We start from the raw sequence: 72,089 nt of genomic DNA on the forward strand, positions 1-72,089 counted from the left end.
CCAAAATCTTCCACATGATACTTCAGAATGCCTCGTAGAAGTATTGAGGCTCTGCACCACCTGAGACCAGATAATGGTCCCATAATCAAGATTAATATCGTTGTAAAGACCATAAAGAAGGGTCAGGAAACCCTTGCTGGTGCCATCTGATCCACCACTTCTTTCTGCCAAACCCTTAATAAGGAGAGTAAGTAAACCATTCCAGTGAGATGGTAAACAGGACTTCTAAACTTTTGTAATGGTGGTAAGCACACCCGTATACCCCATCTCGTAGAGCATCGAGAATAATTGAGTCGTCGTGATAAAATCCGGCGAGATGACAGAGGAATCTACGGCAAGATGCATTAACGAACAAAATCTTCCCTTGGAAATAAAAGCCTTTTTATTGTGGATTTGAAAGTAGATGCGTTCTTTGTTCTTGTCATATGTCGTAGTAGAATAAACTTGCGATAAGAGCGACATCGGAACAGCTTCAACCTGCGTTAGGGCTAAAACTAGCGGTGAGTACTTCAAACATTCAACGACGTGCAGCATATATGAATCATACAAAAACGGGTTAAGTTCGATGATCATATTTTGATTTGGCTTGATTGAAAGCAATGTAGACGACACAGTCTGATCGTGAACTGAGGAAGAAGTCGCCATTGTTGATCGAAGAAGGAAGATGAACAGTTGATATTTGCCTTGTAATTTTGAGAGAAATAGTTGCTAGTAAAAGACAAATAAAACGAGAAACCCTTTATATACCATTGCCAGGAGAGAGAAAAAAATCATGATGATAATGACGCAATCACTGAAACGTCGCCTGAAAAAGCACGATGTGACAGTGTGGTTACTCCTAGGTATACTTCAGCACGCATGGGTATAGAAATCGTTCAAATTCACGCGCCCAAATCTTATCCTCAATCGTCGTTTGAAATTCTGAGTAACCCCTCTTGACTCCAATAGACAAACAAAGATCGAATCAATTAGTGACCAGAATGTGGAAAATAAAATTTTCGTGCAAAAGGGTGACAAAAGATAAAGAAATAAAGCAAATGTGTATGGGATGTGAGTGATGTCTCATTATAAGACAGAAAGCAGGTGATTCCGGGCAAGAATCGCTTCCTTCAGAGTCAAGAGAGACTTGAAGTGCTTGTGTGGTTTCCCGAAAAATACGATCAACTGTTTGTTAATAAACATTAAAAGGCTTCTTTTAAATATCAGGCTTAGGGTAGCTTATCTTCAACCGAATATCGAGTCTTAATATAAGACCGAACATTGGAAGAAGTACTTGTGAGACCAATGTAGTCTGTTGAACAAGTAGGTGGGATATAAGTTGGAGTGACAATTGAAGTAATAGAAATCTCGAAAACAAAAATAAACTGGATCTTTTTGGGAAGAAAAGCCTTGGTTGTAGACAATTTCATAAAAGACCTCGCAAAAAATAAAAAGAGATTTCATTGAGTAACCAGTAAGTTCTTGAATATAATAATTCACCATCAATTCATTGTAGGTGTTGGATTTTGGGTTTCACTCAGCACGTGGTATACGTATCTAAGATCACTAACACGGATTTTGTGCAACCATAAACCTCAGTGGTAAGGACCGAGAGTATCAAGGGTTACAATGGTGAACCGAAAGTAGATGGAGAATTTAAGGAAGGTGGCTAAAGAACCGAAAGTACCTTCTGCTATAAAGACGTGACAGGCAGAAAAACTCTTAACTCATATGAGAAGAGTAAGGTAGCTCTAGACTGAGTTGATGTTAACAGCCTAATTGGGAAGAAACGATAGGTATAGATCGAATCATTAAGGCCTGCTCAAAGTCATAGAGGCTTTGTTCAACATGCAGCAGCATGCTTCTAGGGACCCGTAACTAGTTCTCTTATGGAAATAATTGTACCTGCCTTAGCTCCAAATTCAGTTGTATTGGTACTCTTGTGACCTAATTAAAGTAAAAACGAACAAACACACCACACAAACAAAACAAACAAACAAAACAAAAAATATTTTTGAAGATTTGAGTTTTTCTGAAAATAATAAAAACAGAAATAGAAAATATTTTTGGATTTTTGAAATTTTCTGAAAAAGAATAAAAACAGAAAAAGAAAATAAATAAGCATAAACCATATTAAAGACGAGAGAAAGGAATGTACATATTTTACAACCGAAACCTTATCTTAAATGGGTGAAGCGAAATAGACCGAGCGGTCGGTTCATTTCGGTTCCTTAAATTTTCAGAGCCGAAATAGACCGAGCGATCGCTCCATTTCGCTTATCTAATTTTTAGTGAGAGATTTGAGGATTCGGTACCGATTCTGCTTCCATCATACCCAAGCCTTGTAAGATTTTGTTAAAGAGAGCTTCAGGTAATGCTTTAGTGAATATGTCGGCCAGTTGATCAGTAGATCGAACAAAATGCACTTCCACGTTCCCATCTTCTACATGATCCTTGATGAAATGATATCTAACTGCAATGTGCTTGGTTTTTGAGTGTTGCACCGGATTGTGACAAATCCTTATTGCACTTTCTGAGTCACAATAGAGAGGGATCTTCTTCATACTCAGCCCATAGTCTCTCAGTTGGCTTTGAATCCAAATTACTTGAGAAGTGCAAGATGCTGCAGCTATATACTCAGCTTCGACTGTGGATAGTGACACGCAGGTTTGCTTCTTGGACTGCCAGCTAACAAGTTTCCCGTCAAGAAATTGGCATCCACCGGTAGTGCTCTTTCTGTCCAGTCCACATCCTCCTAGAGCAGCATCAGAAAAGGCTTGAATGAAGAATCCAGATCTTGCAGGATATCAGAGACCGAGAGATGAGGTTCACTTCAGATAACGAAAAATGTTCTTCACAGCTACCATGTGAGGTTCTCTTGGATTAGCTTGAAACCTGACATAATAACAAACAGAAAACATAATGTCCGGTCTACTAGCTGTTAGATACATGAGGGACCCTATCATTTGTCGATAAAGTGTTATGTCAACAACAGGTTTTTCCAGAGATGGTGTTAACTTGGTGCCAAATGCCATAGGAACCTTCACTTTTGAGTCTCCTGTCATGCCAAATTTTGTTAGTAGGGTCTTTGTATACGCCTCCTGGTTGATAAAGATACCTTCTGGTCCCTGTCTAATATTCAAACCAAGGAAAAAATTAAGCGGACCCATTGCGCTCATTTCAAATTTGGTCTCCATCAACTTCCTGAATTCAGCTGTTAAGCTAGGATTCGTGGAGCCGAAGATGATGTCATCGACATAAATCTGAACTATCATAAGATGTTCGCCTTCCTTCTTTCGAAAGAAGGTTGGGTCAACCGAACCTTGCTTAAATTTCGACATTTTCAAAAAGCGAGTTAGAATTTCATACCAGGCTCTTGGTGCTTGCTTTAACCCATAAACCGCTTTATCCAGCACATAGCAATGATCAGGAAATTTCTCGTTTACGAATCCGGGAGGTTGCTCAACATATACTGTCTCTTCTAGTTCTCCATTCAAGAAAGCACATTTGACATCCATTTGAAAAACTTTGAAATTTTTGTGAGCAGCATATGCCAAGAAAATTATAACTGATTCCAACCTAGCTACCGGAGCGAAGGTTTCCTCATAGTCTATTCCTTCCTCTTGGCAATATCCTTTCACTACCAACCAAGCCTTGTTGCGAATGACGTTTCCTTCTTTGTCCAATTTATTTCTAAATACCCATTTCAAGCCGACCACAGAAGCATCTTTTGGTGTAGGAATCAACCTCCAAACCCGGTTGCGTTCAAACTCATGGAGGTCATCCTGCATTTCTTGCACCCAATCAGAATGATCACGAGCAGCATTAACTGTTTTCGGTTCTATTTTGGAGATAAACGAGTTAAACATACAAAATTCAACTTTAGAGAATAATGTTGTTTGTTTCGCTTTCAGTTGAGAACGAGTAAGAACTTTCTCAGAAGATTCACCAATAATCTGTGCTTTGGGATGGTCCTTGGTCCATTTTACTAACGGAGGATATTTTGGATCGTATGCTGGATCCAATTCAGCATTTACTTCTTCTTCAAATTCTGATTGATCATCCTCGCCTTCGTCAGTTGCTTTCTCTTTCTCCCCCTCGACTGGCGAAGTGTAACCAGTGGCAGCATCAGAGTTTGCATCCTCTGTGGGAGTTGGATTCTCCCCCTCAATTGGACTACTATTGGGTGGTGTTGGAGCTGAATTATCCCCTTCGGTTGGATCTTTATGAATCAGGGAAGGATTTGGATTCTCCCCCTCGAAAGATACTCCGGTTGTTTTTGGTGCTGTTGAACTCTCCTCCTTGAATTGTGAGCCATTGCTTGGAGAGTCAGTTGAGGGTTGAGCAGATGCAGCTTTAGGAGGTTCGGTTCCCATATTTTTGGCAGCTTCATCTATGATCTTTTTGAGATTATCAATTTGGTTGTCTGCTGCTTTCGCCTCTGAGTGTGTCTCTTTCTCTGGTTCATCAAACAGCCGAATGTACTCTTCAAACAAGTTGGATATGGAAACCGAAACTTGTCCAGATTCTGGAAATATTTCACCTAAGTCACATTCACTTCTTTGAACTTTCTTCATGTAATTATCGTCAAAGGTGACATAATAGGTTTCTTCAATTCGTTTAGAGCGTTTATTCAACACTCTGTATGCTTTTGATCATAGCAAATAACCCAGAAAGATGCCCTCATCGGCTTTGACGTTAAACTTGTTTCGGTTCTCCTTTGAATTGAATATGAAGCACCTTGAACCGAACACATGGAAAAATTTGACGTTGGGCTTTCGGTTGTTTATGATCTCATATGGAGTAACTGAAAATCTCTTGTTAAGCAAGGACCGATTCTGAGTGTAGCAAGCAGTTGCAATTGCATCAGCCCAGAAGTATAATGGAAGTGAAGCGAAACTAAGCATGGTTCTGGCTGCCTCACACAAAGAACGGTTTCGTCGTTCAACAATCCCATTCTGTTGAGGTGTATAAGGGGCCGAAAAATTGTGAGTTATCCCCTTGTCAGCCAGAAAGTCCTCAAACTCGTTATTCTTGAATTCCAGACCGTTGTCACTTTTGATATTCCTCACCGTCTTTCTCAGCTGCACTTCCACTTGCTTGATGAATGTCTTCAACTTAGGAGTTGCATCTGACTTCTGTTTAAGAAAGAAAACCCAGGTGAAGCGTGAAAAATCATCTACAATAACTAGAATGTACTTACTACCACCGATGCTCTCAACAGCAGAAGGTCCACATAAGTCAATATGTAGAAGTTCAAGAGCCTCAACAATCTTCGTATTGATTCGTGTAGGGTGGCTCTTCCTGCTTTGTTTGCCCATCTCACATGTTGCACACAGATGCTCCTTGTCAAACTTGAGAAGAGGGAGGCCTCGAACGTGATCACCAAGCACCAACTTATTAATGTCTTTGAAGTTCAGGTGCGATAATCGTCGATGCCACAACCAGCTTTCATCGGTGTTTGCCTTTGATAGCAGACATATTGCTGGTTTTCCTCGTATTGGATTGAGATTCAAAGGATACATCTCTCCCTTACGTTCAGACTTTAGCAGAACCTTCTTCGATTGCTTTTCAATTATTTCAGAACCCTCATCATCAAAGGACACTTTCAAACCTGTGCCCACAACTAGTTGTGACACACTAATGAGGTTGTGATGCAGTCCTTCCACATATGCCACTTTGCGAATTGAGAAATCTCCATTGGTTATCATTCCATATCCCTTAATTGTTCCATAAGAATTATTACCATACTTTACACACCCACCATCTTTTAGGGACCAAAACTCCCTCAGTTCTTCCTTCCTTCCTGTCATGTGACGCGAGCAGCCACTGTCTATATACCATTCATCATCGAACTGCTCGTCACTTATTACCTGCAAATTCAAGCAGATTTAGGAACCCAAAGTTTCTTGGGTCCTTGTGAGTCTTTCACAGAAAAAGGAATTACAGAAGAAATATCAACCATATATGTTCATTTTACTAGAGTGGTTTGATCTTTTCTTTTAATGGTATACACCTTGATTTTAGTTTTATCTTGTTTAATTTTTGGTGCAATAGTTGGTGTGTTGTTTGATGGTTTAGAACTTTTCTTATGAATCCTAGGGTTAGCTGACTTTTTCCTATTATAAAACTCAGAATCTGATGTTAGCTTTCCCTTTCCTTTAATGTCCTTCACAGAATTTGTTTTGATTTGAGAATTAGAAGGACCGAAACCAACCTTAGGACCGAACCTGGTCTTAGGACCGAAACTGGTCTTGGGACAGAAACTGGTCTTAGGATTCTTAGTGGCGGTGTTGGAACCGAAACTAGACTTTCGGTTCTGGGTTTTGGAATAGTAGGAATTTAGACTGAAATTTTCCTTTAGTTTTTCCTTTCCTTTGTCCGTTGATTCTTTCTTGGGAGGCTCATAGTTGGAATTTTGAGAATTCCAGTGCCTTTTTCGTTCATTCAGATTCTTAGCATATCTCTAATTTCTTAAGCGTTTCTGTTCAGCTAACTCCTTCTGTGATTTGTGGATATTGAAGCTAGACTTTGGCTTCCCCTTTTGACTTTCGGGTGTCTTTGTTGGAACATGTGGTTCTGTTATAGTCTTGGTTGGAACTTTCGGTTCTACCATTGGTTCTTCAGGGATTTCTTTGGTTCCACTTGTGCTTGGTTTGTCAAAGCTCGAGGGTTTGTTGATGGGCTCAGCAACATATCTTCCTTTAACCCTCCATGAAGTCTGCTCAGATAAGCCTACAGTTTTATCTGCGTTGTCGATAGGGGCAGACCATAAGTAATCGTCGCATCCTTCAGCATTGTCTTTGTCGACCAGGATTTGCAATTCTGCTGTTTGTTTAGCAGTGATTCCTGTAACTGCATACACTTGATTCGGCACCGTTTGAACCTTTTGGTAGACCATTGCTTTTTCCTTGAGTTTCTTTGTCTTGTATTTTGATAAGCGAGCGAACTCAACCGAATTTTCAGATATCAGTGGTTTCTCATTCTCGGTTTCACTTTTCATAAACTCTGAGCAATCAATCACATCTTCCACTGAGATTTCGCTCATCTCACTCTCCTCATCAAATTCAGACGTATTTTCTAAATTTATTTTATTTTCAGAAATCAATTTTGCATTAGACGAGTCAAATGATTCAATGGTTTCGGACTTTAATTTTAACCTATTATTTTCATCTAAAAGATCTTTGAGCATACATTTATGTTCCTTAGAGTCAATGAAGGATTCTATTTTGTCCAGTCCAATTTTGTAATGAATAGATGTTTCTTCTGATGATACTTCTGATTCACATTCTGCTATGATCTCATCCTCCTTAAATTCAAGGAAGGGTAAAATCATCTTATGAATCTTCTTTCCTATCTCACAACTTAAATGCAATTGAGAAATATTAAAGTATAGACGCTTAGCTATTAAACAAAAAACATTCCTTTGTTTTAAAAACTTTAAATTATCTCTTTGTAAATAAATACTTTCATCTCTAGCCCTAATTAGCTCCGCCTCCTTTAGCTCAATCCACATTCTTCTCTCCTCACTTTTTGAAGAAACCCTGCTGAGTTGGTCAGTTAGGTTAGAATTCGCTAAGCGAGTTTGCATGAGACTACCACTTAAGTTAGAAAATTTAAATTTTAATTCATTTAATTCTTTTTCATAATCTGTTATTGGAACTTTAAGTGATTCAAGGATGGATTGTACCTTTTTGATCAGCCGATCGCAGTCGTTGATCTTCTCACTAACAGGCTTGGCTGCAAAACACTTGTTCTCAGTCAAGTTTGGTTCCTCATTTGCACTTTCGGTTGATGAACCGGCTGTTACAATTAAACATCTACCAGCTGAACCTACTTCCTTTGCCACATACGCCCTTCCATGAGTGGGCTTTCTTACCTCTTCATCTTTAGAATCGGTTGACCAAACTTCGACGCCACCGAACTCATCTTCACCTGCATCCTCCTGCACGATCAAGGCATTCATAGAGTTGTTAGTCGTCTTCTTTTTCTTGATTTCTTCCAATTTGCACATGTAGTACGCCTCATCATCTTCACCATCTCTTTTCTCAGCCATTTTCCTTAGCATGCAGTCTTTGGCAAAATGGTTCTTGCCGTGACAGTAGTTGCAGTCGAACCCAAAGTCTCCTGTAAGCTTGCTTTCCTTCTTGTCTCCATCCTTTTGAGAAGGGACTTTCGCTTCATCCTTCACTTTCTCAGAGCTGTAACTTCCCTGCCAGTTTCGGTTCTTGTTGACAGGAAATTTTCTTCTTGCAAACTTCTTAGGATTGGTGACCATCAATGCATATTCCTCGCTTGTAAGGTCACACTCAGATATATCAGACTCTTCTTCTTCTTCTGCAATGCTTTTCGCTTTTGAGACAAGTGCTAGCGATCCCACGCCAGAAACTACTTTTGCTTCTTTGGTTACTACACTTTCATGGGACTTAAGTATTCCCACAAGTTTCGCTAGTGAGTAAGACTTAAACTGTTCATGCGCTTTCACAGTAGAAACCACAGCCATCCATTCCGGTCTTAGCCCGTTCATGAAATTTACTTTCTGTTCGATCAACTTCCTCTCTATTCAATGCTTGATCATCTTACTTAGGAGATGATTGAACCGATCGAAAGTCTGTATGAGCTTCTCCTCAGGTTTCTGTTCGAAAACTCCAAATTCTGACAGCAGCAAGGTTTGAATGGAGTGTTCTAGATCTTCATCGTTCGAATAGAGTTCTTTCAACCTATCCCAGATTTCTTTAGCCGTCGTGCACGAACCAACCAACCGAAAGGTGTCAGATTGCAAGGCGAATCTGATCATCCTCATGGCCTTCACATTACATAGCAATTTGTCTTTCTCGTCCTGTGGCATCTTGTCTACATCCGCCACCAGCTTGTTATATTCCTTTTGGGACTTAATAGTAGTGTTCGTTCCTGAGTGAACAAACGGCCCAAGTGTGATAGCTTCCCAGATGAGATAGTCATTATCTTCAGATCCAACCACATAGTCTTCGAAGTGATGAGCCCATACTTCGTAGTCTTGAGTGTAGAGAATGGGTATCCTGGTTCTAGATCCAATGTTGTTTGAGATGTTGATGGGATTTGTTTGCGAATCTTCGTGAGACATGGTGAGCTGCTAGAATCAACCTGTAAACTTGAGATTAGGGTTTTATCAGAAACAGAGTTACCGTCGATATGAGGAAGACGGCTTCTATTTATACGATAAAAGCGGAAACCCTAAGGAATTCTGAATACAGAAGGAATGTGTATCGATCACACAGTCTCCTGCTCTGATACCAATTGTTAGAACAAAGTTCTATTAGGATCGTTAGATTCTGAGCAAGCAAACAATCAAGAATGTAAAACGAATACAAGAATGACTTCGAATGTGTCGAATGATTAAAACTTTAACACCTCAGAAGAGCTCGATAAAGAACTGCTACTGTAGAGGTGTTTAGGGTTACAGAAGTTATGAACGTGATAATCAATTCTCGTATAATGCATACATGCATGCATATATATAGTATAACCCTACTAGCTAATCTAGATAATCACGGATGGACAGGCCCAATCCGGATGCAAAACATAAGGCCCATGACGCAACACAAATGGACTCAACAATTATCAAGTAATTAAGCTGCATGAACATCTCTTAATTGCTTAACTCATGTGATTTATGTGAAAACATTGTTATGTGCCTAGGATTAACGAACGTGAAACTAGGATTAACTAGAAAGAGGGTAAATTAATGTGTGAGCTTGTGTGACAAACCATCAACAAGAGGTTAATTGAATTAGTAATTTGATTAGCTAATTACAAGTCTTATTTAACCCGAATAATTAACTAGGGAATTCATTAGTTTAATCACTTGATCACTGCTTAACTTAATTTGTTTTCTAAGGATTGGTAATAGCGAATGTGAATCTAATCACTTTAATCGGTAACCAATAACAATTAATCCATTGCACTTGCCATAAAATCAACCATAGAAGTAAATGAATCGAACCTAAACAGAAGTCTTCTCCATTATTGAATTTAGTTGATTGTTTATTTGCTTTAGCTGTTAGTTGCTTAGTTTGCGTGTTATTTGATTGCTTAAGTTTCTAGTCTTGCAAAACTAGAGAAAATCCCCTTTCTATTACTTGTTATATTTAGATAATATTAGCATTTATTTTAATTGTTTACCGTTCCTTGTGTTCGATACCCTACTTGCTTGAACTATATTACTAATCGATAGGTACACTGCCTTTCGTGTGTTTATTTTGTGTCTAAGTTAGTAGGATTAAAACTAGTACTATTTCACACACATCAAGTTTTTTACGCCGTTGCCGGGGAACGGTTCAAATAGTTAATTTTATTTGCTAATTGTTATCGTTTTATTTTATTGGTTATTTTTTTTAATAGTTTAATTTTTATTTTTTTATTTTTATTTATTATGTATTTTCCAAATCTCGATGCTCTTGATGATTTTCTTGAGGAAGTAGTACAGGAAATTGAGCAAGAATATGAGGAATATGACTCAGATGAAGATTTGAAGAAATTTGGAAGATGGTTAGATAACATCTTACCCAAGACACAAGGGACATCTGAGTCACAAGAGCTAGAAGATGAGGAGTATGACTCAGATGAAGATTTGAAGAAATTTGGAAGATGGTTAGATAACATCTTGCCCAGCAAACAAGAACAGTCTGAGTTACAAGAGCTAAATTTACAAGATGAAGAATTTAATCCAGAAAGGGACTTGGAGGAGCTGGAAAGGTTGCTAGCAGAGAGGTCAGACGAAGAACAAGAACAAGCTGAATTGCAGGAACCAAGTCGTGGATTGACCATTACAACGACATGGCCTAATATATTTCTAGTTTGTGTTTCGAAGAATGGGGTGACGATTCCAACTTTGGAGAAAGTTCTGAAGCTCGATCCATTTCAGATTAGTATCCGAGCGGTTCCAACCCTTGTCAAGATTCTTGGGTTACATGAATTAAAGCTCGATTGGACAATTGTAAAAGCAAAGAGCCAAATTTTACAAATTGGTCCAAAGAAAATATTTAATGCAACGGATGGATTGACATTTAGTTTATTGGAAATTTATTAAGTGGGGAGTCCAGCTCAAGACTCGCACAAAAAGAAGCGCTTGCGGGAGGCAACCCGTCATTAGAGTTTGCTTTTCTTTTTCTTTGAAACTTATAGTATTTAGGGATAATTTAGGAATTTTTATTTTGAAGTTTGTTTTCCTTTTTATTACATGGTTTTGTCTTTGATCTTTGCAGAAGTTAGGGTGAGATTAGAGCGATTTCTTAAAGCGTGAAGGAAATAAAGTGAGAGGTCGAGTCGTAGACGAGAAGATTAGAAGATTTGAGTGATAAGTTGAGTCTGATGTTTATATTTGATTAAAAGGAGTCTCGTCCCTGAAGAAAATGAGGAGTTGTATTACCTTGATACTCTCCTTGAACACAAAATTAAAGTTGGGGCAGAAAGAAGAAGAGACCTGATCAGAGTCAAGAACTCGTCGAGTGCATAATACTAACTCGACGAGTCCAAGCGAAAAATCACGATTTCTGCGAGTATAGCGATTCAACTCGGCGAGTCTCCACATAAAACTCGGCGAGTTGCTCATTCTTTTATCTTTGAGTCGACGATTTGATTTCATTCGACGCTGGCATTGTCTATATTTTTGAAGATCATTTTCCGAGTGTTTCCAAGAAGCTTTTTCCTATATATTTAGAGCTGTCAACCACACGAGATTTTGACGCCAAAGGCATGGATGAGCTGTTCCCATGCCAAAGTCATCTGAAGATGGAGCTCAAAAGAAGAAAGATCACCCTCGCAACTACTATCCCAGGGGAGTTTGTTCCAATTCCCTCTTTATTTTATTGTTCTTTATCATGCATAATATGCAATGGGGACATTGCATAAATTAAGTGTGGGGTAGGGGGTTGGTTACATTAGTTAAAATTTTAGTTAAATTTTGAAAATTTTGCATTAAAATTGCTAGGGCTAATTTAGAAAATTTTGGTAAAGCAATTAGGGATCATGCTAGTATTATATTTGATGATTCTATGAGGACCCAAATGTTTAGTTGAGCCTATATACGTTATAGTGCATTTGTGGCCTCCTTTATTCTAGTGAAATCATGGGACAAAAACACAACCTCGCTTAGTTTGAGGGATGCAATATGTTTAGCATCGTGTACTTGAAATGTATCCAGGAAAACTAATACTTTAACCAATAAAGGTTGAAGTTGAGTGTCCTTGCTTAAGCATGTAGGTTTTGAGTGAAAAAAAAAAGTGAGTTGCATGTGAAAAAAAAAAAGAGAGATAATTACAAGAAAATTTGTAAGAATTTTGGAGCAGTTAAAGTGAAGATCAAAAGATCAAAATTCCGAAGATTCAAAAAGTTGAAGATACCAAAAATCAAACAAAGAAGGTGGTGAATTCAAAGAAATCAAAGATCAAATTATCAAAGAAGTGAAGAATTCCAAAGAGCTCCATAGTGGTATCGAAAATTTGTAATTTTCTAGATTATGTATGCTTGGGTTGCTCAACCAAAAATACCTTGAGGCTAGGAGGTTTTCTGAGGATGGATTCGGAGGGATGCATAAAATGAGCATTGTTCAAAAGAAGTGGGCGAGTGTTTATGAGGATTGTGAGTATTTAGAATTGAGGGGGGTCTTTAGGAAAAACTTTAGACACAAATGCATGCGTTGCGGTCTTGGCATAATGGCTGGGTTCGATTGGGATTGTTTTATGTGATATTAGTGTGCTAAAATTCAGTTTTGCTTGGGGGCAAGCAAAAGTCAAGTTTGGGGTATTTTGATATGGGCTTATTTAGTCATAAAAATCATGCATGATCTTAATACTTTATGTTAATTTTATCTCAAATAATGAACCAAAGGTGCTTAATTAGCTTGAATATTTCATTTTCAGCAACAAAGACATGCTCGAAAGGAAAAGGAAGCGGATTTAGCAATTGGAAGCTTGGATCTTGGATTTTGAAGAACGAAGGATGTTGTTGGACAGATTGACCCCTCGTCAGTGTTTTGGCCATATCTCATGAACCGTAACTCAGATTGACGAGATTCAAAATGTTCTGAAAACTAGACACAATTTCGGACGACTTTCATGTTTTGAGAAAATGTTGATTCCAAATGGACTCAACGAGTAGGCCATCAACTCTACGAGTTGGTCAGAAGTTTCGCGATTCTTGACTTTGCCTTACCGTACATGGGATTTTAAGTGATGGACTCGTCGAGTAGGTCACTGGACTCGCCGAGTAGCCCCTGTTTTCAGAATATATATATATATATATATATATATATATATATATATATATATATATATATATATATATATATATATATATATATATATATATATATATATATATATATATATATATAGAAACGCTTCTCATTCGAACCCTAACTAATGGGGGAAGCGTTCTTAGAAGCTGTGGTTTTCGAGATTTCAACTTATATTCCAATTTTGAGAAGGTCGAAGGCAATTTAGCTTTACTCTTTACTTAATCTTTTGTTTAAACTATGTTTGCATCAATTGATTTCGTTTTTGAGTTACTTTCTCCTGTAATCATGAGTTAAAACTCATATCTTCTGTTTAGGGTAGATGAATTTATGACTATGGATTGATTTGTGGTTGGATTAATTGTTTATTGGTGAATTTAGTTTTATTAAGCTTGTTAAAGAACCTTATGCATTAACCATAACTATTTTCTGTTAATTATCAAGTAATTAAGCTGCATGAACATCTCTTAATTGTTTAACTCATGTGATTTATGTGAAAACATTGTTATGTGCCTAGGATTAACGAACGTGAAACTAGGATTAATTAGAAAGTGGGTAAATTAATGTGTGAGCTTGTGTGACAAACCATCAACAAGAGGTTAATTGAATTAGTAATTTGATTAGCTAATTACAAGTCTTATTTAACCCGAATAATTAACTAGGAAATTCATTAGTTTAATCACTTGATCACTGCTTAAATTAATTTGTTTTCTAAGGATTGGTAATAGCGAATGTGAATCTAATCACTTTAATCGGTAACCAATAACAATTAATCCATTGCACTTGCCATAAAATCAACCATAGAAGTAAATGAATCGAACCTAAACAGAAGTCTTCTCCATTATTGAATTTAGTTGATTGTTTATTTGCTTTAGCTGTTAGTTGCTTAGTTTGCGTGTTATTTGATTGCTTAAGTTTCTAGTCTTGCAAAACTAGAGAAAATCCCTTTTCTATTACTTGTTATATTTAGATAATATTAGCATTTATTTTAATTGTTTACCGTTCCCTGTGTTCGATACCCTACTTGCTTGAACTATATTACTAATCGATAGTTACACTGCCTTTCGTGTGTTTATTTTGTGTCTAAGTTAGTAGGATTAAAACTAGTGTATTCAACACACATCATGTGTTATATGTGCAATGTGTTATCTCGTATTATTCTGGTATTGGTATTATGCCTTTGGCCATGTAGAGCATGACTCGTATCACTTTTGGTATTGGATTTGTGCCTTTGGCCATGTAGAGCATGACTCGTATCACTTTTGGTATTGGCATAGGGCTACGTAGGGTTGAAAGCCTGTATATTCTAGCAAAATGATAATCAGAAATTGTTTATTTTCTATGCCACTTGGGCTGAAGCTTTATGATGTATATCATGTTGAAATTATTATGTCTCGTTGATTGTAAATCTTTGAATCTAATCATTGGTTAATATGGAAAGCCTGTCATATGATACACATATGTCTTTGTTGTTCTTTGTTCCTCTTTTTTCTGTCATATATATATATATATATATATATATATATATATATATATATATATATATGGCATAACGTTATATTGTAACTGTTATTGAACTCACTAAGCGTCACCCGCTTATCCCTCTCAGTGTTTAACTATTTTAGGTGATAAGCATCCAAAGTAAACATGTTTTGTTGGAAGACTTAGAATAGTTAACACTACTATGTTTGTACTTATCATACATATATGTATATGTATATGTGTTATAAATTCCTGGGTAGTTATGTATTTTATGAAACTTTGTAAAACCTTAATAGTCGGTTTGTATCCAGTCTTTTGTAATAAGACCACTAATGTAAATTATAAATATGCATGTAGCATGTTTTTGACTTTATGATAATCTTAAGTATGAAAGGGGTCTTTCAAGCATGGTATCAAAGCAGTAGTTTAAGTGAACTAAATACCACGGACTGTTATTTAGACTTAAACCGTCAGAAGTTCAATATATGAATGGATTCATTGTGAGTATAGTTCAATATATGAACTATTTCAGGTGATAAGCATCCAGAGTAAACATGTTTTGTTGGAAGACTTAGAATAGTTAACACTACTATGTTTGTACTTATCATACATATATGTATATGTATATGTGTTATAAATTCCTGGGTATTTATGTATTTTATGAAATTTTGTAAAAACCTTAATAGTTGGTTTGTATCCAGTCTTTTGTAATAAGACCACTAATGTAAATTATAAATATGCATGTAGCATGTTTTTGACTTTATGATAATCTTAAGTATGAAAGGGGTCTTTCACACACCCATGACACCAAAGAGTGGAATACAAATAACTATGAGAAAGGTCAATTTCACAAACCCAAAGAGGGTTAGAAATCCTCCCTAAGAGGGGGAGGAAGAAGGGTTGGAGAAACTTCAAGCCAAGGTGCAAGGAGGAATGAAATCCCGAAGGATCTATTTATAGCCTTGGATGCCTCCCTAGGTTTTGTACTCCTTCCCATGTGGGATGGAGGCATAACCACGAAATTTCACTCCTTTCCCATGTGGGATGGAGTGATTTTCATCCAACCCTAATTCCATAAGGGTTCTTGAACATTCCTGATTAACCAACTATCAATTAATTAGCATTCAACCCTTTAATTTATTAAACTGTTAATTAATTCCTAAAATATATTTCCAATTAGTTTCTAATTAATTATTAACCATAATAATTAATAAACTAATTTCTCATTTATTTATTCTACTAAATTTGGGTCTTGAGGCCAACCCAAAAGGACCCTGTTATTATTACAAATATTACCAATAGTTAATGACCTTGGACACTATTCCAACACGAAGGACCCGATAGCGAGCAGGAGGTGGTTAGCGGATGTTGCTAACGCCTTCCGAACCAGCAGTTGCCTCGAGGGTGAAAAGTTCAAACTTGCATCTTGTCTTCTGAAGGACCGGGCACGAGATTGGTGGGAGGAGATCAGGCGCGCAGTGGGTGATGAGGCTGTTGAATCGATGACCTGGGATGATTTTGTGACCAGGTTCAGGGCTGAGTTCGCACTGGTGATTGAGGTGCAGCAGTTGGCGCGAGAGTTTCAGGATCTCTGCCAGACTACTAAGACGGTGGCTGAGATCACTACGATGTTTCGAGAGAGGGGACTTTTGGTTCCGCATTATGTGGCTGATGAGGAGATTAAGAAGGCTCGGTATCATGAGATGTTGAGGAGTGACATTCAACAGTTTGTGAGCCGATCCAGCTGCAAAACGCTTGAGGATATGATAGTGAGGGATAGGAAGAAAGAGATTGATCTTGAGATAGATCGGAAGAAGAAGTCGTATGAGGTTCAGGTATCTGGGGGTTCGGGCAATTGGCCCAAGGTTGTTGATGCGAGAGGGAAATGCGAGCAGGGTCGGGGCTGCTGTGGCAAGTGTGGTAGGATGCACGATGGGGCGTGCAGGGTGGGTGGTTCTGACTTCTTCAAGTGCGGTCGAACTGGTCATATTAGCAGGGATTGCATTGCTACCACCACCACCACCCCAGTATTTGATCTTATTTGCTTCCATTGCAATCAGATAGGCCACAAGAAGGACCATTATCCGAGTTTGGTTGCAGCAGGACCGGTGTCAGCACCCGCTCCTGCAACTCTTCGGATTACTGACGGCCGCTAAGGCCGAGCAGATGCACCTGTGGTGAACAGCAGGGCTTTTCAGTTGACAGCCGAGGAGGCTCGTGCAGCTCTCGATGTGGTGACGGGTATGTATCTTCTCTTTATCTCTTTATTTATATTGAATTGTGCTTATATTTATGTATTTTATTTTAGGATCGTTCCTCGTGAACGGTATTTATGCTTTGGTATTGTTTGATTCGAGGGCTACCCGATCATTTGTATCGCTTGCGCTTAGCAAGAGGTTTGCCGCAGCTCCGGGGGAGCTGGATTGTCCTCTAGATGTCGAGATCGTAAATGATAGGTTTGTTCGGGTTTCGAGGGTTCATCGGGGTTGTACTCTTCAGTTATTCAACGAGTAGTATCTGGTCGACTTGGTTCCCATTCCTTTGCGTGGGAACAAGGTTATCGTGGGCATGGATTGGTTGAGTTCTAACGGGGTGGTGATTGACTGTGAGCAACAGTTAGTCCGGGTTCGAACCCCAAGTGGGAGAGAGTTAGTGGTTCATGGAGAGATAGCTCAACGTGGGCCGGTTTTGTGTTCAGCGGCGAGGGCCAGACGTTATTTTTAGCAAGGTTGTTCTGGATTTGTCGCCTATATTATGGATACCCAGGATAAGGGTAAGGCGGTAGTGGATGATGTGTTGATTGTGCGGGATTACCTAGATATGTTTCAAGAGGATTTGCTTGGGGTGCCTTCGGAGAGGCAGGTTGAGTTCAGGATTGATCTGGTTCCAGATGCGGCTCCGATAGCCAAGGCACCATATTGGTTGGCTCCTCCCGAGATACAGGAATTGTCTACACATCTGCAAGAGCTTTTAGACAAGGGACTCATTCGATCGAGCAATTCGCCATGGGGAGCACCAATATTGTTTGTGAAGAAGGATGGGTCTCATCGTATGTGCATTTACTACCGGGAGCTGAATAAGGTGACAGTGAAGAATCGTTATCCACTCCCGAGGATTGATGATCTTTTTGACCAGCTTCAGGGTGTATCTTGGTTTTTCAAGATTGATTTGCGATCGGGTTATCATTAGATGAATGTTAGGGATGAGGATGTGTAGAAGACAGCTTTTCGAACTCGTTATGGTCATTACGAGTTCGTGGTGATGCCTTTTGGGCTCACCAATGCTCCAGCCGCGTTCATGGATCTCATGAACCGCGTGTGCAGGTCGATGTTGGATTGGTATGTGATTGTATTTATTGATGATATCTTGGTTTATTCTAAGACTTAGGAGCAGTACGAGGAGCACTTGAGGGAAGTGCTGGAGACTTTGAGGAGGGAGAAACTTTGCACAAAGTTCTTCAAGTGTGAGTTCTGGTTGCGCGAGGTGCAGTTTCTGGGGCACCTCGTCAACCAGAATGGTATTTTGGTCGATCAGGCCAAAGTTGTGGTCGTGATGCAGTGGGAGGTTCCGAGGTCTCCATCTGAGATTCAGAGTTTTCTTGGTTTGGCAGGTTATTATCGGAGATTTATCCAGGATTTCTCTAAGATAGTTGTTCCTTTGATCCAACTGAATAAGAAGACAGTTACATTTCGTTGGGGGCCTGAGCAGCAGGCAACTTTTGAGACCTTGAGACAACGGTTGTGCGAGGCATCGATTCTGACCCTGCCCGAGGGTGTCGAGGATTTTGTGGTTTATTGTGATGCGTCGATCACAGGATTGGGGCAGCGTTGATGCAGAGGGGTCGCGTGATCACTTACGCTTTGAGGCAGTTGAAGCCTCATTAGTCGAATTATCAAACGCATAATTTGGAGTTAGGGTTGTGGTTTTCGCCCTCAAGATTTAGTGGCATTACCTCTATAGGGTTTGTTGTACTATTTACACGGATCACAAGAGCCTAAGGTATTTGATGGATCAGTCAAATCTGAATATGAGGCAGCACCGATGGTTGGATGTGGTGAAAGATTATGATTGTCAAATCGTTTATCACCCCGGGAAGGCCAATGTGGTGTCGATGCACTCAGCCGAAAGGCGGTCGCGATGATTGCAGAGCACACACCATAAGTTTCCGCACTCTGTGATTTACTCTGATTTGAAGATGTTTCGTTAAATTTAAATTACCGTGGTTTTATGGAAAAGATATGTATTACTAATTTATTAATCTAAAAACGAAAATTTTATGTCATCATTTTTGGGATGTTACATATTCATATATGATTATATTTGGTGGTTGGTAGCGGATGAGATCGTGGTGGAGGTGGTGGTGGTGGCGGCAGAGGTGGTTGTTGGTAGCGGAGGTGGTGGTGATTATTTTTGGGACGTTACATATTCATATATGATTATATTTGGTGGTTGGTAGCGGATGAGATCGTGGTGGAGGTGGTGGTGGTGGCAGAGGTGGTTGTTGGTAGCGGAGGTGGTGGTGGTGGTGATTTTGGTGGTGGGGAAGGTGGTGGAGGAAAGGAAACGGACGGCACTACATAATCGTTAATGAATATAACTCTTCCATCGTATACATATGTGTATGTGTGTATACATGTACATATACATATTCATACACATATATACATGTACTTGGACACCGTTTTGATTTCTTTTGCATGCTCTCATGCTATTTCACCACTATCATATTCTACTTCAACAAACTAGTAATAAATATTTTTCGTAACTTTCTTTTAGTTAAAAGTTATACATAGTTGTTTGTTTTTTATTTATTTTTCCCTACTCCACTCACGAATATCATGAATTTTGTTTTTTGAAATGCAAGTTGAAAATGATCATTTAGTGTCGGTTCAGATGTGCAATAAAACGTAGTTTATACATTTACCAATACATCCAATAGCTAACTGGTTATTGCATATAAATCTCTAGACTATTGTCGTCTTTACATCGTTTTAAGCGGACTTGATAGAGAATTAAGTACAAATAAAACAATTACAAGAAACAAACCCCTTCAAGTAGCTCTCGCATCCGAATTAAAATAGAAATTGACCTTATTTCGAAGACCATTTACAGATTTTATCCTCGTGCAACTCCAATTAGCTCCCGTTTTCTTCACATTTTCAATCCTTCGAGATTTGAATGGCATACTATTGTTGATGATTGGACAGATTGGATTACTGATAAAAAGTTGGGAATGGTGTTGGCGCCTGGGGTTTTTATTTATCAATTTGGACTTGTTTATCACCTCGACATTAACAATAGCACAAAAATTCTGCATTTTTAGTGTTCATGAACTTGCATTTAACGTTTGCACTAAATCATTGTGACAATTTACTTCTTATTGCAATTTTATGGAATATCATAGCTTGTGATCTTTGTGAGACTTCTTGTAATAAAGTTGATTTAAAATGTACTATGAATTTATAATTATTAAAATAATCCAAGTTCGAAAATTAACAATAGATCTTTTAATAGAAAGTATACAAGTCACAATCGAGCTTCAATTAAGCTGACATATCATACATTTCAATAACAAAACGAAGCAAATCGAAAATCTAAAGAACCTAACGATACAAATCCTAAGTTACCTTAACCACCGAATCCGTACAGTGTACGACCCTGACGCTTCAATGCATAGACAACGTCCATCGCAGTAACAGTTTTCCGGCGAGCATGCTCGGTGTAAGTAACTGCGTCACGAATAACGTTCTCGAGGAAGATCTTCAACACACCACGTGTCTCTTCATAGATAAGACCGCTTATGCGCTTAACGCCACCACGCCTCGCAAGACGGCGAATCGCCGGCTTTGTGATTCCCTGGATGTTGTCACGGAGAACTTTCCGGTGACGTTTTGCTCCTCCCTTTCCCAAACCCTTGCCTCCTTTTCCTCTTCCAGACATTTTGTTTTTGTTTTCTATGTATTTGAAAAATGGGGCTAGGGGTTTTATATGAATAGTGGAGATGGAACTTTGTGCTTAGAAAAAGGTGTGATATTTACCGTTGGATTGTTCGACTCCAAACCGTACGATGGCGATCCGTGTGATTGATAAGATTGTCGTTGGATGGTTGATTTGTGGAAGCATGGATTGGAGCCCAAATCCGATTTTGGGTTGTGTACTTGTGTCTTGCATCGATTTTTTTTTTGTTATGTATGAATATCTTTTTTATATGCTAAACTAAATAAATCTATAAAATTATATACGATTTTATCGTGAAAATTCTTTTGAAAACTAAAATTTATTATTTTCAACCCCAATAAAAGAAAGGTTGTCAATTTTCATTCCTTGAAATTTTAAAGAAATATATTTATTATAATATCATATAAAAGAGAGCTCTTGTTAGCATTTATCATATTTTTAATGGATAAATGGACCGTGAATTTTGCTTATCGAATCATGAATGTATATATGACCAGTCCACATATGAAAACCATTTCCCGGTCGATTGTATCAGTCATGAGTACATGAGTTTGTAGTATATTTCGAAGTAACCAATTATTCATCTCGAAAAAATCATATTTCAGTAAAATTTATCATTGATATAGTTTTTATATGCGTATGCATAAGATATTTATTATTCGTAAATGATAATGTAGTCTGGTTTAAATTACAAGAATCATAAATCACTATGTTGCTTTTTGGTGGTCAATTTTGTCTCATAAATTATACTACTTACCTAATTTTTTCACCTATAGTTATTATGAGTAGACAACTCATAAATTATACTATTTACCTAATTTTTTCACCTATAGTTATATGATGCAGCCGTTTGGTCCCCCTCTTCTGCTACAGAGGGTTGCAGAGGTGGTCCGCAGACTTCAGACATTTTCGCTTTGAAAAACAAACAACACCTTAGTTGTGCATAATGTCAGATGAACAAAATTTTATTTAAGCAAGCAAAGAAAAACAATAAAAACTACACGCTAATTATTAGGTTTGGGTCGATGCGATTTATTTTGACGAGTAAAACCAAACCTTCCAAACTAACCTACAAATAGACCATTAATCCACCACTTTCAATTCATTTTTCGATCCTGCAATCCTTCAACAAGCATGGAGTCAACATCAGCACGAACGACTAAGCATTTCGTGATCACCCTAGGATTATTATGTCTTTTGGTTAAAAACCGTAATATGACAATTATCTTTTATTACTCAATGAATGCAAAAACTTAATTCATAGTTATTTTGGCTTGATATAATTTGTTGTTTTGTATTAAAAATTAATTATTAGTTTCGATTGTAATACTGGTAAATTTACTTACGATGGCGGTGTCTAAAATAGTCACGTTGATCTAGTTGTTGGATTTTTTGAATGGTTATATATCGAAATGGTCCTGCCTTCCAACTTTCTTGTCTAATCATTTTTTATTTGATAGTCAATGTATTACATCATAATTATTAAATGATTTATACAATGCAACTAATTCACCCTAATACAAACCATTTACATAACGCATACCATGATGAACTCATCCTAGTCTAAGAGCTAAGATCGTATGTAGTCAATCCATGGCTTGTGTCTAATGTGTGTCACTTTTTATAGTAATTCATGTTACAATTAGGAAAAATAATAACATAGTTTAATTGTCTTGTCAACATGGGGATTAAGACATAAATTAAGTCCACAAACACACTTAGTTGATATCTAACACTTGCATGGTTGAGGCTAAACCATCAATGTCCGATTTTTATGGCTCCTAACACTTCCAAGAGCCTAGAAGGACAACTCATATGGACTGAAACTCCTTTAACTCAAAGAATCTAAACTATGGGACCAAAATATATCATTAATCACCCCAAAACTAGATCTAAGCATGCAATGGCCAAGGTTTAAGCTTTATACCTCAAATAGGTTAGAAATGATGCCAAACTTCTGGATCCACAAGCTATCTTCACGTCCTTGCTTCTTCTCCAAACACATTCTTCTTCAAAACCACCAAATAACACCAAAAATGCACAAGGTAAGCTCAAAATGCATGCAAGAGGTTTAGGGTTCGGTTCATTTTGTGCTTTGGATTTTAAAATTTCTTCATCACAAGCCAATTTTTCAACCTCTTCTTTGAAACTTTGAGGTTTGAAATTTTGATGTTTTGGATCATTAGGTAAAGAAGAAACACCTTTTTCTTTGTTTTTATTATCAACAACTTATTTTTTTGTTTTAACAGCCCAAACACGTTTTGATTTATTTTGTTGTTGAAAAGTTTTTGAATTTTTGTTCAAACCATTTTGCAATTGTGTTTTGATTCAAATAAAATCCTTCTTTTGTCACACCCTCGTTGTATACCTTTACCAATTTATTCAATTCAGGAGCCACATTATCACCATTCCCTTTGGTGACAAACACTTGATTTGGAAACACAACTTCTTCTGAATTTGTGAACCTAGGATAAACCACTAAATCTGATTTAAGATAATGTTTTCCTTTATTTTTCAACACTTTCGAATACTCCTTTGAGTATTCGAATACTTGATCAACCACAACTTTTGGAATTGGTTTCTCATTCGAAACTTCATCCTCATCACTCACAGTTTCGCAAATTGCACACTTAACTTCTAAAAATCATAACTTTCGCATACGAGCTTCGTTTTCTATGTTCTTTATATACACGCGTAGGCGGGAACGTACTCTACAACTTTCGTTTAGACTCCGTCGGCTAATTTTGACTTAATTTTAAAAGTTATATTTTTAACAGGTCGGGACAGGATTGGTCCGTTAAAAATTCATAACTTCTTCATCCGAAGTCCGTTTTCGTCTGTCTTTTTATCGATGCGCTACTATTAACGAGATCTTCGATTCTCGTTTAGGTTGTGTCGGCTAAAAAACACTCGTTCTAATATTCGAACTTCGGGTTGTACACTGCTAAGCCGAAACTTCGAAAAATCATAACTTCCTCATACGAAGTCATATTTGGGCTTTCTTTTTATGGACGCTCTCGGTTTAACGTATTCTACGACTTTCGTTTAGGTCGCTAAGGCTAAAAGTCGCTCTATCGTAAATTCACTATTTACGCTTCTCGGTGTCGTCCCGGTTCCGTCGCGAAACTTCGACGGGTCATAATTTATTCGTTATAACTCGGATTTCGGCGTTCTTTATATGTATGGAAACCTTGAGACATATTCTACAACTTGGTTAAGATTATTTATTCTAAATAATCTTCTATCAAAAAGTCATTTTTGACGCTCATTGTCTTTAAATTGACTAGCCCGGATCTACGGGCGTTACACAAGTAGCATCAAAGCTTATAATTTCATGAGTTTCATAACTTTCTTAATCTCTAATTATATAAGGTTAAGAAGATTTAAGTTACAAGTAGCATCATTTCGAAGAATTCCTGTATCCTGATTTCTAAAGATATTAAACTGAGATTCAAGCTACAATTAGCATCGATGCTTGAAAATTCTAGTATGTGGCAGTTCCCAGCGGCAACCCTGTAGTGACATAAGAACATGGTTTGGCATGCGGAATTAAAGTTTGCACAATGAACATGGTGATATGGGTGTTCAAGAGATGTATTGAATATGTATGGTGTTACAAAAAGGGACATAGATCTACATCTAAATAAATAACACACACTTACACACTCACTTTTACATCTCTCAAGCACACCTCTACAAGTGGTATGAACCCATCTTATATAGAGGTGTTTACATGTCTCTCTCTCACTCTCACTAACACATGGGTCTAAAGGCTAATGCACCACATGCAAGTGGGTCTACAAGAGTCAAACCATTACAAAGTCATACATGAAAATTCTAGTATCATTTCGAAGAATTCCTGTATCCTGATTTCTAAAGATATTAAACTGAGATTCAAGCTACAATTAGCATCGATGCTTGAAAATTCTAGTATGTGGCAGTTCCCAGCGGCAACCATGTAGTGACATAAGAACATGGTTTGGCATGCGGAATTAAAGTTTGCACAATGAACATGGTGATATGGGTGTTCAAGAGATGTATTGAATATGTATGGTGTTACAAAAAGGGACATAGATCTACATCTAAATAAATAACACACACTTACACACTCACTTTTACATCTCTCAAGCACACCTCTACAAGTGGTATGAACCCATCTTATATAGAGGTGTTTACATGTCTCTCTCTCACTCTCACTAACACATGGGTCTAAAGGCTAATGCACCACATGCAAGTGGGTCTACAAGAGTCAAACCATTACAAAGTCATACATGAAGAACTTTGCACCCCAACATTCTCCCCCTCAAAGTTAGGAATGGATGACCCACTTCAAATCTTCCAAAATCGAGCAACTACGCGACCCGAGCCTCAAGCGTGACACATGTCGAAACAAACTTCAAACTTCAATTCTTCAATGATTCTTCAATTTGGGCTCTAGGATGTGAAACCATACAAACCGAGCAGCAACGAATGATTAACTCCAAATAATCACCCAAAAGTTGCGCATAAAAACACATCCCAAAAATCTTCAATAAAACCAAACCCATTTCGAATACACCACTTCCGAACTTCCAATTTCATCATTTCGTAAGCTTCAAAAATTAAGGTCACTTCGGTCGTCAAATCCGCGTAATATGAAAAATTCAAGTTCGAATTTCCATATAAATTTCTCCCCCTTTTTATAATCGAAATTTGATTATAAAACCCCCAAGGAAAAAGAACGTGCTCTATTCGGAATTTTTCGTGTCAAAACTCCCCCTTAACATGTGGCATAAACTTTGTGCTTCAATCCGGAAAATTCAAAAAATATTCAATTTTTAGCTTCGTTCACGGATCGCCTTTGACAAAATTTCTCAAAAATGGGTAGAAATTGACAATTTCAAAATTCTGCAGTGACCCGGTGCGTCCAAAACAGCAAAATATGCAAAACTCTCCCCCTTTTCCAAAGCTGGGTAGAAAACGTCAATTTGCACAAACTGCAGGGGCTTGAAATGCATTTTCTTCAATTTTCAGCAAAAACAGTCCTTTTTCGAATTTGGGTATGAACCGCCAAACATTCGAAGCCTTAGGGACTATTTTCGAAAATTCTGCTCTTTCTGCTCAAAACATACGAAGAATCACCCCAAACATACGAAGCTCCAAAAAATTTCGAATTTGGGTGAAAAGTGTCAAACATACGAAACTTGGGTTAATTTTCGAAGTGTCAAATATTCGAAGGTTCAGGGACTGAATTCGAAAATTTGCCATTTGTTCAAATCATACGAAGACTTGATCAATCATACGAAGGGTTGAACCATTTATACCACTTCGTTAAAAGAACAGGGACCAAAATTGAAACATTTGCCTTCTTTTTCAATTCATACGAAAAATGTAACTCTTCGTATGAAATTCTCTTTTTCCCAAATACCCTTCGTTCAAAACCAAAATACCCCCTTCGTATGTAATTCACAATTATACCGTTCGAACATTCACACACACAATAACCCTTCGTTCAATCAGAGCACACTTCGTTTCTTACATTTCTTCTCCAATTCATCGATCAAATAATCAACAATTAACTGTTCGTTCTCAAATCATCGACCATACTTGAACCCTTCGTAAATCAACGATCAAAATCCTTCGTTCAAACTCCCTTATACCCCTTAGAATCAAAATCACCAATCACAGTCTTTGAAAACAATTAACCAACCCCTTCGTCTAAATTTCAAATACCCTTCGTATATTCAAAATCCAAACATCAAAAGATCAACACCCAAAAACATGAATCTGACTTATCAACTTCAAATCGATCAGAAAATGAAGCCCTTGAAGCCAATCCAAACCATCGATCAAATAACCAAGACTTCGTTCGTTCAAGTTCCAGTTCATCAACACCAAAAGTTAAAATTGATATCTGACTTTCAAAATCAATTGAGTGACAAGCTTCGAAATTCAGATCATCAATCAAAATCGACATCAACATCCGATCTTTTAATCTCAAAAATCGAAACAAAATTGATCGACTGAAAACCAAGGAATCGATTTTGACTTTTCTTTGTTTGACCCCTATAAACAGCTATCGATGAACACCAATCGAAATCCTTTCTTTTGAAACCAGATGATTATAGTTAACAATCGTAAACGAAAACGACATTGCGATCCAAAAGAAATACTTTTCTGATTTGATTCGACTAATGAAATCGGAAATTCAAAGAAAACAAGATTGCAATTCAGATGAACTAATCGACTAATCCAAACTAATACAAGAATTGATAAACAATTTCCAGTCACATGAGAGATATCGATAAGTAATCGATTCACAAAAGAACATCGATTCACAGATTAAGTGAATACGATATATGTGAATTGAATAGAATGTATCGAACATATAATGAATTCTGGAATCATTCTTGGATTGAATGAACAGTAAAGGTAATGGATCAAAATCAATTGGGCTTTTGAATGATTTTCATATGATTCAATTCTTTTGTACTTTGTAATCAAAACTGTGAACAGTAACAGATCGATGAAAATAGATCACAAATTTGGACTTAAAAGATGAACAGTAACAGATCGGAATCTATGGGTTTGAAAATTGATTGATGAACAGTAACCGACTCAAGATTTTGGGCTTAAAATACGTGAATAGTAACATAATTGATTTTTGATTTTGTTTGGGCTTGATCTAAACAAAAAATTTATTGGATCATCAATGGGGTAAAAACGGATTAGATCCAATGAAACAAACCGATTAAATTAAAAAAAACGTAACGCTCGATTCAATTATTAAGAGAGATCATAGAGAGAGACTCACCAAAATTGTTCAAATTGCGACAAATGTTGCCAAACCGAGAATCGTTCTTCAAAAATCACGTTGATCTTGAAGACCCGCTCTGATACCAATTGTAGTGACAAAAGAACATGGTTTGGCATGCGGAATTAAAGTTTGCACAATGAACATGGTGATTTGGGTGTTCAAGAGACGTATTGAATATGTATGGTGTTACAAAAAGGGACATAGATCTACATCTAAATAAATAACACACACTTACACACTCACTTTTACATCTCTCAAGCACACCTCTACAAGTGGTATGAACCCACCTTATATAGAGGTGTTTACATGTCTCTCTCTCACTCTCACTAACACATGGGTCTAAAGGCTAATGCACCACATGCAAGTGGGTCTACAAGAGTCAAACCATTACAAAGTCATACATGAAGAACTTTGCACCCCAACAAACCCCACCAAGGGCGGTGATGATTTGTTGCACTGTACTTTGTATGTGGTTGTTTATTGTGTTGGCATTCGAGAGGTTGAGTTTTGTTGTGGGTATGACATTAGCCAACACTTGTAGTCTGACAGTCAATAAGTAGCCTCCTCCAGATTCAGTTGAGTTCCCGGTGGTGGTAGTGGTGGTGGAGTTGATGTTGTCATAAGGGTTTTGTTATTGATGGTTGAACTTTATCAGATCAGATAGTTGTACCGGAGGAACAAAATAGTGAGGAAGCAGAGGTGCAAGCTGATGAACACATTAGATGAATCATCTTTGAAGAATGAAAAACCTGACATTAATGATATGTCAATGGAAGAGAATCAGGTAATGCACTCAACTCAAAATATTGAATTTTTTTGTTTTATATTCAGGGAAATGAAAACGTATTCTCAGTTCTTTGATTTTTTTTCAGGTTTCTAAGAATATTGATGTAGAAAGGGGATGTAGAAAGGGAAGATCTGAACAAAAGCAATGTGGGTTTAAAGCATGAATTTAAATGAATGTGAATGAGATGGAGACGATGGTGGTGATGATGAACAAGATAGATTAAAAGAGGGGCCCACAAATTTATTAACAAGTTCTTTTATTAACAAGGCAGTGTGACCTTCAAAAACAGGTAAATGTACGAAATTAATAGGTAAAACAAAAGTTCGTACCCTTCAAAGGCAAAAAAAAAAATTACGAGAGACGATTTAAACCAATATACGAAACATTATTGGGCTACAGTGATAATAACCCTAATGATAACGTTAACAAATGGTTGCTAATGTTCCTAACTTTTTTTTTCTCTATTTGAACCACTCCTTATATATATATATATATATATATATATATATATATATATATATATATATATATATATATATATATATATATATATATATATATATATACTAGATGTGTACCCGCGCAAAGCGGCGCGATAAATAACTCTTTTGACGAATAGTTTTCTTACGGGGAAATAATTATTAGATATTATTATTAGTTATTATCTAATAAAAAATTACCCTTTTAAAAAAATAAAATATTTAAGTTTAGATTTTATATTTATATTGTTTCTTTATACATTTGGTGTAAATTAATTAATATCGGTGTGTAGTTTAAGAAATCTAAATTAATTTATATATATGAATTTAATATTTTAGAATTATCATTTTACTTCATATTAAATTTCTTAATAATCTTTCTTAATTCAAGTTGTTAAATTTTTGACAAGTATTATTAATGATTTATTTATGCATAATTGATTTGTACAAAAAACTTTATGTCTTATACCTCTTAAAATTCAATATATGACTAATATGCTTTATAATATATATATATATATATATATATATATATATATATATATATATATATATATATATATATATATATATAATGTTAAAAAATTTCAAATGTATTATTCAAATAATTAAAATATTTATAGAGAGTACTATCCAAGATGTTACAAATATGAGCTACTACTCGCATGCTGAAAATCGAATCATACTTTGACTTTTTTTATCATGAAATTTCCTCCCATAAGGAGAATCCATCCAGAAGTTGACTTCGTATAATGATCGTATAATGCATAGGGACCTTCATATCGTTTGTCCATGTGTTCGACTGAACAATGCAAATGCAATATCATAGCTAATATGATATTTAAAATATCAAATAATTAATCTGATTAAAAATACCAAGCTTAATTGAAAACTAGACTTAATTACAAAAATGATGGAGTGGAAATTCATTCTCACAATAAAGCTTACAGTTTAATTTTAATTAGGAAGTGGGCGAAAATGACAACTCATAAAGAGATTTTTAATAAAAAATCACTACTGGAATCTCACTTATGCATAACTGTAACTTGATCAATTTCCATCTACTAATTTCGTACATGAGTGGGTCATTAAGTCAAAAATAAATTAACTGAGAAAAACTTGTTTTAAGCACTACTCTAGTTAATCAAACACATTTCACATTTGTTAAAACATGTCGATAATGTTGAGAGTTCATCACTTGGTATCCTGTTGTATATTCTAACAAATTTTCAATGACAAGTTGTATCGCAACATCATGCCAATGCAGTGGAAGTTGTAACGTCTCATTTTCATAATAAAAAAATTTCAGTTTTGTTAAAGGAAAACTCCACGATATTAAAATTCATATTAAGAAAACAATTTGTTCCAAATTACATTTGTTGAAAATCAGAGTAATATAATAACACGAAATCTTCATTACTGCTGATATATGTGTGCAGTCACGTCTTCGTCTTCCCACGATAACCGATGACACCTGAAAAACAATAACAACTGGGTAAGTACGAAGCTTAGTGAGTTTCCCCAAAATACCCCACACCATAAACATAAAAGCATGTGTATCAGATCCTCAGTCATTAGACTGGAATACCCCTGGCCCACAGTCTCTCGACTGGAATGCCCCGAGTTTGTTGGCCTGCCGCCTCAACCAAACCGCTCATCTCGAGTCTCCGTGCCTACGGCTTACAGCCGGCCCGCACCTGGTATCTTGGCCTACAACACACATCAGAACCACCATAACCTCATCCGCCACCATATGTTGACATGTAAACAATCAAGGATCAAGTAGGCACATAATACATGTAATTACCAATCATACAACTCACTACCGCCTACTAGACCCCTCACAACACACTACTCTGCTACCAGCTAATCTCCATGGAATGTATAGCCATAAGTAACCAGAGGTGAGATAGCCACCCGAACAGATGATCATACTCTAGAGCCACAACCAAACAAGGGACATGCAAGAAAGCCTAGATCAATAATGATGGGTTTTACACAAAATAACATCTTATGTGCTCATGCAAACCCTAATGCTTGGATCTAGGCTTCTCTATTGTACATGCAGTTCATCCAAGTCTTGCAAACCCTAGATCTAGTGTATATAATTCGAAATTAACATAACAAAACAAGTCTAGATGATTACCTCTTCTTCAAAGCTTGAATCTTTTTATCCTTGGAGCTTAGAGTCACAAATGTCACTCCTCTAATAGCTTACAAACACCACAAGCAAGAGGATGATCTTGGAGAGAGGTTGGAGGCTATATAATTCGGCTCTAGTACTCTTAGGAATAGGGTTAACCGATTTCTGAAGCCTAAGGGGTCTATTTATACTTGTGTTGTTAGGGTTTCAGTCAAAACCCTAATTGGATAGCTTAGGCCTTAAGCAGTCCAAAGAATCTTCCAGAATAAAGGCCTTGGACGAAATTTAGATGGGCTCCCACTCTAATTTCGTCCACCCCTTAATTCCATAAGGATTCTCAGCCCAAATCAACTATCACACAATTGACAGTTTCAGTCCCCTTTATTTAATTAATCTCTTTTAGCCACATAATTAATTCTTAATTAATTCTTAATTAATTATTGTCTAATATTAATTAAACTATATGATTTCTCTTTTAATATATTATTCATATAACATATTAATAAATCATAATAACCTCTTTATTCATACATTCATCCTATCATGTTGCTTTGGTGAAGGCAACCCAAAATGATCATGCACAACCGGGTCAAGTACTTACCAAATATAGTTACAGGCTTAGACACTAATCCAACAGTCTCCCACTTGGATAAGTCTAGTAACTATAAATGCAAACACAATCCGATTAGCAATCGTAGCTCTCAAAGACGTTGTCGAACTCTGATCTTATCAGTAACCTGTCCTTTAGATAAGGGATCGTATAATCCTCTGTTCTAGATATCGTGCGGACAATTACATGGAACATAGTCATACTTATTGTCCAGCAGTTGTTTCTCGATCTCTGATTCATTTGACATAGAACTCAATTGAACACATCAATTCAGTCCTGACCGGACCTGACACATAAGTCAAATCAAATCATCGAGGGGCCCTGATATCGCTTTTACCCTCTTAGGATAAAAGGAATAGATAAACTTCGACTTATATGCATTTACTATTCACTAATCAAATCATACACAATAATGCGTTTTATAACATCAAATTACTGATGCGTTTACGCATTATCAATGCACAACCAATTAGCAAACAACAAACCATATATCTAGGTTTTAAGACCATATGATATTATCGTCTTGCGATCACTCATGATAAATTCCATGAAGTGATTCCAGCAAGCGTGGGTCTAATCCAATGCTCAAATCAAACTCATAAGCACTCATGAACGTTGTAGCAAACCTTTGCTATGTCTAATACACTTTAGACAATTTACACACCAATTCATGACAATCTTCTTTCATACCTACTCCCAAAGTATGAACGACTGTGGAACATTCGAATAATCTTATTATTCAGGAAGTCAAAACATCCAAAATGAAACAATAGGTAAATAATTAACATAAGACAGTAACTTTACTTATAAACAATACTCTTTTATTTAATCATCAAATGTCAATTACACTTATCTATTACACGTTTCTAAACTATCTAATCTAAACTAATATCGTCCTTCAGCCCAATGCTCCTAGCGTGCTGCAAGTGCTTAACCCTACTCAGTCCCTTCGTAAGAGGATATGCTGGGTTATATTCTGACGATACCCTCTTTACTACGAGGAGTCCTTCTTCCACCCGATGTCGAATAAAGTGATATTTTCTGTCGATATGTCGAGATCTGCCATGATCCCTCGGTTCCTTGGTCAAGGCAACCGCTCCTTCATTATCACAGAAAATTTCCATGGGCTCCTTTATGGCTGGCACAACTCCAAGGTCTCCAATGAAGTTCTTCAACCATATTGCCTCCTTCGACGCTTCGCTCGACGCTATATACTCTGATTCGCACGTTGAATCAACTACGGTCTCCTGTTTGGAACTTTTCCAAGTCGCTGCTCCTCCATTCAAGGTAAAGACCCAGCCCGAATGCGAACGGTAGTTGTCCCTGTCGGTTTGAAAACTAGTGTCACTATACCCTCTCACCCTTAAGTCATCACTCCCACCGAGGACTAGAAACCATTCCTTGGTCCTCCGAAGGTACTTAAGAATATTCTTGACTGCAGTCCAATGTGCTTTGCCAGGGTTCCCCTGATATCTGCTGACCATGCTAAAGGCGAAGGCCACATCAGGGCGAGTACAATTCATAGCATACATAATCGAGCCAACTGCGTTAGCGTATGGTACTCGGCTCATTTATGCTATTTCGACTTCGGTACTCGGGCTTTGAGTCTTACTCAACTTCGCATTACTTTGGATTGGTAACTCCCCTTTCTTTGAATTCTCCATACTAAAACGTTTTAGTACCTTGTCCAAGTAAGTATTCTGACTAAGTCCTATCGGTCTCTTAATTCTGTTTCTCACTATCCTTATTCCCAAAATATAGGCAGCCTCTCCGAGGTCCTTCATAGCGAAGCACTTCCCAAGCCAGGATTTAACTTCCTTCAGGGTTGGGATGTCGTTTCCTATGAGTAGTATGTCATCGACATACAATACGAGGAAGCTTACTATACTCCCACTGGCTTTGACATATACACATGACTCATCCTCGCTTCGCAGAAAACCAAACTCTTTGACTTTTTCATCGAAACAAAGATTCCATCTGCGAGATGCTTGTTACAGTCCATAAATAGACTTCTCAAGCTTACACACTCTATTGGGATGCTTCGCATCGATAAAACCCTCTGGCTGAGCCATGTAAACATCCTCAGCCAACTTCCCGTTAAGGAAAGCGGTTTTGACATCCATCTGCCATATTTCATATTCATGAAATCCAACAATGACTAGCATCACCCTGATAGACTTTATCTTTGCAACTGGTGAGAAAGTTTCATCATAGTCAACTCCAGGAGTTTGAGTGAGACCCTTCGCAACCAATCATGCCTTATAGGTGTGTACATCCCCATCCATGTCGGTCTTCTTCTTGAAGATCCACTTGCACCCGACCGTCTTACGATCTGGCACATTGTCAACCAAATTTCAAACTTGGTTGTCATACATGGACTGAATCTCGCTGTCCATAGCCTCTTTCCATTTCGCAGACTCTGGGCCTGCCATGGCTTCCTTATAGCTGTTAGGTTCGTCCAGATTCACTAGTGTATAATCACTAATGAACGTATCCCCTTCTGTAGTAATATGAAAACCATAAAACTGGGGTTCAACACTAACTCTTTCGGAACGTCTAAGAGGTAAGGACTCGTCAATTGGTTCAACCGGAGTTTCCTCCTCGGGTTGAGCGCCAGTGTTGGAGGTTCCTTCATCGCTTGACTGTTGAAGCTCTTCAAGATCGATTTGCCTCCCACTTTCCCCTTGGCTTATGAGTTCTCGCTCTCGGAAAAACCCTCTCCTCACAACGAAGACAACATTGTCACTTGGTCTATAGAAGAGATATCCAAAGGACTTCTGCGGGTAGCCGATGAAAATACATCGCTCACTACAAGGTTCGAGCTTGTCGTGAGTCTCTCGTCTTAAGAAAGCCTCGCAAACCCAAACCTTGATGTGTGCCAACGAGGGAGCTTTCCTTGTCCACATCTCGTGAGGTGTTTTGGCAACCTTCTTTGTAAGGACTAAGTTAAGGATATGGGCGGCTGTCTCTAAGACATACCCCCAAAATGAGATAGGTAGCGAAGCACGACTCATCATGGAACGAACCATGTCTAGCAAGGTTCGATTACGCCTCTCAGCCACACCATTCAACTGCGGTGTCCTAGGTGGCGTTAATTGCGAAACGATTCCACATTCCTTGAGGTAGTTGTGGAATTCAAGACTTAGGTACTCTCCACCTCGATCTGATCGAAGCATCTTGATTTTCCTGCCCAACTGATTCTCCACTTCTTGTTTAAACTCTTTGAACTTTTCAAAGGTTTATGACTTATGCCTGATTAAGTAGATATAGCCATATCTGCTATAATCATCGGTAAAAGTCACGTAGATACGGCATGCATCCCTTGTGGTGGATCTAAATGGTCCACATACATCTGTATGTATGAGGTCCAATAAACCCTCACCCCTCGCACATGTGCCAGTGAAGGGTGACTTGGTCATCTTTCCAAGTAAACAAGATTCGCACACGTCATCGTCCCTAAGGTCGAATGACTCCAACGCTCCATCCTTTTGGAGTTGGGCTATGCGCTTCTTGTTGACATGTCCAAGACGACAATGCCACAAGCATGCTTATCCAAATCATTGGAAGAATCAATACACAACACATCATTTCCTAGATTATCTACAAGCATCACAGTTTCATATATTCCATTACAAGGCAATGCTTCAAAATAGAAAACACCATTAAGATAAGCATTAATAAAACCCTTTTCATTATCAAATGAATATCCAAAACCCTGTCTATACAAACCATGAAATGAATTGATGTTTCTTGCCATATCTGGCGAATAGCAACAATTATTTAAATCTAATCCTAATCCACTACCGAGCATTAAAGAGTAAACTCCAATCTTGGTGAAATGCCACGATCTTCTGTTCCCCATGATCAAATTTATCTTCCCATGCTCCACATCCCTATTTCTTCTTAGGCCCTGCAAATTAGAACAAATGTGAAAACCACATCCTGTATCAAGAACCCAAGAAATAACATGCGATGAATCATTAGATTTAATAGTGTAAATACCTGCATAGGATGGCTTGATCTTCCCATCCTTGATTGCTTGCAGATATTCTGGGCAGCTTCGTTTCCAACGCCCTATCTTGTGGCAGTAGTGGCACTCTTCCTCTTTGGGGTTTGAGTTGGGTTTAGCAGAACCAACTTTGGTTCCACTAGAAGAGGTACCATCTTGGGACTTTCCCTTGTGGTGGAGCCTTCCTCTTCTTACCCTTCCCTTGCCCAATTGCCAAGACTGGAGCAGTAGTAGGAGTTGGAGATGGTGCAACAGATTTATCTTTGAGGTTGCTCTCAGCAGTCCTCAACAGTCCTTGAAGCTTGCTCAAGGTGACCTCCTCCTTGTTCATGTGGTAGGTCATGCAGAACTGGCTATAGCAGGGAGGCAAGGAATGAAGGATGATGTCAATTGCCAGCTCTTCATCAAAGTTCACATTCAACTTTAGCAGGTGATCGACATATCTCTGCATCTTTTGCAGATGAGCAGTAAGGGACTCTCCATTACCCATTTTGGTAGTGATCATCGAAGTGATGATCTCGTACCTCTCTTGCCTAACGCTTTGGTGGTACCGATCCAGCAGATCCTGATGCATTTCATAGGGGTACATGTCCTCATAGGACTTCTGGAGTTCTGCAGTCATAGTCGCTAGCATGATGCAATGGACTTTCGTGGCATCACGCTCATGGGCCTCAAAGGCCGCGATCTCTTCAGCAGTAGCAGTGTTGAGGTTGATTTCCTTCAGCTTCTCATCAAGGACATACTCTTTGTCCTCGTAACGAGTGCCCATTCGAATGTTGCGGATCCAATCATTGAAATTGGATCCGTCAAAGATCACTCTCCCACACAAATTCATGAGTGAGAACGAGCCAGAGGAAGTTGAACCAGAAGCGTTGTTGTTGACGTTCGACATCTGAAAAGGAAAAAGAACAAAGTTTGATTAGAAATGAATCCCCAATTAAACACCCAAATGATAAATTAGGGCTAGGAACCAACAACATTATTTACAAATTAGAAGAGGGATGCCGTAATCTAACAAGTAAATAATTTGAAGGTAAGTGAATGACGATTCACTAATTTTCCACATGAAAAACAAAAAAGAGATTAAGTTTTAAATGTATTGAAAACTCCTAGATCTTTTGAGATTCATTGAACTTTTCAATGGCATGTTTAAATCTCGATATGCCCCTCAGGTTTGTGACTGGGATGCCGAGGATCACAAAGCGGGTGTGAATAACCATGCAAATGTACATGGTGCCCTTATTGTTACAGTCACCTATTCGATGTGTCGGTTAACCATACACGCTCCATCGAACTATGACAAACAATGAGTCACCCTTTGCCACCTTTGCTTAGAACCCAATTAGTGTGCCGGTTAACCACACACGCTCCACTAACGTCTTAGCAAGGGTACAAAGTGTAATTTCATGGAATTACATCAATTCACTTTTGCCTAAAGTAACTAAGATTGAGAATTTTGTAAAAAAAAACATTTAGTTACTTTTATAATTTCATTATACTTTTAATGAGGAAGGGATTGCCCTATCCTACCCGTTCGGCTAACGAACCTGCACTAGTCAAGGGTGCGGTGGGTAAGAGTGGATACCCAATGGCGGTCATTTTACAGGCCGCTTCCTTAAACACCCCTTATAGACCAGCTTCGTGAATGAGGCCTACTAACGGTAAGACTAGCACTTAAGTTATATATATATATATATATATATATATATATATATATATATATTAATCTTATAATAAAGTATAAGGTTAAATTTTAAACTTGTAAAATTCTAGGGTTTGAAATTTAAATAGTTTAAATTAAACTTTTAATCAAAATTTAAATTTCAAAACTTGAGGGCAAGTTTTAAACATATTCAAAACACATAGGATCAAATAGCTAATACTTTAAAATTAAACATTTAATTTAATGATTATCTAAATTTGACCTAATCAATTTTATTTACAAGATAATTCAACAATTAATTTAAATAATCAAATATTATCATATAAGGAATTTATTATTCAAACAATTGGCAATTATATTTTGTTTTGGTAAGGATAATCATAAAACAGTAATAAAATTCGGATTGTATTAGTAAAAAACGATTTAGGTAATTATCCTTAAGCAAAACAGCAAGAAATTCCGAAAATCCCTCTGACAGACGCTCCGACTCGCCGAGCCCCCTTATGGACTCGTCGAGTTCATCCTACCTGTCGAGCCCACTATGGGACTCGCCGAGTCTGTCAGTCAGGGGCCAAAAAATTCAATTTTAAAGATTGAATGAAAACACAAAGCATCAATACAATAGAAGCCAATCAAGGCTCTGATACCACTGATGTGTTTTACACAAAATAACATCCTATGTGCTCATGCAAACCCTAATGCTTGGATCTAGGCTTCTCTATTGTACATGCAATTCATCCAAATCTTGAAAACCCTAGATCTAGTGTATATAATTCGAAATTAACATAACAAAACAGGTCTAGATGATTACCTCTTCTTTAAAGCTTGAATCTTATTGTCCTTGGAGCTTAGAGTCACAAATGTCTCTCCTCTAATGGCTTACAAACACCACAAGCAAGAGGATGATCATGGAGAGAGGTTGGAGGCTATATAATTCGGCTCTAGAACTCTTAGGAATAGGGTTAACCGATTTCTGAAGCCTAAGGGGTCTATTTATACTTGTGCTGTTAAGGTTTCAGTCAAAACCCTAATTGGATAGCTTAGGCCTTAAGAAGTCCAAAGAATCTTTCAGAATAAAGGCCTTGGACGAAATTTAGATGGGCTCCCACTCTAATTTCGTCCACCTCTTAATTCCATAAGGATTCTCAGCTCAAATCAACTATCACACAATTGACAGTTCTAGTCCCCTTTATTTAATTAATCTCTTTTAGCCACAAAATTAATTCTTAATTAATTATTGTCTAATATTAATTAAACTATGTGATTTCTCTTTTAATATATTATTCATATAACATATTAATAAATCATAATAACCTCTTTATTCATAAATTCATCCTATCATGTTGCTTTGGTGAAGGCAACCCAAAAGGACCATGCATAACTGGGTCAAGTACTTACCAAATATAGTTACGGGCTTAGACACTAATCCAACAAATAATTCTCAGGCTATCCTACATGACTACATACAACCCTAGGGTACTCCACTAGACGATAATCAGCCTACTGGTACTCTAACCAGCATACCACTACTGTTGCATCCTAACACACAAGGATATGTATATAAATCTAGCATATCACTATAGCACAACAAACATCCTATACAGAAGGATACATAACCAACACTCCGTGGAATGCATAACCATATGTACCTAGAGGTGAGATTGACACCGAACAAATGATCCTACTCTAGAGCCACAACCAAACAAGGAACATGCAAGAAAGCCTGATCAAGAGTCCTCAGTCTATCCTACGTGACTACATACAATCCCTAGGGAGAGTAGTCGAATATCAAGCTATTAACTTCATTGCCTGTGGAATCTCCCTTTGAACTTCCATATACCACAAAAGAATCTTCCTTATGTCTGCTTTAACTTCAACACCATTCTTCTTGCAGTTGTTGATGCAAATCAAGATGTTGATGAAATGGGAATTTGTATATCTTTCAAGATCGGTGAGTTGAAATAAAAACTCCATTAAATTCCCCCTCTTGTTCTTTCCCTGAAAAACCACACCATAAGGTTGATGGATAATTTCAAGATATTCAAATTCGTTGATGTTCAACTTAGCCTTTACAAGAGTTTGAGGCACTTTCGCATTCTTCTTGATAGCCAAGGCAAGATCATTATATTTAATGGCCAGATATTCGTAGTAGCTTTCCAGAAAATCCTTGATATGACCAAGGCCAATAATGAAATCATTTCGATTTGATTCAGGGATCTTCGACACATCTACATTGATTAAAATCTTGGTTATCGAAATAAGATCATTCAGGTGATGGGTTTTGGTATACTACAACATCCTATGGTGCACATACAACCCTAAATACATTGGATCTATGTTTTCACTAATTATACATGCAAATGGTTTCCAAGGCATTAAACCTATAACTAGCATGCAATTTGTCATAAACAATACAAGATACTAGTTAGAGTAACATACCTTTTTATGTGGCTTGAAGTCTTGATGTATTTGGTGTTGCTTGAAAGACTTTTGGCTTTAAGAGCTTAGTGCCCCAAGTGTTGCACCTCAAATGGTTCACAAACACCATGAACAAAAGATGACTTTTTTGAGAGAAGCTTCTTGTCACACAAAATCGGCTATTTCCTCCTTAGAATGCATAGGTGCCGATTTTGGTGACTATGGGTCCTTTTTATAGTGTGACAAGGTCTAGGGTTTCATCCATGCAAAACCCTAATGCCCATGACCTTTCATTTCCTTAGGCTCCATGGGTTAAACCTCCATGGACTATCCATGGACCACCATATTGGTTTAGCCCATAACAATTGGCCCACACTATAAGAATTATTGATTTACCAAATCAATCCCCATATATCTAATTAGTCTCTTTTGATCACAAAATTAATTCCAAATTAATTCTTGATGAATACTAGTTATATTATATGATTATTAATATATTATAACTTATAATATATTAACACATCATAATAAGCTCTTCTCAAAAATCCATCAAATTGTCCTAGTGAAGGCAACCCAAATGGACCATGCTACTCTCGGGTCAAGTACATACCAATTATAGTTATGGGCTTAGACACCTAATCCAACATGTTCATCAGTGGAAAGTCAGCAATTGTGAAATCGAACTCCACATTATTAGCTCTCACAACTGAATATCGAAAGTTTTGAAGCAGACCCTCGAACAAGGTATCCCTTTCAATTTTCATCACCTTCATTATTTTCACCAACGACCATACATCATCTTCATTTTTTCGCCAAGATAGCATGAAAACGAATCTTCAGGTTTCTGTATTCGTTTTTGTCTTTGAAGTTATTTGCTACTTTAAACTGTGGTGATGTGAACGACATGTGATTGATAGGAAAATCGAGTTCATTGAAGTCCGAAATTTTAGTTTCAAATCTTTTCTTCAGCCTTTTAAGGAATTCATCATTCTTCCCCAACACTGAGATTTCAATCATTTCATAACACCAATGCTTGTTCGGTTCACCTTTGTTCAGGCCTGGTGGATCATTCTCCCTTTGACGAAGAATGCTATTGATTTGCCTTTGTCGTTCCATTTCTGCAGCTTGTTGCTTCTTCTTTTCTTCATCTGATTGTTCAATCAGGATGACCTTCCCTTTTTCTTTTGGATCATTTGTTGAAGTTGTTTTAATAGGAGATTTACTCGACCCTCTTTCTCCTTCTTTAATCGAGATGCATTTCAATGGCACTCTCGGATCATTTGTTGTTGTAGATGTTGTAGGTGAAGAAACCATTATAGGTTTCATGGGAATTAAAGTTAGAATCTGAGACGAAATCACCTTACCAACTACTGCTCCTGTATCACTACCATAATCTTTTGATGATCCGGTTCCTCCAACTCCTCTATCTCCCCCTTGTTAGACTTGCACAACATGAGGAACATTGGTTTTTAGACGAAGTACCAAATTAAGTATTGGGTGGTAGATGAAATCACCTTACCAACCTATTTGTGAGAAGGATGCAAAGGTTGGTAGACGAAATCACCTCCTTCTCCTTCTCTGACTTGGTTTGGTAGACGAAACTATTTGTGAGAGAGATTCTTGAGAGATAGTTGATTGATTCGAAAGATCAACCTTTGAAAAAGTTTCCTTAATACCAGACAAGAATTCCTCCATCTTTTCAAACACTTTTGCATCCTTCTCTGACTTGGATTCAAACTGTTTCTTGTACTCAGTGTTGAACTCAACCAATCGAGTAACTGCACTAGCAAGAACATCAACTTTTCCATGCAACTCTTTGTAATTTTCTTCCATCTTTTTGACTTATTCTGACATCAAGGATTTTATCTCATCAACCTTGACAACAAGAGACTCCTTCGTTTCATTGACCTTCTCCATGAAAAGTTCATGAAGTGCCTTAGCAACATCACGAAGCTTCTGAATTTCATAATCATAGCTCCTCAAATGAAAGCCAGTCTTTCTACTTGTTTATTCTCAATTCCCTCAATTAAGTTTTGCAAACGAGATTCTTGAGCTTCCATCAAGTATTCCAATTTGACTCCAGTCACATAGTTATTTCCTCAAGTATCTACTGCAATTTGAAGAAGATAATTGAGTTTTGAGTTGAGGATCTTGAATTCCTTACCTGACATAATGAGTTCATCAATAATATTTTCTTCTTCAGGGTTGAATTGAAGATCAGCAAACGAAACCATGATATCATCATCATTAGTTTCGTTTTCTGGTTGTGACTTTTCAGTGGATTGAGATGAGAAGAGAGTGGTGATAGGTTCTTTCATGACACCAACGAATATTGGTGATATAGTCGAAACATGAATATAAGTAGGAATGGCTGACGATGGTGGTGGTAAAGCTGTTGAAGTTTCGATGATAGATGTGACCGAAGATTCATGGTTGAGCATCCCTTCATCCATGTTGACATTTATGCCCTTATTAGATAAGTCCACAGTGATGTCTGGAGTTTCGACCTCCTCCTTATCAGACTCGGTATTCGAAACCCTGGATGGTTTGACTATTTCCTTCTCAGGGATGTTGGTGTGTTTTTGGTCACTCAAATTGATGTTTGTATCCATATTAGATACGTTTACACTGACATCGGGAATACTTGTCTCCTCGAAAATCTACTTGATAGAGGTATCCTTTCGCGGTGAACCAAGAAAGGAATCTTCAATGCGGACATCAGATCCTTTGCTATCACTGTTATTCTCGGTTTCGACAGTCACATTCTCAAGTGGAACACTAGTTTCAAGTTTTCTCTTCTTTAACTTTTTATCCATGCCAATAACTTGACGCTTCTTTGAGGTTGGTGATCCAGGAGCCGAAACTTCACAAAATAGAACACCCTTCATGGTAAGTTGTGGCTTTTTAACCTTCTTTGGACCATCCTTAGAAGAAACAAGATTTGAAGGTTCAACAACAATAGGCTCAACACTTTCGAACAAAGGCTCATGAGTAGTTTTCTTGATTGGAAATGAAGAAGGCTTATTGGCTGATTTCTTAGTGTGTTTAAGAACCCTAAATTTCGTCGGTATGGTTTCTTTAACATGTTCCTCCTCCAAAGCTTGTGCTTTTTCGACTCTTTTCTTCTTCTTTGGAGCCTTCGAGCCTTTAGATTTTATTTCTACCCCCTTTGGTGGAAGAAATCTAGTTGGATTAGAAGAATCAGTAGAGGCCAAATATTGTACCAACAGTTTATTTTTGGGATCCACAAGTTTGAGCATCGAATCCAGAATGTGATCAATAGAGGGAAAAACATTAGTATCATCCACAGAAACTCTTGGAGCAAACATCGTTGGAAAATCACCTTCTAACCACTAAAACGATAAGCTTACGGTACTACGCTGATCTTGCCGTCTTTACATTACTAGCCTGAAGACTCACGAACAGTGCCACCGGGTCAAAAAATACTCAACCATCAACCCACTGTCTTGCCGGAAACCCATAACCAACCCTGGATTTACTGCATTCCCTTTTCCTCACGACCTTAACCAAAGGGTGAAGTACTAGAAGATCTAATGAAATGACGAACCTCAGTCATTAACAGAAACATCCTCATGGACTACCGAAACAAATCCCATCAATACGTAAATAGCTCGATAAAACTTTTAAAGTTAACCAGAAATGTTGCTAAAACCAAGGTTGGATTCATCCAATTATCAACCCTGCTAGCACGACATGCCAAAAAAATTGGATTCTATGCAGATCTAATGTCCCTTATGGAAAAGTGAACAACATTGTCCTAAATTCTAGACTTCGAATAACCAAGAACATCTTCCAAACTCGAGTCAAACTTGACGATAGGTTGATGAATCCATTGAACTTCAAGTGATATAGCTCAAAACTTCCGAATAATCTCTGCTTTGATGATGAACGATATGGCCAATGATTGAGGATGCATTGACACCTAATCCAATGAACCAATACGCTACTAAACCAAAACCCACGCGGAGCTGAACGTACCCATCTCTAAAACTAATTTACCGATCAACAACTGCCCAGCCTAGACTATAAATAACAATCCATACAACGAGCTGACAAATCCCTCAACAACCGATACTCAACCTGAGCGATCCTAGCGCCTCCTCATATAATAATTGGCATCCCAAAAGGAACCAATGGATATAAAGAACTCTTTAAACAACTACTTCCTGCTGCGAGACAACTTGTGTATTTCCTGAACACATACATCTGATAGCCACTTGCTTTACACCTCCACCTTGACCAAATCTTGAATCGAAGCCTCACATACCCACACCACATATCCCTATGAACCATTATTCTGACACCACAAACTTGAACAGAACGATGATCCTCCAAGAAGAATACCTAGTTCTCCCCCACTTAGGGTTCGAACTACCTACCACTGGTGTTGCAACCAAACCATATCTTAAACCAGCTCAACCAGGTACAAACCATCGCTCACTCTTGGAATGTATAACACACGCAAGATGATCTTCTAGATAAGGACCAAGCAAAACCTAAGAGATTATGAATCTCAGATGAAGACCTCATAAATTTCCAATCACAACCACTTCTAACATTAAGAACCCCGCACAGATGCATAAGCAATAACTCTGACAGTCCATTACTAGCACCGATTTCTATCCCGAAACATATGGATTACCACTTACCTCGTCTACAATTCCCCAACCATCAATCCGGTACCTGACCTGCCTATATCCAAAGAAAACAGATCCTTGATCGCATATCAAGGCAACCAATCCATAAAAGTCCTCTTGTGAATTCCCACACTGATATTTTACCGACAAAGACCATAACCATCTAGCCCTATGATAGGTCTACACCCCAACTGTGAAGGTCATATGTTTGCTCTCTCTTTCTTCTGAACACGGAAACTTGGAAGAGCATAACCCCCGCTATAGATAGCGATATTCCAAACCATCTGACAATCACTCATCCTCCAGCTACAATCCTCGAGCCGATCATAGAAACCTCTTTCTTCTTGAGTCTCGTGAATCTACTCGCACTACCTCGGGTAATGCGTTTGCGACCTCAAAATTAACTAACTCACATAGGTATGCACCCTTCAAATCCAACCTGACATGGCTACCAAGGCGCAAACCATCACCCGACCCATCCTCAGCCTCAACAACCATAACCACAAGATCGACATATACAAAAACATTGTCACATATCACAGTATCAAACCATGACATCTACCCTCAATCAGTTCCTTAGAATCCTCATGAATTCCCTTGATTCGAGTATGGATCCTATGCTTCTAGTAGTATTTTCCCAATACTACCTTCCACACCTATCCATACTTTTCTTAAGAGTCAATACCGAGTCCTCTAAGTCACCTACTCATAATAATACTCCCAATACCCGCTAACAACGTAGCAACCACACTAAAGCACTTCCTAGGCTCCCATAGGATCTCCACCCCACCCTACCATTAGCTACTAAAAAACCCCTATTAATGTTAGCTAACCACTTCATGAATATAATTACATGTAACAAAACCTAAATAATCTTTCGACTAAAAGACCCAACCCTACAACGGTTAGACTCAAACGAGAGTTGTGCAATAGGGCCGAATCCATCATTCAAAAACTATTTAACCTTTGCAACCTAGCATATTCATTTACTAGTTAACTCACTTCAATATGAGTCCCACAAAGCAGAAAGCAAGCATCATTCGAGCACTGGAACCGAATGACTATAAGATATCATAAAAATCAGGTAGGCATTCATACGTAATTCCTGACCACTAGGCCCAAACATCTAGGATACATATATATCCTGCATCTACTCTCAAGAGTGGCTAATCATTCCTCACGTTGGCCTGCTATAAACTGTACTCACTCATGAAACTTCCACCAACCCTGCAGTCACTCGTGCATGCTAATCATATATAACGCTAGATCCCATAGACAATCAAATACTTGATTCTATCTAAGACCTTTATCATACAAGAACAGGAAATAAGGCTAAATCAAACATTCTCAGGCTATAAAATCTTAGTTATGTATAACTATGATGCACACACTAAGCAACTACAGTAATGATGTCAATTTCATCTAGCATACAAGAAATTCTTTTAGGATATCAGACATCATACATTAGACAATTCTAGCATGCAATTCCTGAAGATCCCTATCCTACCACTAGCATGCAGTTCTATTATAATCATCATAAGCAAATAACAATGTGGGTATCTTGGGGTACACTTTCTTGCTCCGGCTGATCGTACACATCCCCTCCTTATTTGGTTACCTTTGTAATCAATTTGGAACAATTTTTGAAAACAATTTTGAAAATTTTTACAAATCCTTAGATTGAGAATGGATTCACAAGAATGCTCATCCAATTCACTCAAACTAGGGCTCTGATACCAACTTGTAACATGCCAAAAATCCAAGTAAAATTTTTCATTTTTAAAACCAATCCAAAACCATAGGTGTTTACAAAAGATAGTTTCCATAAGTCTTAAACATGAATCAGAGTATCCCAAAATCATAATCTCATAAAATCCAGGATCATGTGCACGATCACGCCTTCGCCTTGCCACGGTAATCTAAAGTACCTGAAAAAATAAACTGAAACTGTAAGCCAAAGATTAGTGAGTTCCCCCAAAGTACCACCACACAACAGATAACATATACAATCATGTATGCTGGGTCCACTCAGTCATCAAACTGGAATACCCTCAGGTCCACAACCATCAGGTTGGATTACCCCCGGCCTAATCAATCATCGAACTGGCAGCATGTAACAAGCCCAATCAGTTATCGGATTGGAATGCCAATATGTAACAGGCCCAATCAGTCATCGAATTGGAATGCCAATATGTAATAGGATCAATCAGTCATCAGACTGAAATAGCAATATGTAACAGGCCTAATCAGTCATCAGACTTGAATACCCTCGGGTCCACAGCCATCGGGCTAGATTACCCCTGGTCTTTTGGCCCACACAGATAACATTAAAGCCTCAACCCATAACATACTATGTCGACATAAACAACAGATAAAAAATTAACCAATCAACAGGAATATCAGGCAGATCTGCAGATCACTACCGCATCGCAACATCCTATATACTAGGATACAGATGTAACAGATCACTACAACATAACAACATCCTATATACCAGGATACAGATCTAATAGATCACTACAACATAACAACATCATGTATACCAGGGCACATAACCTAGTGGGCCGATATTGGTGCCTTCGACCCACAAGTACAGTGAGAAAAACTCACCTCTCGGTCCAAAAAGATAGTTGAATAGGACACTGCTCCGAATATCAGCTCTACAGGTCACCTATACATCACTTAGTGAACAATATTAACTACAACTCAAAATACCTAAAATACCCTTAGGTAAAACTTGGTCAAATCCTTGTCAAAGGCAAAAGTCAAAGAAGTCAACCAAGTCAACTCAGCTGAGTACGCCCAGCGTACTCAGCTTGTACGCATGATGTACACGGGGCTTGACCAAAAATGGGTTGTTGACCATGTACACGTATCGTACTCTAGCGTACGCCCAACGTACGTTCCAACCAACTTCTCTTTCTATTAAGAGCTTAATCCCTTAAGCCCTTTCATCTAAAATCCAGATCTAGACCCAAATAACATCTTAAATCATAAAGTTTCCAACTTTATGACTTTGCATGGCTAGGAAGTGCTCAACACTAAAAACCCTAACTTCTTAACTCATTAAGACATTATAACCCATGCATGGAAGGAAAATAATGACCAAGATTGCATTTTTATGACCTTAGACACTCCAAAACGTCTGGAAGGACAATCTATTTGGGTATAGAGCATGTCATACTCAAGAACATCATTTATTGGGGACAAAAGCACATAATAACATCATACAAGCTAGATATAACCAAATAAGCATCAATATATAAAATTTATAGCTTTTGGAGATGTAGGAGGGTGCAAAACTTCCAGATCCAAGGTTTCTCCAAACTTCCAATATATTATCCTTTCCTTCTCCTTCCTCTGTGAACACCAAAACACAAACTAATGGCTCAAGAATGCTCAAAAATGGATTAGGGTTAGCTAGGGTCGAAGATGGAGGTGGAGGCCAAAGAATGAAGAGGCATCAATGGGTTAAAGATGTTTAAATAGGGTCCAAACCTTAAAAACTAGGGTTTGAATCTCTGCCACATACGCCCAACGTACGTGATCGAGTTCCGATTTTCACTTAAATGCCACATGGGACCAACTTTGAAAAATAATTCTCATGATAAGGGTCAAAATGTTAATACTTGGAATTTGAGGTGTTACAATATGGGAGAAAAATTTAGTGTATTTTCAACATCAAAATGAAGAACTTATGTTCCCTTTCGATCAGTTAAGGGTTCATGAAGATTGGGTTGATTATGTTTGTGTATATGCAAAAAAGGGTAAATTGCATTCTTGGATCTATTTATTTGGTTTATCTAATGCTCATACATCCGTAGTTGTTAGGATACATAATTCTTTTATAATTTTGTTTAGTTATCATTGACTTTAATCCCTTTAGTATGTGTGGGTTTGTGTTTCTATTTCTATGTTTTTTTATGTCTGCATATCTATTTGTATATGTGCGTATGTGTATGTATGTATCTGTCTCGTATGTGTGTGTGTATATATATATATATATATATATATATATATATATATATATATATGTTGTGTATGTATATTTATGCATATGTATGTCTGCATTTTTTTATATGTGAAAGTGTGTTCGGGATCTTCAGTGTAACAACCTTCTATAATTATGTTCGACGCACATATCACGCCATATGTTTGGTCCCGAGAACATATACTAGGTGCCTAGAAATTTAACTTTGGTGTCTGGGATTAACTTGAACTTGACTTGCTTGTTGAATATATATGTCTAGTTTTACCTTCTTCTAATATAAACTTTTACAAGGTAAACCCTACCTTTTATAGTGAGTGTTACATGTGAGCATTTTTCACCATATTCGGCCTTTGTGATAATTGGTGAGAAATAGCACAAAACACATTTCTTAAATTTCATAAAACAAACAATTTAGAAAGGAAATTGATGAAACTTATTCTAAGACCGTCTCCAATGAGAATTTAATGGGGAGTTGAATCTCATTAAACTCTTAATTGCCATTGTGGTTGATAACTTGACATTCAATAGAATGGGGATTTCAATCCCCATTGAACTCTATTTTCTCTCTCTCCACACACACAAGCACATACACTTTTATATATATATATATATATATATATATATATATATATATATATATATATATATATAGTTAGGTTCATATGTGGATCCACATCTATTGTGTGGATGTAGGGACCAATCAAATATTTTAAGAAAAAAATTAAATTATTAATAAATAACATAAGGGTATAATTATAATCTTAGTTATAATATATATATATATATATATATATATATATATATATATATATATATATATGGTAAAAGCACTAAATCAATTAATATCCCTTAAATTAAAGATATCAGTTTCACCAGAGCCTCATCTCAATTTTAATAAATTTAAGTTTCCCAAATCGAACTCTCTATCCCCAAATTCTTTGAGTTTTGCTTCGCTGCCTTCCCTGTGCTCTATCGTCCTCCATCCCGCGCCTTCGACTACTATATGGGAAGCAATTCCTAACATCAAACGCTCACCCATGCCTGTCTCCTCCCACCACCGTCGACCAACGGACTCCATCACGACACCGCTAAACAAATTGACGACCTGTGGAATCCATCCCCCCTCACGAAAAGGAAAAGTAAAAGCAAAAAAAGAATATTCTTAAGGAATTCTGGAAGGTCAGCCCTACATCACTCTTGTCTATTTCCTTTTATTAATTTTAAGATTATAACTTTTTTATTGGTTGCGTATGGAATTTTAATTATTGGGTCTTGACAACTGTTTACTGGATCATAACAGAATTGTATTATAGTTGATTTCTTTGGTGGTGTAATTTTCGATGGTGATGGCATATGGTAGTCATGATATAGCTGGCTGCTCCTAGGGTTTATTACCACTTAACTCAATTCAAAGATTCTTCTCTGCTTCATGTTTTGCTTGATTCCACCATCTCGTACAGATCTTATCTGATGCAAGTATGCTATTTTCTTTTCCCTTTTTCTAGTTTAGTTAGTTAAGTTTCATTTACATATGTGTTCAGTAGGTCTATGTAGGTCTATGAGGATTTGTTGTTAGCGATTATTTTGAAGTTATTTCATATAGAAGCATACATAAATAAATTGTACTTGAAAGTTATCATAAAAATCACATCTTTTGGATTAAAAGCTTTTATTAAGTCATGAAAACACAATACATATCAGTACATATCAGCAATAAGAGAAATACAGTAAATATCAACAATTGAAAAACAACATTTTACATATAATGTTCCTAGAATAGTACTCTGTAAATAGATGACCATTATTGTTTTCACTTGTTTTCGTCTTATACGTAGTCTCCTAAATTACTAAAAAACAAAACTCATATAATTTTACATGTGTGTAGAATACTCATCAACCCATTCTATTAGAATATTTAACTGAATTAGTTAAAAAAAACATCATTCTGTTAAAATATACATCATTTTGGTATAATGTACAACCATTCATTCTATTAGAATCTTGTAGCAATACAATGTGGTTTGCATTCTATTTTGGAAGATTGGGTTATATTTTGTGAATTTGGTTTTAATTTGTGAATTTCGTTTTAAGGATTGTCATAACGTTTGGGTTGTAATTTGAAATGATGTTGATGTTCTTCATATTCATTTGAAGGTCTCATAAAACCAAGAATGATTAAAGAATCCAAGATTGATTCTAGAATACCAAATATTTCGACATTCAAGAAGCCAAGAATGATTTCATACATAGCAATATTTGGATACTCAAGAAGTCAAGAACAAAGACATTTTGCTGCTCTCAATGAACATGATAGATATGAAAAAGAAGATGATGGATTTTTGTTAGTTTTATCACCTGCAACTTCATGAAAAATTTAGAGGAAGAAAACCTATAATTCGATTATATGGTTGACATTCTCCAAGAACGGTTTTTTGTATCTTATTCTTCAAGAATACAAAAAAAAAAATTGTTATTGGTTTTTAGATTTTTCAGTTTTTTGATGTAGACTACTTCATAGAATGTAATTATTTAATATGTTATTTTTTAAGAAATGTTTTTGTGTATTACATTCTTCTAAGAATGAATATTTTATTAAAAAAAGTTGATTTCATATTTATAAGTATATTCTGTTAGAATGCACACCATATTTACATACATATTTTTTCAAAATTCCGAACTAAGAGAAATTATTCTCCAAAAACTGAAATTTTAAATCAAGAAAATCAAGCATCCTTAAAATCCGGAATTTTCCTTTTTTAAACTTGCTAAATTGACTAAATTACCCTTTCTATGAAATTTGTGTTATTATATGATACATGCTATTCCACTATAATAGTATAGACCGTCAAATCATAGTCATTCTTGATTTTCATCCATTGGTTCAGAATTGTTCTTACTACCACACAATAGATATCATTCACATTATAACCTAGCCATATATATATATATATATATATATATATATATATATATATATATATATATATATATATATATATATATATTGGTATTAATATTATTTTATATTTCAAATTTGTAATTTGTAATTTTTAATTACTCTTATTTTTTATTGTAGTTTTTAAATTTTAATTTCATAATAACAAATCGTTTACAAAATAATAATAAATAACAAGAACATAATATATGACGTGACAATCCATTGAGTTATATAAAATTTAATAGGTAAAATAATTTACTAATTTAGTAATAAAATAATGATGTGACAATCTATTGAAATCATTAGAGTTACGCCTTGTTCTTGAGTTTCACTTAAGGAGAGAAATGGGAGGATGCGGAGGGAAAATGAGGGGTGTCGAAGAAAAATCGTGTTCCCGAGTTTCATTAATGGAAGGAAAGTGAGGGAAGGGGAAGAATTTTGGAGTCATATTTTCCTTCCAAATTTTCCTCCCAAATTGGACGGACTTGGGAAGAAAGTGAGGGGAAGGAAAATTTTTAGTTTTATTTTCTTTTTCCTCCTAACTCGGGAACACAAAAACTTAAAATTTTCATTTCATTTCTTTTCATTTCCTTCGAACTCGGGAACACGGAATAATGAATATTTTCCTTCACCTCCTTTTCTTTCCGTCAAAATTTTCCTTTCCTTTCCTTTAATGAATTTACAAAAAAAAAAACTTAGGTTGACTTTGGATATTAGAGTAGGACGAGATCTTTGGAGATACATCGGGATCAATTTACCTCATACAAGTCTTCTACGACTTTGCTGAAGAATAGTTTATTTTAATTGTCTGCATTATATATATATATATATATATATATATATATATATATATATATATATATATAACCTCACCTGTGACTGCAACATCCCATCTTACCAAATATGGAAGAGTATAAGCATTTTAGCCACCCACACAATCTTTCCTTCCACAAAAGCTTGGAAGCTGCACAACTCACTTGTACTGGCTGCAAACTTCCTTGTACCGGCACTCCGGTCTACTCTTGCCGCCGTTGCAAATTTTTCCTTCACGACCAATGCTTCGATGCAGCAAGATCATTGGTCCATCCATCACACCCCGCTCACCCTCTCTCGTTGTTCCCTTCTTCAACGTACACCGCCGGTTCTTTCATATGCAACTCATGTAATCAAACTGGTTCAGGTTTGTGTTTCTGTTGCTCCATTTGCGAATTCGACCTCCATGTCCACTGTGCTTATAAAGACCTTAAACCTAAGTCCGACAAGAGTATTGATCCACCAAAGCAGATCCAACTTAAGGCTCACCCGAGCCACCCTTTACTTTATCTCCCCAACCCACCTTACGCTGATGATATCGTATGTACTTGCGATGTGTGTGGTATGGTCTGCGATGGTGAGTTGTATAACTGCGGTGTTTGTGGCTATGACGCACATGTGGTATGCTGTAACTTGCCGGAAACTGTCCGGCGGGAAGATCATGAACATGGGCTTTCGTTACTTCATGTGAATCCACACGAAACGTTTGAATGCGATGTCTGTAGAGGTGGGATTGCGCAGAAACACTGTATTTACTATTGTATGTCGGGTTGTGATTATGGTATGCATGTTCAGTGCGTGGCAGCGAAGGTGACAGAGAAAGCTCCGATGGATGCAATGACGTTTCAGGTTGAAATGTTTAAATTACAGAATCAGATGAAAATTCACCAAATGATGATAGATACAAAGCTAATGGGCATCAGCGGATTGCATCGTAATCGTTACTATTAATGCGATCAAATGCATCAAGATTCTGTGTTGTTTCTGGCTTTAGCTTGTTTTCATTTACTTGTGTGACATTAATTATGCATTTGATTTTTAATCTTTTCGTTCCCAGTCAATTTGGATTAATAAGTGTATCATACTTGTAGCATGCATCTTCGCAAATGTAACAATTTATTGCACCGTTTTAAATGGGAAAAAGTATACAGATATGTGTCTTTGATTCGATACAAACCAAAGATATGGATATCAACTTTACTAGTCAACGAGATCAGGTCACGAATGCTTTCATGGAGGACGGTGGGCATGGCGTTCAATTTAATAAGGTGAATCTAATAAAATCCAATGACCGGCGAATACAACCCCAAATAAAACTCAATGCTGAAAGTCTAGGCAGCGATGAATATTATATCACATGAAATCCATCATTGGTTGTTTATTTCATTTGTAAAGTTCCCTTCCCAGAGGAGGGTGGTCGATAGGGACGACCGTCCATGACCTATATTTTAAAGGGACCCAAATTTTTTATAAACTCTATTAATTATATATATCAGACAAGATCGATTTTGAAGATATTAATGATTTTACATCTCGAAAAGCTAGAAAATATATTTTCTTTGAATGTATGGATTTTTTAATGGAAAATGTTATATTTAGAAGCTAGTATATGTACTTTTCTTTTAATTATTGAGTTATTATAAAAATAGTTCATGAAATTTATGTATTTTGAGGGTCTTTTTTCCCCTTTTGTCCGGGGCCCAAAATATGTTCGGAACGACTTTGATGACCATGTCATCTTATTAATTATCTCTATAAACACTTGACATGGTTTCGCTCTTTACATATTTTACAAGTCAAACCGGTAGAAAGTCGTTATAGATTGATTATTTTTGGATTTTAGCAGCTTATACAAGACGGGGGATTTTGGAAGCCTGATGTAATTTATCAAAAAAATAGGCCCTAACATTTAAAGACAAAAATTTTAGCAAAACATTTATATTTTTTCATATTATATTGCAAAATACATAACTAAAATTTCATTCAAAAATCAAAATAGTACACAAAAATAAAATATATTCTAATTGAAAACAACCATCATTTTAATATTCGTTGAAATGAATTTTTCAAAAACATCCTCATAAATAACTTTGTCGACCAAAAGGTTCATCAATTTTGAAACTCAAGTAGTAAAGGTTTTATACCTCTTTCTTGTAAAAACCTATAAAAAATAAAAAAACGAACCATAAAGGGAAAAAGTCATAATTATAATGTCATATTACACTCAATAGAGAAAAAATTTCATTTGCTTCTAATAAAAATAATTCAGAATAAGAAATATAGTAATTAAACTTCTGATTTTTGAAACTTCAACCAACTCAGCAAGAATATGAAATTTTGAAACCTAGAATATCAACAAGAACTAGATTCTATACAGTTACACAACATAAAATTCTGAAGATCAGAAAAGATTCATAAAAAAGAATATCACGGAAGAATAAGAAATTTCAAGGCTAGAAAGTTGAATTTACAGAGTAACAGAGATTCACAAATCACAATCAAAATGTGGGATACTCATATTCTACTGGTAATTTCGTCTCAATTTCAAGAACAATAGAAGACTGTGATTGTCGATTCTTATGCGTTGGCGGTCCGACGCTATTCCAGAAAAAAATGGAAATCGAAAATGGACAGACAATAATCGAGTTTCAGGAATCGTGAAAACTGAAAAGGAGAAGTAAATGTTAATAAGCTCTCGATTCATTCCCTGATTCATTGTCGATTTTAGTATCATATACGATGGACGATGGTTGTAAGTTGTTGTGGACAAAATCATAAAATCAGAAGGAATAGAAATCGATTCGATTGAAATTTGAATAAGAAATAGAAGAAATACAACTAACCGTTGTTTATGGAATATGGAGAAAATGTTTGGATTTTCCATACTCCATAGAAATCGATTGTTGATGATTTATTGTGCCCTGGAAATCGGAATCACTCATCTCACGCAGCGCTCCTCCTGCTTCTCTTTTTGGGTTGAAGCTTTGCTTTAAGCAGATAAGTGTATTGGGTTTTGAATAATCAGTCCAACATGCTTAAATCTAATGGGCTAATACTGTATAACTAATATAAAAAATAAACAATGGGGGCCCTTTGGTATTTGGGGCCCGGGGCGGTCGCCCAGCTTGCCTAGGCTCATGGGCCGGCCCATATGCTTATGATATCAAGAAAAATTAATAGGAATCATAATGAATGAAAAGGAAAAATGGACTTATTGAAAATTCGAGGTGAGATTTATAAGAATACCTTTAGTGTTTCAAATCTTGATTTCTTCTTATAAAAAAAATCTGATTTCAAGAAAAACTTCTAAACCACATCATATATGTATCTTATAGATTTAAAAAAAATGTATCATACCTTTTGATTTCTTCCCTTCCTAATACACATATATTAATTAACACCTCTTATTGACCATTGAAGGCTTCTGATGTCGGTCTAATTTCAAAGCTTCATAAAGATTTATGAAGAAAGAAATAAAAACTTGATGCTTCTCTAATCCGTCTGATGTTGCTCAAATATTGAAGGTGTAACACTTGAAATGGGTATGTTTCCTTTTAGCCCTTCGTAATTAAAACACTAAATTTTTGGTCCTTGTGGCTAGTACGCGGGGCGTACCATAGTGTACGCTTAGCGTACTAGCTAAAGTGTGATCGCAGGTTTGAGCCTCGTACACTGGGCGTACGAGGGTTACACGGGGCGTAAGCTGGTCAGGGGAAAACCCTAATTTTTAGGGTTTGTGCCCCATTTAAGCCTCATTAACTCACATCCTGGACATTTTAGACCAACCTCCACTCTTTGAAAACCCTAATTTGTCTCTTTGCCTTTTGTGGTGCCCTTGTTCTCTTGTTTTGATCATTTGAGGGTTTTATGCATCTTGAAGTAGTAAATGAAGAAGCTTGAAGACTCATTCTTTGGAGGGAAGCTTAGAGATCCAGGTTTAGCACCTTCATTTCGTGGCTTTTGAGGTATAAAGTTCAAAGCTTGTCATCTCTTTTCATAGATCTATTTCCTTGGCTAGTTTTTGGCCTTTTTGTTCCTTTTTGGTTGGTTTGTGAGCTAAGGTCGTTTTTGGAGTTTATCCTTGTTGATCTAGGCATATTAAGGGCTTCTTTAGCATAAAGGTGCAAACTTTATGGTGGTTTTGGTCTCATGCATGTGTTAAGTCGTTTATTAAGCTCTTTTGATCTCTAAAGCACCATTAAGCCATGCATGCACATAAAGTTGGCAACTTTACATGATAAACCACCTTAGGGAAGTTAAATCTAGGTTTTGGGTCGAAGTCTTAATCGATACGTGTTGAATAAAGAAGATGGCAAAGCTGAGGAGTACGTTGGGCGTACAAGCTGGTACGCCGCACGTACAAGCCTCCATGCGAGTACGCTTAGCGTACGAGCTGAGTACGCCGCGCGTACTCAGCTGTTGGGCTTCGGAAGGTTTGGGCTCACGGTGTTGGGCCATGATTGGACTATGGATGATTAGGGCCTTGTTGGGCCATCAAAATCCTATTTTAGGCTAAGGATGTTTTATTGGATCTTGGTTGAAGGCCCATTAAGGGGGTTTGGGCCTAATTTGGAAATTGGGCCATATTTGGGTCTTGGATGATTATTTTGGAATTTGGGCTTTTTAGACATTTGGATTGGGCCTTGGCCTTGGGCCAAGTTAGGGGCAGGGTAAAAAGGTGTTTTACCCTAGTTTGGAGTCTTAGTGTGAGTCGGGATCCAATTATTAATTGGATGTTATTTTGTGATAACGCGGGGATTTTAGCGGGCCAGCAACCATATATCTTTCTGTGAGATTCAGCAGTGAATCACATGTAAGTTTTCCCAAGTTAGGGGCAGGGTAAAAAGAAATGTTTTAAAGAGAAAAACAAGTGTTCTAATACAAGAAAGGGTGTGGTGCATGCAATCGACCGAGCTCAAGTAAATTTTTCCAAGATACCCAAACATGTTATCTAATATGATTTGAATTGTGAATCTGTGAATAACATGCTAGTTAGGGCTAAGGATCTGCTAAGTATTTGCATTATAGAATGCTAGGAGAGATGTCTTGTATACCTATTGTATGAGCTTGTAGACTTGCATGCTAGTACCGTGACATCCCGAAATTTAGGTCAAAGACTGTGAACAGTCAAGTTCACAGTAAATCTATTTGTAATTTTATTCATCGAGTTTTAGAGCATCGAATGTAAAATAAATGAGTTACTTCAACTATTATAAGATACCACATGGTGTCTTACTTCCGAAAATATAAAGAACGCTCTAGTCTCGTAGTACGCGTTTCCCTGTTTACGAAAATATAAAGAACGTCCAAAACGGAGTTTGTATGCAAAAGATACGACCGTTTTAAGAATCCAAAACCAGTATAATACTGATTTCTTAAAACCGCTAAATCCGTTTCTATCTGTTAAGGGACTTGCACACCTCAAATGAAAATTCCGAAAGCATTTTTGGACTCAGACTATAGCCTAATATTTAATTTCATATTTGAAATATTTTTGTAAAAATATTTATAAAAGTCGAAAAAATCATACGTTTTCAGATTTATTAATCGCGAAACTTTAAATGCAAACATCCGCAGTTCTACAAATTGAAAAATTTATATGTTTGGGTTTTTCGAATCTTAGAATTAAAATCTACCGATCGGCACTATTAGAAATTTTTTCCAACATCGAGAATTGGACATGCGAAACGAGGTCCCTTTTTAAAGCTTAATGGAATATTATACTTTGGTAAACTAATAATAATAATAATAATAATAATAATAATAATAATGAAAAAAAACATGGGTAATAGTCAAATGAAAAAAAAAAAATTTGCGAGCTACACAGTCACAATTCTTTGCTTACACACAATTATGAAACAAAAAATAAAATAAAATAACAGCTAAGCTAATAGTTGCTTCCACACTTCATCTTTTACAAAAATCACACCGAAGAGTTTCTTACACACAAACACTCTTTCCCTTCACAGCCAAATTCTGTACAATCAAAATCATGTAAAATAAAATCGATACGATCAGATCTTCTTTGATCTTCAAACTCAAATAAAAATACATTGAAATCTATTCAAAAAGATGATATCTTTCCTTCCCGTCTATGGATCTTCAGCCAAAGAAGAAGAACACGCGACTGTACATCTCTCCTCCTCCCCCTCGTTCTTTCCCCTGTATAAAATCAAACACCAAACGAAACAATCTTTTCACCCTCCATCGATTTCTGTCAAATCAAGAACAAAAGAGTTTACACACCAAATAAAACGTGTTTGTAATTTTTTTTCTTAATGGAAGCTGAAACCAAGAGAACAACAGTCCTCTTTCGATCATTCTTCTTTCCCACTAATTTCAGCACGTTTTTGATTCATCTTCCTTCCCTGTAGAATGAAACAAACCAAAAACACCCTTTGATCGAAATTTCTGCATGTTTCATCATCATTTGGGTGGATTGCAAATCAAAAAAAAAAAAAAAAAAAGGAAGCAAGAAGGTTACCTGTTAGCCACTATCGATCGATCTCTTGATATGGCTGCTTCCGTTCATCTTCTTCCCTTCAATCAGTCAAGAATTCGAAGACCCGTTTTGACTTCTACCCTAGTTCTTCTACACGGCCGATCAAAGAACGGAAACCCTTCCCTCTCGCACTTCACTTCTTCTTCCTGTCGAGCCTCACTGCCCCGTTCTTCTTCCCTTCTTCGGTTCACTCAAACACCGAGGGTGTTTCCCCTTCTCACCCACGACCCAGCAGCCCCGAAACCTCCCCTTTCTTCCTTTCCTTCGGTCTCTTCGACCCAGAGACTCCTCCCTCTCGCGAATCAACCGACGAAGCGCGCCTGCGAGCTTTCGTCTTCCTTCGTTCTTTGCTTTCGTTCCCTTCTTCCTTGCTCAACGAATCAGCCAGTCATCAAGCCGTTGTTTTTTTCTCTCTACGTTCGTTTTCCTTTCCCAGCCGATGACTTTTGTTGTTCCTCCGCTTTCCCGATTCGTTGAAGTCAAGGGGAATTAAAAGCCCTAACTTTCCCTTAGTTTAGACCCTTAAACGCAATTAGTCCCTCCATGAGAATCCTTTTCACAAAAAAAGCCCCAATTTATTAAACCCTCTTAAAAATGACCAAACTACCCTCCCTATTAAACCCTTCATTAAAAATGAGTCCCAAACCTTCAAACATTGAACCCATTTATTTAAAACAACCCCTCATTTGGTATTTTGTTTACCAAACAACCCCAACATTTTAAACTAGTTACGAAACGGCCCCAAAAATATTTCGAAGTTCAAGAATCGTGACCTTGCGGTATATCACGTCAAGCTTCTCAAAATAAACCAATTCCGTACAAATCGAACTCACGCTTCGAGGGTGAGTGCTTATGGCCCCTTTTTAATATTTTAATTATTTCGGGGGAGAATAAATGTGCCTAAATATTTTGTTTAGACAAATCAATTTCCTGTTTATGCGAAAATCATGGTTGTAGAAATCGGGATTAATCGGCGATTAATCGTAGATTAATCGCTTGACGTTCTCCAACCGTCGAGGATTAGGGCATTAATCGGAAATTTAGGATTAATTGGGTTTGGCGGTATTAATCGGCCTTGGCGGGATTAATCGGTCAACAAAAGTCAACAAAACTCAAAAAAGTCGAAAAAAGTCAAAAAAAATGTCAAAAAAGTTTTAAAAAAAATTTCAAAAAACAAACTTTTTTTTTACTCCAAAATTTTCAAATTTTCAAAATTTCGAATATTATACCAAAATGTTGAGATTTTCGTATTTCCAAATTTCCAAATTACAATTTTTCTTATTTTCTAATTTTGAAGTACTTGTTTTTCTTAAGATATATTAATATTTAATTAATTTTAATATTTTATTAATAATCTATGGTCCCCGATTAATCTTCGCCAAGACCGATTAATCCCTTAACACCAGTCGACCGTCGAGCTACCGTCGAGCGATTTTTACAACCTTGGCGAAAATACAATAAATCTAGTTTATAAAAATATTATTATTTAACAATTTACCATATTGTTATGAATAAACTAGTATAAATTTTTCGTATACGTATTAGGGTTATTTTATCGTGAAATAACTAGTTCACACAACATATACTACAAGATATAAAATATATGATTTTTATGTGACATTGTATATTATAACAAACATGTTATAAAATTTTGTAGTATTTCAAGGATTCAAGCTATTATCATGCATGTTCATTTATATGTTTAAGTACACAACGTTTATACATGTACATATGTTCATTAATTTGAAACATTCATTTATTTTATAAAAGCGAGCACATTACACTTTTACATACATGTCAAACATACTCGGCTTTTATAAACCTTATACAACGATATTCATTATGCCTAGTGACTTAATCACAATTAAGTTAGGGCTAAGAGTTATTCACAAACTTTTTAGTTAACGACTTTTTAGTGAGATGTTATTCATTAGTTGAGTTTAAATACTAAACATACCCACACTACTGTAACCGTTAATCTTCGGAGCGAGATACATATGTATAGATCTATATGGGGTTGACATCCCCACTTGCGGTTGCTTGCTACAACCCTCGACCGATCAATCGAAACGGGTGATAGGTGTCTACAGTTTTTACTACAACGTCCAATGAAGCGTTGTAGGAGGGTACACTCAAGTCATATAGCTCGCTTATAGGACTCACTATAAACATTAACTAGAATATATCTCTCTCTCACTAACAACGATGGGTTTGTTTGCTTTCAAAACTATTTTGAAGTATGGAATTACTTATGTAACATAACATTTTGGTTTTCAAGGATATTCAAAGGTTTATTACGAACACAGTTTAAAGTATGGATTTACTTATACAAAAAAAATACTTGTTTTGGCTTTCAATGATTTATTACAAACACATTTTAAAGTATGGATTTACTTATACCGAAATACATTTTGGGCTTTTAAAGACTCATTGTAAACACTGTTTTAACTATTGTTATACGTACACAAATAACACTTTTTAGACTTATTAAAAGTATTACTGCTTTTAACAGAAAACCTGTAACACTCACCAACCTTGTGTTGACCCTCAAAACTACATGTATTCTCAGGAAATATTTAACAGACATTCAAGACGGATTAGAATACAAGTGACCTAGTTTACTTGCTGTTGTATTATATGTCTATCAGTTAAGGCAATTCATGTATTATTATTATTTGTAAAAACCTTGTATTCAAAAATCAAGCTGGAATGTAAATGCTATTTTGTTTATTGTTGTACTTGTGCTATATATTCAGTTTACCTGTGATCCATGAACTTAGTCGCACAGCCCGGCGTGTTCCGCCGCCTCGGCCGAGGGTATGACAAGTACTGATCAATCAGTGATAGCTTGGCATGATTAGGTTATGCTTGGTTTTGGTTACTTGATGCCCGAATGCTGCTTTCTTTGTGCTTTTTAGGAGTTTTAACTAGCTTCAGCTAACTAGTAAGAGAATATGTTAAGTTACATATTACTGAGACTAAATAATTTTAGAAGGTTAGGTTTTAACCCTATTGCACAACTCTTGTTCGCGTTGTCGTGTGAGACCTCTCATTCAAAGATCTATCTAGTTTTGGTGATATATAATTGTATTCGTGAGCTAGTTAGAGGAAGTTAGCGGGAGTTCCTTCTGCAGCTGATGGCGGAGAGTGGTGTGGAGTTGCCTTAGGAAAACCTAGGATGAGATCTAGTGTTGGGAGCCTTATCTTGTTGAGGGTTAATTGCATGGATGTAAGGTGACTTGACAGATTCAAGGAAATCCTTGAGGAGAGTACGGATAGATATGGAAGAAAGTATGGGCCCGTACTACTGGAAGCAGAGGATCCGTACTCGAGTCGAGGAGAGTTGCGATGAAACCAAGGGGCTTGTAGAGTTGTGATCACTCGATATATTATGATGGTTTATATGGTCTATTTTCAGTATGGTGACTCTGCGGGGCAGACCTGTTGGCAGTTCTGGTGCTGGAGAGGGCTCGGGCTCAGGTTCTGGAGCCGGGCAGCTGGATGATCAGACTAGGGAGTTCATCTCGTCTAAGATTATGTGTTGCGTTCTTGAGCAGACTCCTGTGATATTTGGTACGGTCAAGGAGGGCATTATGGAAATTTTTGATGAGCGGTTGAGCTCGTTTCGTTCTGAGATGGTAGCCTTGGTGGGAGCGCGTTCTTTGACCTTCAGGGAGTTCCGGGCATGTGGAGCTCCGGAATATCATGGGGCAAAGAACCCGATAGTGAGCAGGAGGTGGTTAGCGGATGTTTCTAATGCCTTCCGCACCAGCAGTTGCCCCAAGGGGGCAAAGGTCAGACTTGTTTCTTGTCTTCTGAAGGACAGGGCATGAGATTGGTAGGAAGAGGTTGGACGCTCAGTTGGTGATGTTGCGGTTGATTCGATGACCTGGGATGATTTTGTGACCAGGTTTAGGGCTGAGTTTGCACCGGTGATTGAGGTGCAGCAGTTGGCGCGAGAGTTTCAGGATCTCCGCCAGACTACTGAGATGGTGGCTGAGATCACCATGATGTTTCAGGAGAGGGCACTTTTGGTTCCGCAGTATGTAGCGGATGAGGAGATGAAGGAGGCTAGGTATCATGAGATGTTGAGGAGTGATATTCAGTAGTTTATGAGCCGATCCAGCTGTAGGACGCTGGAGGATATGATAGTAAGGGCTAGGGAGAGAGAGATTGATCTCGATATGGAGAAGAAGAGGAAGTCGGATGAGGCTTAGGTATCTGGGGGTTCGGACAAGAGGCCCAAGGTTGTTGATGCGAGATGTAAGGACCAGTAGGGCCGGGACCGTTGTGGAAAGTGCGGTAGGATACAGGATGGGGCGTGCAGGGTGGGTGCTTTTGGCTGCTTCAAGTGCGTCCGAACGGGTCTTAGCAAGGATTTCACTTCTACTACCACCACCACCATGGTATCTGATCTGATTTGCTTTCATTGCAATCAGAGGGGCCACAAGAAGGCCCATTGTCCGAGTTTGGCTGCAGCAGGACCGGTATTAGCACCCGCTCCTGAAACTCTTCAGATTACTGACCGCCGCCAGGGCCGGGCAGATGCACCTGTGGTGCAGATCAGGGCTTTTGAGTTGACAATCGAGGAGGCTTGTGTAGCTCCCAACATGGTGGCGGGTATGTATCTTCTCCTCATATCTTTATTTGTATTGATTTGTCTGCTTATATTTATGTGTTTTATTTTAGGATTGTTCCTCGTGAATGATATTTCTGCTTTGGTATTGTTTGATTCGAGGGCTACCCAATCCTTTGTATCGCTTGCGCTTAGCAATAGGTTTGTTGGAGATCCGGGGGAGCTGGATTGTCCATTAGATTTCGAGATCACAGATGATAGGCCTGTTCGGGTTGCGAGGGTTCATCGGGGTTGTAACCTTTAGTTCTTCAGTGCGGAGTATTCAATAGATTTGATTCCCATTCCTTTGCGTGGGAACAAGGTTATTATGAGTATGGATTGGCTGAGCCCCAATAGGGTGGTGATCGATTGTGAGCAGCAGCTAGTCCGAATTCGAACCCCAAGTGGGGGAGAGTTAGTGGTTTAGGGAGAGAAAGCCCAGAGTGGGCCGTTATTTTGTTCAACAGCGAGGGCCAGACGCTATATTCAGCAGGGTTGTTCAGGTTTTGTCGCCTATGTTATGGATACCCGGGATAAGGGTAAGGCAACCATGGATGATGTGCCGATTGTGCGGGATTATCCCGATGTGTTTCCAGAGGATTTTCTTGGGGTGCCTCCGGAGAGGCAGGTTGAGTTCAGGATTGATTTGGTTCCAAGTGCGGCTCCGATAACCAAAGCACCATATCGGTTGGCTTACCCCGAGATGCAGGAGTTGTCTACACAACTGCAGGAGCTATTAGACAAGGGATTCATTCAACCGAGCAGTTCACCATGGGGAGCACCGATCTTGTTTGTGAAGAAGAAGGATGGGTCTCATCGTATGTGCATTGACTACCGGGAGCTGAACAAGGTAACGGTGAAGAACCGTTATCCACTCCCGAGGATTGATGATCTGTTTGATCAGCTTCAGGGTGCATCTTGGTTCTCCAAGATTGACTTGCAATCGAGTTATAATCAGATGAGGGTTAGGGATGAGGATGTGCGGAAGACAACTTTCCAGACTCGTTATGGTCATTACGAGTTCGTGGTGTTGCCTTCTAGGCTCACCATGCACCAGCCGCATTCATGGATCTCATGAACCACGTGTGCAGGCCGATGTTGGATCGATCTGCGATGGAATTTATCGATGATATCTTGGTCTATTCCAAGACATAGGAGCAGCACGAGGAGCACTTGAGGGAAGTGTTGGAGACGTTGAGGAAGGATAGACTTTTCACGAAGATCTCTATGTGTGAGTTTTGGTTGCGCGAGGTGTAGTTTCTGGGGCATCTTGTCAACCAAAATGGTATTCTGGTCGATCCGGCCAAGGTTGAAGCCGTGATGCAGTGGGAGGTTCCGAGGTCTCCATCTGATATTCAGAGTTTCCTTGGTCTAGCGGGTTATTATTGGAGATTCATCCAGGATTTCTCCAATATAGTTTTCCTTTAACTCGGTTGACAAAGAAGACGGTTACATTTCGCTGGGGGCCTAAGCAACATGCAACTTTTAAGATCTTGAGACAGCGGTTGTGTGAGGCACCGATTTTGACCCTGCCGGAGGGTGTTGAGGATTTTATGGTCTATGATGATGCGTCGATCACTAGTTTGGGAGAAGTGTTGATGCAGAGGGGTCACCTGATCGCTTACGCTTCGAGGCAGATGAAGCCTCATGAGGTGAATTATCCGACCCATGATTTAGAGCTGGGGGCTGTGGTTTTCGCCCTCAAGATTTGGCGACATTAACTTTGTGGGGTCCGTTGTACTATTTACATGGATCACAAGAGCCTAAGGTATCCGATGGATAAGCCAAATCTGAACATGAGGCATCGTCGGTGGTTGGATGTGGTGAAGGATTATGATTGTGAGATGCTTTATCACCCGAGAAAGGCTAATGTGGTGGCCGATTCTCTTAGCCGCAAGGCGGTCGTGGCTCCGATCAGAGACATATGTTTGAGGATGATCGTGATTACTCCGATTTTGGAGTGGATTCGTGAGGCTCAGGTCAAGGCAATAAAGGAAGAGCACCAGAAGAGTGAGTGTATTGTGGGTCAGGTGACTTCCTTCGACTATGATAGTCGTAGGTTGTTGAATCTGGATCGGCGGGTTTGGGTTCCATACTGGGGCGGTGTGCGTCAGGTTTTGATGGAGGAGACACACAAGTCTAGGTTCTCCATTCATCCTAGGAGAAGAATATGTATAGGGATCTTCGTCCTGGTTATTGGTGGCACTGCATGAAGCGGGATGTGGCTTGGTATGTGGAGCGGTGCTTGACCTGCAGGAAAGTCAAGGTTGAGCATCAGCGACCTCACGACAAGATGCAGCCGTTGGAGGTTCCCATATGGAAATGGGAGGATATTACCATGGATTTCGTCACGAAGTTACCTCGGACTGCGCGTGGGGTGGATCCGATTTGGGTCATCGTGGATCGCTTAACCAAGAGCGTGCAAATTATCCCGATTCAGGAGAGTGCTTCTACGGAGAAGTTGGCCGAGGTATACATCAGGGATGTTGTGGCATGACACGGGGTGCCGGTTTCCGTGGTTTCAGACAGAGATGTCCGGTTTACTTCCAGGTTTTGGAAGAGGCTCCATGATGAGTTGGGTACTCGTCTCTATTTCAGCACAACATTCCATCCGCGGAACGATGGTCAGAGCGAGCGGACAATTAAGACATTAGAGGATATGCTCCGGGCGTGTGTTTTGGACATTGGTGGGAGTTGGGATATGTATCTTTCGTTAGCGTAATTTTCGTATAACAACAGTTATCACGCCAACATTAATCGACCTCCTTTTGAGATGCTCTGTGGGAGGAAATGCAGGACCCCGATTTGTTGGGGCGAGGTTGGTCAGCGGGTTATGGGGAGTGCCGAGGTGGTACTAATGACCACTGAGCTAATTCAACAGGTTCGAAGTAGGCTCCAGACAGCTCAGAGTCGGTAGAAGAGTTATACCGACAGGCGCCGATCAGATTTAGAGTTCCAGGTGGGGGATATGGTTCTCCTGAAGGTGTCACCTTGGAAAGGTGTCATCCGATTCAAGAAGCAGGTGTGACATCCCCATTTTTACGGCCAGAAAAGAACGATTTCGTTTATGCTTTTTAATAAAAATCAGAGTAACTTCTTAAGAAAAGTATTGCGGAATTTGTTCCCAAAACAAAATATGATATAAATTTATCAAAGCATTTCTTAAATAAATGTATTTTCATTATATTACAAAAACTCGGGATGCCAATCATCGATACAGACCATAAGCATAAACCAAAAAGAAATAAACATCTTAGGCCACAAAACACAATCTAGCCTCAAATCCATAATCTCTCGTCAAGTCATCCAACTATGCTTTTGCCACTACCTGTAATACAAGAAAACTGAGTGGGTCAGGCTGGGGAGCCTGGTGAGCATATAGGTTTTCAACCCATAATAATAAGTTCATTATTTATTTTCATCAACTCACTAACCCGATTACCCGTTCCCGTTATCCTCACATTACGTCCCTAAAGCATCTATTATAAGGGACCTATCCTAAGGAATTTCATTGGGATGGGCACTACTGCTAAGGGGATTCGTCAGCCATATGTGTCCGTAAGGCAACCATGGGGGGATGGAGTACATCTTCAAAAAAAACACCTACAAGTTGCGAGTGTGCTAGCGTTCCACTGGACTGCCTAGAAAAGTCTGTGGTCGTCATCTATACTCCGCTAGACGACTGGATCATCTTAAACATCGTAAACATCGAGGCCTCTCATCATTTTTATCACACATCATCTATTTCATCTACCCATTGTTCTACCCAACATATTTGTTGATATAAATACATACACAGTCTAGATCTGAAAAACAATGTTTACATCCTTCATCCAACATAACTTTCAAAGCATAAAATATTTATACAGTCTAGATCTGAAAAATAATGTTTACATCTTTCATCCAGCATAACTTTCAAATCATAAAATATATATACGGTCTAGAAAAAGTTCAGATCTTTCATCCAACATAGATCTCAAAGTATACAGTTTAGATCTGAAGAAAAAGTTTAGATCTGAGATGAGAAAGTGTAGATCTGAAGGAAAAAGTTTTAGATCTGAAAGAAAGAAGTTCAGATCTTTCATCCAACATATATCTCAAAGTATACAGTTTAGATATGAAGAAAAAGTTTAGATCTGAGATGAAAAGTGTAGATCTGAAGGAAAAAGTTTCAGATCTGAAAGAAAGAAGTATAGATATTTCATCCAGCAAACATCTCAGGTAAACAGATAACACATAGCACATAATTTATATAAAATACTTTATATCTATGTGTAAGATGAAAGTGATTATACACTCACCAGATAAGGAGTGATTCGGACAACACTTCGCTTTTTAAAATAATATTCTTTGACGAAAACGGGAAGTTTGCTTGAAAACCGGGCTCTGTGCGGGTAGAGTTTCAGATTGAAAAACTCTTTTTCTCGGAGACTTCGGGCTCTCCGAGGCTTTCTTCTAGTGCTAGGAGGTTTTCCTAGGCTTTTTGGGGGGTTTGGGGGCTTAGAGAGAGACTCTAGAGAGAGAAGGAGAAGATGGGAATGTGTGAGAATGAATGGAACCCGACACCTCTATTTATATGGGGCTGAAGGAAGATTCACGTCGTGAGCCAGCTGGCTACAGCCAGGCACAGCCTGGTGCTAACACGTGGCATCGCACACAGGGTGGAAATCATCTGATTTTCAAAAATTCGTAACTTTCGCATACGAGCTCCGTTTTCGAAGTTCTTTATATCCACGTGTATGTAAAAATAAGATCTACAACTTTCATTTTGACTCCGTTGGCTAATTCTCGACCGATCTTAAATTTAACAGTAAGAGAAGATTAAACTGTTAAATGACCGCGAAGAATTCGTAACTCCTTCATACGGACTCCGTTTTCGTCTGTCTTTTTACCGCTGAGTTCCTATTAATGAGATCTTCAACTCTCATTTAGGTCGCGTAGGCCAAAAAAACCGCTCGAACTAAAATTCGAGTTTCGGGCCGTGCACTGCGATGCTGAATCTTAGAAAATTCATAACTTTCCTCATACGAAGTCAGATTTAGGCGTTCTTTTTATGGATGTTCTCGGTTTAACATATTCTACGACTTTCGTTTAGATTACTAAGTCCAAAAAGTCTTCTATCGTAAATACACTATTTACGCTTCCCGGTGCCGTGCCGGTTCCGTCGCGAAACTTCGACGGGTCATAACTTCTTCGTTATAACTCGGATTTCGGCGTTCTTTATATTCCCGGAATCCTTGTTTCTACCACTAAAACTTTATATAAAGATATAGGGCTTATCTCACACTTTAATTTTGACGCTTATTTTGATCCTTTATTTATTATACATTTATAAATAAGTAATAAGCACATAAATGCACATAACTCACATAATACTCAAATAATTCATCTTTATTACTTCAAAAAGAGTTACAATAGTTGACCTAGACTATTACATCATCTACAAATGCTTAGCCCCGAAACATAGGCGTTACAATTCTCTCCCCCTTAGGATGATTCCGTCCCGGAATCATGCATCAGCAAACAGATGTGGGTAGCGACTCATCATGTCACTCTCTGTTTCCCAAGTGAGATTCAGCCCATTCGAATGTTTCCAATGGACTAGCACTAAGTCGACCATCTTGCGTCGTAACTTCTTAGTCTTACGGTCAACGATTGCCTCGAGCTCTTCGATTAGCCTCTTATTCTCATCCATTCTTAACTCTGAGATTGGAATTATGTCGGGAACTTCTCCCGTGAACTTCCTCAAATAACACACATGGAAGGTGTTATGAATACCATCTAGTTCTTCGGGTACTTTGAGCTTGTAAGCTTGGTTCCCAATCTTCTGAAGAACTTTGAACGGTCCAATAAACCTTGGACTCAACTTTCCTCGTTTACTGAATCTTATAAGTCCCTTCCACAGTGATACTTTAAGCAAAATAGAATCTCCAACTTCAAAAGTCATTGGTCGTCTTTTCTTGTCAGCATAGCTCTTCTGACGATCCTAAGCTGCTAACATCCTTTCCCTGATCACCTTCAGCTTCTCAGCAGTCTCATGGACTATCTCAGGGCCCATAAATTGCTTATCTCCGGCCTCAATCCAACAAGACGGCGTACGACACTTATGTCCGTATAAAGCATGATAGGGTGCCATCTTGATGCTCGAGTGGAAACTGTTATTGTAGGAAAACTCTACCAGAGGTAAGTGCTCATCCTAGTTACCTTGGAATTCTAGGGCACATGCTCTCAGCATATCTTCAAGTGTTTGTATTGTTCTTTCGCTCTGACCATCAGTCTGCGGATGGTAAGCTGTACTTAAACACAATTTCGTACCCAATTCCTCTTGTACACTTCTCCAAAACCTTGACGTGAAACGGATATCACGATCTGATACAATCGTCAGAGGAATACCGTGAAGTCTTACCACTTCCTTCATGTAAGCATTTGCAAGCTTATCCATAGACCACCTTTCGTTGGCTGCTATGAAGTGTGTACTCTTGGTGAAACAATCCACGACCACCCAAATCATGTCGTGACCGTTCTTCGTCCTGGGCAGTTTAGTCACAAAATCCATGGTGATATCTTCCCATTTACCCATGGGTACAGGTAAAGGTTCTAAACTCTCATACGGTTTCTAATGTTGTGCCTTAACTCTTGCACAAGTTACGCACTCGGCCACATACTTTGCAACATCGAGCTTCATCGTCGGCCACCGGTAGTAGGGTTTTAGGTCCCTATACATTTTGTGCTGCCGGGATGAATTGAGTACATGGTCTTGTGCGCTTCTTCCATTAGAAGATCTCTTATTCCTCCCGTATTAGGTACCCAAATCCGATCTTGGAATACCTTCAGTCCTTGACGGTTTGTACCGAATACCAACGTCTTTCCCAAATGTTCTTCCTTTCGGTCATTATTTTTAGAGGCTTCTTGAGCTTTCTTGATACTTTCCACAATCGTCGAGACAACTTCTATTCTCAATGCTCTTGGCCTTTTCCTTTCAAGGTTTACCTTCCGACTGAGAGCGTCAGTAACAACATTTGCTTTACCGGGGTGGTAAAGTATCTCACAGTCGTATTCCTTGAGTAACTCTAGCCAGCGTCGTTTTCTCATGTTCAATTCTTTCTGATTAAAGAGATATTGGAGACTCTTATGATCAGTGAAAAGTTTGCACTTCGTGCCATAGAGGTAATGCCTCCATATCTTCACGGCAAAAACTACCGCTGCCAACTCCAGATCATGAGTGGGGTAGCTCTTTTCATGCTCCTTCAATTGTCGAGATGTATATGCTATCACCTTCTCCCTTTGGGTCAGGACACAACCCAACCCAACTACAGATGCATCACTATAGACCGCGAAGTCTTCAACTCCATCGGGTAGAGAAAGAATCGGTGCTTCACATAATTTCTTCTTTAGCTTCTCGAATGCTTCTTCGTGCTTCTCACTCCATGTATAAGTAGCTCCTTTGTAGGTCAAAGCTGTCAATGGAGCAGCTATCGAAGAAAAGCCTTGGATAAACCTTCGATAATATCCGGCTAGTCCCAAAAAGCTTCGAATTTCCGTGGGACTTTTCGGTCGTTCCCACTTCATCACAACTTCGATCTTTGCTGGGTCAACCATTATTCCCTCCTGGTTAACCACATGACCCAAGAATTGGACTTCTCGGATCCAAAAATCACATTTGGAGAACTTTGCATACAACTTCTCCTTCTTCAATACTTCTAACACTTCTCGCAAGTGTCTGCCATGCTCATCCTGGCTTTTCGGGTAAATCAGAATGTCATCTATGAACACTATCACAGATTTATCGAGGAATGGTTTACAAACCATGTTCATCAAATCCATGAACGCTGCTGGAGCATTGGTTAGTCCAAATGACATAACCAAGAACTCGTAGTGTCCATATCTAGTTCTGAATGCAGTCTTCTCAATATCCTGCTCTCTCACCATCAGCTGATGATATCCTGACCTGAGATCGATCTTTGAGAAATAGCTCGAACCTTGCAGCTGATCGAATAGGTCATCAATCCTTGGCAATGGGTACTTGTTCTTCACCGTTGCCTTGTTCAGTTCTCTGTAGTCTATGCACATTCTCATGCTTCCGTCTTTCTTCTTCACGAATAGCACCGGAGCTCCCCAGGGTGATGAACTAGGTCGAATGAACCCATTGTCCAACAACTCCTGAAGTTGCGTCATAAGCTCCTTCATCTCCGTTGGTGTTAATCGGTATGGTGCCTTCGCTATCGGTGTCGTTCCTGGTAACAAGTCTATTCTGAACTCCACTTGTCTATCAGGCGGTAATCCGGGAAGATCTTTGGGAAAGACCTCCGGATAATCACACACGACCGGTATGTTCTGCACCTCCTTCTTTTCCTTCTTAGCATCGATCACAAATGCCAAATATGATGCACATCCCTTGGACAAACATTTCCTGGCTTTCATCAGGGAGATGATTCCAAAATTCATTCTACGTTTGTCCCCGTACACCATAAATGACTCTTTCCCAGGTGGGTTTACCCTTACTATCTTCTTTCGGCATAGTATCTCAGCATCGTTGGCGCTAAGCCAATCCATTCCCAAAACGATGTCAAAACCGTTCAACTCTATGGGTAGCAGTTCTTCGTGGAATTTGTTTCTGTTTAGGTCGATGACGATGTTCCTAATACGATCACTAACAGGTACGAATTTGCCACTGGCAACTTCCACAGTTAGGGCATTATCAAGTTTTTCTACAGGAAATGCTAATTTTCCTCCAAATCTATGCGATACAAAGGAGTAGTTTGCTCCCGAATCAAACAATATATTGGCAGGCAAACCATTTACAAGAAAGCTACCTGAAGCGACATCTGATGCCTCCTTTGCAACCTCGAGCGTCATCTGGAAGGCCCTCGCCTTCGGCTTCGGTGGAATGTTGGGTCTTCCTGCCTCCTTCTTCTTCGGGCAATCCTTAGCAATGTTCCCTTCTTCATTGCATCCATAGCACACCATCTTGTTGG

At 38.0% G+C, this 72,089-nt stretch overlaps 2 protein-coding genes and 1 long non-coding RNA gene across 3 annotated transcripts; 1 reads left to right on the plus strand and 2 right to left on the minus strand.

The window, feature by feature from the left end:
* Window positions 1-20,218: 20,218 nt before the first annotated feature.
* Window positions 20,219-20,709, minus strand: LOC145125082 (histone H4). Its single transcript, XM_079060571.1, has one exon. The coding sequence runs from the start codon at window positions 20,672-20,674 to the stop codon at window positions 20,363-20,365; it is 312 nt and encodes a 103-aa protein (XP_078916697.1). The 5' UTR covers window positions 20,675-20,709; the 3' UTR covers window positions 20,219-20,362.
* Window positions 20,710-52,069: 31,360 nt separating this feature from the next.
* Window positions 52,070-53,157, plus strand: LOC145123419 (protein VACUOLELESS GAMETOPHYTES-like). The gene has a single exon (XM_079058627.1). The coding sequence runs from the start codon at window positions 52,088-52,090 to the stop codon at window positions 52,946-52,948; it is 861 nt and encodes a 286-aa protein (XP_078914753.1). The 5' UTR covers window positions 52,070-52,087; the 3' UTR covers window positions 52,949-53,157.
* A 4,640-nt stretch (window positions 53,158-57,797) lies between these two features.
* Window positions 57,798-58,981, minus strand: LOC145125572 (uncharacterized). The gene is made up of 2 exons (XR_013716052.1): window positions 58,482-58,981; window positions 57,798-58,365 (listed from the first exon to the last, which is right to left on the minus strand). It is a non-coding gene; the product is annotated as an uncharacterized LOC145125572 (long non-coding RNA).
* Between the last annotated feature and the right edge of the window lie 13,108 nt (window positions 58,982-72,089).

This window comes from Lactuca virosa, chromosome 7 (genome assembly GCF_052849685.1).
Source record: "Lactuca virosa cultivar CGN04683 chromosome 7, Lactuca_virosa_CGN04683_v6, whole genome shotgun sequence".
Lineage (NCBI taxonomy): Eukaryota > Viridiplantae > Streptophyta > Magnoliopsida > Asterales > Asteraceae > Lactuca > Lactuca virosa.

Coding starts and splice junctions, on each gene's coding strand:
- LOC145125082 (XM_079060571.1), bottom strand. CDS start 20,674: ATGTCTGGAAGAGGAAAAGGAGGCAAGGGTTTGGGAAAGGGAGGAGCA.
- LOC145123419 (XM_079058627.1), top strand. CDS start 52,088: ATGGAAGAGTATAAGCATTTTAGCCACCCACACAATCTTTCCTTCCAC.